Source organism: Denticeps clupeoides, chromosome 6, assembly GCF_900700375.1.
Source record: "Denticeps clupeoides chromosome 6, fDenClu1.1, whole genome shotgun sequence".
Lineage (NCBI taxonomy): Eukaryota > Metazoa > Chordata > Actinopteri > Clupeiformes > Denticipitidae > Denticeps > Denticeps clupeoides.
This window is the reverse complement of record NC_041712.1, coordinates 22,090,444-22,145,640: the sequence shown is the minus strand read 5'-3', so window position 1 is coordinate 22,145,640 and position 55,197 is coordinate 22,090,444. Positions and strand designations below refer to the sequence as shown.

At 47.1% G+C, this 55,197-nt stretch overlaps 2 protein-coding genes across 10 annotated transcripts in view; both read left to right on the top strand.

The window, feature by feature from the left end:
* The first annotated feature begins 6,120 nt into the window (after positions 1-6,120).
* On the top strand, positions 6,121-49,489 carry tiam1a (TIAM Rac1 associated GEF 1a). Of its 6 annotated transcripts, none has more exons than XM_028982886.1 (27): positions 6,121-6,391; positions 18,358-18,439; positions 19,307-20,213; positions 21,945-22,434; positions 23,354-23,526; positions 24,355-24,579; positions 25,842-26,027; positions 27,529-27,675; positions 28,126-28,200; positions 29,588-29,758; positions 31,741-31,845; positions 32,685-32,766; positions 32,859-32,945; positions 35,277-35,489; positions 35,622-35,755; positions 43,330-43,557; positions 43,719-43,787; positions 44,008-44,133; positions 44,322-44,430; positions 44,705-44,884; positions 45,064-45,182; positions 45,546-45,654; positions 45,907-45,965; positions 46,395-46,491; positions 47,340-47,427; positions 47,520-47,692; positions 47,785-49,489. In XM_028982886.1, the coding sequence occupies exons 3-27, from the start codon at positions 19,317-19,319 to the stop codon at positions 48,303-48,305; spliced, it is 4,863 nt and encodes a 1,620-aa protein (XP_028838719.1). In that variant the 5' UTR covers positions 6,121-6,391; positions 18,358-18,439; positions 19,307-19,316; the 3' UTR covers positions 48,306-49,489. The 6 variants fall into 6 exon arrangements, with proteins under 6 accessions (XP_028838719.1, XP_028838720.1, XP_028838721.1 ...); XM_028982887.1 differs by lacking the exon at positions 6,121-6,391 and adding an exon at positions 12,111-12,252 and having other exon boundaries at positions 19,309-20,213; XM_028982888.1 differs by lacking the exon at positions 6,121-6,391 and adding an exon at positions 17,886-18,166 and having other exon boundaries at positions 19,309-20,213.
* A 2,930-nt stretch (positions 49,490-52,419) lies between these two features.
* grik1a (glutamate receptor, ionotropic, kainate 1a) overlaps positions 52,420-55,197 on the top strand; it is a 33,544-nt gene continuing 30,766 nt past the window's right edge. The window contains exon 1 of one of the 4 annotated variants that reach the window (XM_028982417.1): positions 52,420-52,888. In XM_028982417.1, the coding sequence (XP_028838250.1) occupies positions 52,783-52,888 (106 nt within the window). In that variant the 5' untranslated portion in view covers positions 52,420-52,782. The remainder of the gene's footprint in view (positions 52,889-55,197) is intronic. The other 3 variants (XM_028982414.1, XM_028982416.1, XM_028982415.1) reach the window with 3 other exon arrangements.

The window sequence follows — 55,197 nt, the reverse complement described above, 5'->3', positions numbered from 1 at the left end:
ACAGAAAGGCCTCCGTCGCCTCCCAGCCAATCAGGACCCCCCTCACCGCCATCAGTGCCACCGTTTGCCTAGACAGATTTGCATCTGAAATTGTAAAAAGAAAAAAAAAAGGCACTTTGATGGAAAGCTGCGTGCCGCTCTGAAACAAGGCGTCTGGAGAACAGAGGCCTTTTTGACCTGTGAGACCCAGCGTGGGTTTTGGCGCCTGGTCCAGTGTCCTGGGCTTTGATGAGGAGACGCAGGCCAGGCTCTCAGCCTAATGTGGTCCAGCAGGACTGAGGGCAGCGTATTGGCCCATAAAGAGCTGCTTACTTGAGCTCTTCCTGTCTCTTTTCAGCTCCTCTCATAGCTCTCTCTCTCTCTCTCTGGCACTCACACTTCTCCTTTGTTCAGTTTTCTCTATGGTAGAGCAAAATGGGTCACAAAACGTTCGCGACCTTGCGAACGTTTTAAAAGGCCATCGCAGTGTAATAGAATTAGCATCAAAAACTCAGAAAACTAGAATAAGCATTCGTTCCAGTTTTTGTCTATTAAAACTAGTTAGGTTAAGATCACAGTTATGCTGAGGAGGAACATGATTTGGAATTTTATGAGCCTTGGAATCTTATGAGCCTTATGAGCCTTTATAATAATAACAATAATTATTATTATTATTGTTATTATGATTAGTATTATTATTTATTTTAGGATGCCTTTCTTAAACATCACCTTACAGAATAAAAGAACAAAATTAAATTAATGATATTAACAACAGAAATGCAAATAAGTCAGTTTAAACAGGTGAGTTACTGAAATAAAGAAATAGAATCTAAGTTCCTAATGTGATGAGGAAGTGAGTTCCAGAGCCGAGAAGCAGAGCAACTGAAAGCTCGGTTCCCCGTGGTGATAGGACGAGCCGAATTACCAAGAGTGGCAGGCAAGTAAACACGAGCTGTAGAGAACATGCATTGTAACGCAAATACTAGGCTGGGGTCCCTCTTCCTCATCTACGCTCAGATTTCTACATCATCCTCAGCTCAGTGTTATGGGGGTTGGTCTGCTGTGTCAGGGTTTCATTGGGCTCTGGGTGGCCGTGCATCTCACTCAGAAATATAATAACGAACTAACACACTGAAGTGAATGGCATGGGACCGGCTGCTTAGGTCTCATCCAACAGCTCTGCTGGCTTCAGCAATGGACTGGCGTAGCACGTCCCCGTCCGCAGTGACTGCCAGACAGGCTGGGAGCTGACTACTTCAACTTCTGTTTGCCCGAAGGATATCCAAGAAGCATGTTCGCCTGAGCCACTGTCGGAGCCTCTTCTGCTATTGTACTTTCGCAGTGTCTGCCGATGGGAGATTCAGTTAAAAGCTTGTCTGTACGTGCAGCTCCCTGCCGTGGTCAAGGCAGACAGACCGTGAGGGCGCTGCATAGACAGTGGGGACAGTTTTCCATCAGCCCTGAATGAGTTCTTCATTCACTATTTTTAACGATCATCTTATGATGATGACAATAGTTTGCAATGCAGTCTTGATGGTAAAAAGAGGCAACTCATAATTAGACTCATAGTCATAATTAGAAATTAGTTGTAAATAATAGCCTTTTTTTTACATGTTGATTTATGCCAAATGTGTCTTTCTGTGTCAACCAACGATTTGACCCACCTCTACACAAAGAGGATGAGGAAGAAAGATATGAAAGTTATTGCATCTCTTTCAGTAAATTTGAGCTTCATAAGTCTGGGAAGCACTGCAGAGCCCCTCGTTCAAAACGTCTATTCTATTCGATTCTGTTCTGAACCGTTTTGTTCTATATGCGGAAAACTGTTGATTCGTGAAGCTCAGTGAGACAGGAACCTTTTTATACAAGTTCTATAAAAAAATGAAAATGTATCAGCATGTTAGTAGCAGCTAGCCAAAACGCATGAAGCCCCACGTCCTCCTTCCTTATCCGAGGTGGAAATATCTGTTCTGTGCATGCCGTCTTCCTGGCCAGTTTGCCTGACTGATCATAACAATCCAACTCTCTCACAGGGCAGAAAGAGTGCAATTTAGCACAAAGTCACGTATGCGTTTGTCTCCATGTCCATGTTAATATTCATGAATCCAATCTGCTCTGTGACCTTGGTGTCAGTACAAAGCTTCAGGTTTGAAAAATTCCGACCCAAACACTTCGCTTGCACCTACACACACACACACCATCTCTCTATCTGATTCATTATTCATCACCTTTCTGCTCTCTGTTGATGATGACATCATCAGCATTATTTTTGCATTCGTGTTTATGTGAGTGAGTGTGAGTGTGTCTGTGTGTTTGTGTGTGTTAAAGAGAGCGAGAGAAATGCTCTACATTTGTGGCCTTTGCTGATCCCACTTCCACACCCTTTACCCACATCAGCCGTTGATAAGATCCTGATAAGATCAAAAGGTGCTTTTTTCAAAATGAGGAACTGCTCTGTGAACAGAGGTGAAAGTGGGTTGCCTTTGCACACACTCAGTATTTCCTCTTGTGTCATTGAAGGCTGGTGAAATCTTTTATAAAGAACAATTGTAAAAAAATAACAGCAATGTGTGGAAATAATCGTTTTGACACCGTGTGAAAGACATCTGCACATTCTGTTGGCGAAATATCTTCTGGAGCATGCAAACCAGCTGGCTGTCCTGTCTTGTAATACCACAGTCTACCTCGGGGGGTGATAGTGAGGGGCGTGTGACAAAAAGCATATGACATAAATGCATTTTTAAATAGTGAAGCAGGGGGGACGGGACAAAACAAGGGGGGGTCGTTTTTTCAGTGCTATGCAATGCTGTGATCTCTGCCTGCCTGAAGTGAATGTGCGATATGATATTAAAAAAAATGTGTTAAAAGAGTTGAAGATGCTTTCCAACTCCACTTTCTGTACCAGCATGCAGTGCGGGTTCGTGTGTTTATCAATGAATGTATGAATGTATTTTTGGGTAGTTGTTGCCTATGGGGTTACAGTATACAATCACCTTTAAACCAGAGGACCAAAGTCACAGGTTCAACTTACTACCATTGTGTCCCTGAGCAAGACACTTAACCCTGAGTGTCCCCAGAGGGGGACTGTCCCTGTAAATTGTAAGTCACTCTGGATGAGGGCGATAAATGTTGTAAAAAGCTTAGCTTACAGTGCTATGCAATGCTGTGATCTCTGCCTGCCTGAAGTCACTGTGCGATATGATATAAAAGAAATTGTGTTAAAAGGGTTGAAGATGCTTTCCAACTATACTCACTTTCTGTACCAGCATCCAGTGCAGGATCGTGCCTTTATGAAAGAAGTGGATCTGAAAAAACGTCCAAAAACCTAAGCAAATTCTGTATATGTTCTGTGACAGCGCTGTATGTGTGGATGCTGACCACTCCTGATGGAAGTGTGTGTGTTTGTGTGCGCTTGTGTGTGTGAGCGCAGCTGGCCTGGCACTAACACCACAGGAAAGATAGGGAAGGAACTCCCCAGCTGCCGGAGCTGAGGCAGCCATGATGAATAAACCATGTCAATCAGCACAACAAAAGCCACTTTCCCTGACTCTGCTCTTCTGAGAGAGGAGGAGGCAGAAAGAGAAGCAGACAATGGAGAAGGGGGGGTTTCTGCCAATCTCCAGACTCCATCTTTATCTGCCTGCTCATTGCTGCTTCGTCGCTCCATCTCAATCCTACCCCTCTCCCCCTCGCCTTTTCCTCCTCTCCGGTTTTCCATCACGTGCAATCGGAGGCCGCGGGAGCTGGGAGATAGGATGTGGGGACGGTCTCACCTGCAACGTAGCGTTAACCGTGTATGTGTTGGGGGGGATTGAGGAGCTCCTTTAATTCAGCCCGCCGTTATCAGCACTGACCGGGAGCGGCGGTTTACACACGGGGTCTAACTTTTGATGGTAGTAGCCTGGTGGTTCACCTATGAACCAGAAGACCCCAAAGTCCCAGGTTCAAACCCCAGTTACTACCATTGTGTCCCCGAGCAAGACACTTAAGCCCGAGTTTCACTAACTGGGCTGTCCTTGTAACTACTGACTGTAAGGCGCCCTGGATGAAACGTTCCCAGTCAGTTCCATGGGTAGGTGGATCATGCTTGCGCCAGGGTGTGTCCACCGCCATCTACTGTAATACAGGTTCCTGTGAAAATGATTTCGCCCATTTATGCCACTGTGTCAGACTGGCCCTGTTCGTACAGTAGCTCTGATTCCTCGCTGTTGTCCTCACCGCTGGATATGCATTAGTCATGTCACCTCAAAGCTACCAAAAAATGGAACACAGACTCTTGGTGCTTTCAATCTTTTTGGGGGGCATTTCTCATTTATTTTATTAATTAACAAAGAGCCCTGGGGCCAGCTGGTTAGCTTGTGAGTGTGTTTTAATTATCTTCGCCGAATTAAGCGAAGGTGACATTTCATGGGATTGTGCCGATGGGTATTTTTTTGCCGTTTCCTCCTTTGAGATGGTTTAATGAAGTTGATTGCGGTGTTCCCAGGAAACTCCAACCACTCCCGGCGACTGAACGCAAGTTGGGAGCTTTCCATTCGTGATGGAATGTCACTGCTTTCCTGAGGGCGGTAGGTGTGCTCTCTTGTTGGTGACACTCGCAGGTTCGGGCTGTTGGGACATGTTTAATGGTGATTTAGGGGTCCCTCTTAAAGGCCACACCCTCCCAGTCACCCAACCACAGAAAATCTGGTACATTGTGTTTCGCGTCCACCCCAGAAAAATAAAGTTAACGTCAACAGTAAAGTAAAATTAAAAGTGAGCTGTACTCTCATGGCATCTACGGTACAGTATAGTTTAATATACAGTATAAAAAGATGCAAAAATTTTAAACATGTCTAAAATATGTCTATTAAATATATATATATTTTTTGGGTAGTTGTAGCCTATGGGGTCATACACTCACCTTTAAACCAGAGGACCAAAGTCAAAGGTTCAACTTATTTCCATTGTGTCCCTGAGCTACTTAACCCTGTGTGTCTCCAGGGGGACTGTCCCTGTAAATTATAAGTCACTCTGGATGAGGGCAATAAATGTTGTAGAAAAACAATATTTTTATGTTAGCATGGACTAACAGCTTACGTTAATAGTTAATAGTTCATTGTTTTACATTTACGGCATTTATCAGACGCCCTTTTCCAGAGCGACTTACAATCAGTAGTGACTGGAGACGTGTGTCTTGGTCAGGGACACAGTGGTAGTAAGTGGGGTTTGAACCTGTGTCTTTTTGTTGTGTGTTACCCACTTGGCTACTATCAGTTTTAATGCCTTTTTATGTTTATCACAGAGTCTAGATGTTCAGGTTCGATAGACACAGGTGTCTGATGCTTGTACACCCACAATGTGCACATACATACATACAAATACACACACACACACACACACACACACACATTGTCTGCATAATCACATTGGCCTGAGGAGAAGTAGCTGTGAAATCTCATAAACTCCCTCCCTCGGTTTAACATGTCCCTCTAATTCCCGCTCAGATGTTATCTCCCAGTCCTTCCTCACCGGGGCTTTAAATCAAACTTGCGCTCTGGTGTGGTGTGTGCTCACAGATGGCCTGGTGGCTGCTCCAAGGTGTTGGTACACATAATGTGGCAGGCAGCCATACACACACACACACACACCTGCCCTACCTGGCAGTGGTTACTCATTTACTCCTGTTTACAGTAGGCCCTGTAACCCAGTAGTAGCGAGTGACTGTGTTGTGGTTCTTCCCTGTGTCGAGGATGGAGATCGGATTCCCACGCTCCCTCACTTCGAAATAGGAAAGGAGCCAGAGGGTGATGTGAAGCCGGGACCCGTGGAGAGGAGTGTGTGCGTGTGTGTGTGTATGGAAACTTTATGACATCCTCTGTGAGTTTTCATATCCTTTTGGACGCATGCTTTAATGGAAGTCCTTCCGTCTTCCGAATGTGCGTGTGTTGCAGAGCGTGAACCTTGTGAACCAGAGAGCAGGCAATTAAAAATGAGACAGAGGGCGTCTTGTGGCTTAAAGGCGAAGACCCAGCATTCCTGCTGGCAGTCAATTGTGGATCTGGGGGAAGTGAAACCGGAGCGAGGGAGGGAGAGGGGGAGGAGTGAAGAGAGGGGAGGGTAGAGCGACAGAGAGAGAGAGAGAGAGAGAGAGCGATCCACACACACACGCCGAGGCTCACACACCCCTGCCTCTGCCACCATGAGAGGATGGACTGATGTGCTGGAGTGGAGCGGAGTGTGTGTGTGTGTGTGTGTGCGCGCGTGTGTGTGAATGAGCGTGTGTGGAGTTTATACTGAACTCAGCAGGAGATACAGACCTTTTCAGAGCGCACACTTCTGGATATTATCTCGTGCGGAGTGCGTCGGACCCCCCTTTCATCTACCTTGCACGGGACATTCAGAGAAGGAAAAGTGACACGAGTGTGTGAGAGTAAGTACATCTGCATTTCTACGGAGCTTTTGCCAGTGTGTGAGTTTATTGCCTCGGTGTGTGCGAGTGTGTAGTTGTAAAACTGCTCCGGCCAGTTGAACGTGAGAGTAGAAATTTCTCATCTGTTGGGATATTTTGGGATCCCTCTGTGTGTGTCTCGTATTTGCATATCCTCCTGGTGTTAGATCAGACATGCTCCTCATTCAGATTCATTCAAGCTGAGGAAGTTGCCTTATCGTCCCCTCCTGGGACCTTTGTCAGGTACTGGTCTGTGCACAGTGAGAAGAACAGTCGAAACGGACGTTGGGATGTGGGTCTGTGGGGTAAAGGTGTGTGCTGCTTCATGCTGTGACCGGCTTTGCGTGTGTAAACATTGCTTGTATTGTCCTGGGAGGAAATGCATGATGACCCACACAGAAACCCTGCCCAGTGGTCAGACCGTGAAGAGGCAGCCGGGTGACTGCCGGTGGGGTGCATTGTCTGCCTCGTTTCCAGAAATGCCACACGGATGAGAAAAAAGAAAGAAAGAAAGAAAGAAAGAGACGATGCATGTGGTGGCCGGCGGAGAGAAGTCACAGAGCCGCGCGAAGCCACGGAAGGAGTCTCGGGGTCTCTGCCGCAAGGATCAGCACAGGCATGCAGATGACCTGTGAGTGCAGAGGCCACTGGGTTCCTGAACCACCACCCCCTCCTTTCTACACACACACACACAAACACACACTCCCACACACTCTGCAGACAGAATACACTCCTGCAAATGGGCGTCTGGCACCGTGTTAGGAGAAAAAAAAAAAAAAGACCCTTTTGACCCGACTGCCTCTGACAAAGGGCTGTCCGGCCGGTTAAGACTGAGCAGTCAACCCGCTCAAAACAAAGCCGGCGAGTACCTTTACACTTTGTTGTGTGTGATCATTTTATAGTTACTACATTATCACAATCAAATTCATATTGCATGATCTGCACGATCTGTGATGCATGCAATGCTGTTTATTTACCAGTGTAGTGTGTGTGTGTGTGTGTGTGTGTGTGTGGTCCCCACTGTTCTGCGGTAAATGTCACGACAATAAAACTTAAAACAATTAAGCGCAGTGCCACTTTAATGACATTTGAATGTACCGTGACACTGACACGAGTCACATGGTTTCATAGTTTTGTTACATGGTGTGCTGTAGTAGATGTTATAGATATGTTATAGATATGTTATAGGTCTAGCCAACATGGCCCTGCAGGAGAGAGAAGTTTATAGATAAAGTGGGACATGAAGAGGGTTCCAAGGCTCGTGATTACACATCCTTCCCTGGAAAATGGAAGTGTGCGTGTTAGCTGTGTTATCTCCGCGAAGTGATTATCACCCTGGCGGCGAGACTCGGAGCTGCTGTGACGAGGTGGCGCGTGCTCAACCCCGACTCCATCTGCATATTTCCTGATCCGCACTGATACAACCTTCTCTTCTCTGGAAACACTCTTATCAATTCAAAGAACCTTCTTTGTCCCCAGGGCCAATTTAAACACTCTTTTTATAACCGCCACTGTGTGTGTGTGTGTGTGTGTGTGTGTTAGGTGTAAATGCGGTATAGCGTATGATTTGTTCTCCTGTGCGAGCGGTTTAGTTGCCTGCAGTGGATGAGATGAGTCCCTTACTTTCACCCTCAGGTCCTCACTCTGTCACACACACCCTAGGGCACGGACTTATTACTCTACTCCTTGGTGACTGTCTGAGACACGCTGTGACCCATTTACGCAGCGACCCCCCCCCCCCCCCCCCCCCCGTGTCACACACACGACTCCCCTTTTTTCAGTGGAAAATGAGTGTGTTTGTGTGTGTGTTGTTGCGTGTGGGACAACACACACTCTCCTCTCACGCTAACCCCTCGCCTATTCATACTGAACTCGCCCCTTTCACACACAGGCTACGCACAAGCAGGTTAACACACGCAGCGGCCGCGAAGAGTTGAACTTGCCGCTGTTCTCCTCACTCGCAAGGAACACAAACTTGCGCACACACACACACACACGTGCAGAGGGCGCAAACTGAGTTTGTGTGCGGTTTGGCCCCGTCTTCTCCAGATTAGAGGAGCCCTGGGTAATATGCGGCGCACTTACGGCCCTGCCTGTAATCAGAGGGAATAAACGTCCTGAAGTCGGAATATCGCCGCCTGTTTCTGACGGCTGTGCCCTTTCGGCAGCCCGGCGCCATCGCCGAGGCCGGACAGCCATCCAGGCGAGCGTGGGGGGGGGGGTTTCAACGTGCATTGCTTTACATGAGCGCTATAAAGATGGAATAAACCCCCCCCACACAGTACAAGCTGTTTAAATGTTTGCCCCTGTGACTGCGGCGGTTTGCGCCTTGGGGTTTGTGGTGAGGGGCGGAGCAGCTGGCGGGGAGCGGGGGGGTCGGCTACGACGCCTCAGAGGGCACGAGCACATTTGTTCGTCCATTTTTCTTCCTCACTTCATAATTAACGACGCTGTCTTTCACAAGTGCTTGTGTGTGTGTGTGTGTGTGTGTGTGTCGACTTGAGGGTGTCAGGACAATGATGCAAACCGGGGCCACGCCTCAGTTCTGTTTTACCGACAATAAAAAGGACGTGAGAAAAATGCTGCTGTAGGTGTGACAGAAACGGCTCACCTTCCTGCCCGGCCGAAGACAGGCATCCTCTTCCCGTCTGAACCACGAGGCCTTTCGCATCCACGGCCGCCAGAGCATCGAGGAATTACTTTGGTGACGGTTTGACCAAGTTTGTGTCATAGCAGGGCGTGGAGGGGTAGGGTGTGGCATCCCGTCTCTGACGTCAGTAATGTCACTTGTCCGGTTGTGTAGGGTGGCATTAATTTACAAAACACTGTGTTTTTAACTCACATCTGAAAAACTGTGATGATGGGAGGTAACCTGCGAGACGAAACAAGCCCCCGAACTCGAGCAGAAAAAAAAACCATGTCCCATGCATCTCATGCATTCCGAGTTCTAGAATGCAGTGCAGATGGAACACTTGCAGGCCCAAGCAAATATGAAGAGCAAACAGATCCATTTTCTCTCCAAACAACTGTCTTTCTGTGTGTGTGGGTGTGTGTGTGTGTGTGTGTTTGGGCTAAACAAAGACCCTCCAACCACCCCACCCCTGCTTGGTTTTCAGTCTATCTATGTGTGTGTGAGATGTGTGTGTGAGATGTGGGGAGTTCTCGTAGTCTGCAACTGTTTATTTATCTGCTTCGCTTCTCTGGAAGTGTGCTGCCAAAATTGCACACACACACACACACACACACACGGAGTACACACACGTGCTGGGGCTTAGTTTACCTCGGAATGGTGGGCAACTCTGGCTTTAGCAGCTTGGCTGAATGTGTGTGTGTGTGTGTTTGTGTGTGTGTGTGTGCTCTGGGGGTGAGGGGCTTTCCTCAGTTAGAGCTGTCTGTTTGTGTTGTGGGTGCTGAGCAGCGAGGGCACGCCCGCCTCTTTTGTGTGTCACCTGCATGTCACAACATGGAACATGTTGTATGCCAGCCTTCCATCACAGAACACACACACACACACAGTCCCTCACATAAACTATACAAATAGATTCATCATTTCATCTTTGATTTGATGATGGAGGGCAGCCATGGCTTGGAGCATGTGTGTGTGTGTGTGTGTGTGTGTGTGTGAATGCTTTCTCTTCCTTTCTGCAGTACTGGGGTGAGACAGATAGACATTGTGCTGAAAATAAGGACTCTGAGCCCATCACACTACTTACCCAGAATGCCCATGAGCTCTGAGGCTGCGATTTTAGCCATTACATAAAAGCAGCCCCTTGAGCTGGAGCGGTCGGGTCGAGGTGATTGGCTTGATATTCCTGCCCCCTGACCTGGAAGTAATGTGATCACCAAGTGGAAGGAGATTTTGACATGCTGTTCGCCCTCGCTGTTTCTTTTCAGAAAGCCTGCATTTGTGGTCAAAAACAGAAGCTTGTGTGTGTGAGTGTGTGTGAGTGTGTTTGGTGAACTGGGCTTTTATGGTACCCTTAGAGAAGTGGCTGTGTGATGCCGACAAAGTCAAGCCCTTTTGTGTTCGAATCATCTTATTAACAGCGGGGAGAAATGGAAGAGAAATCGCATTTCTCAGAATCCAGTCCGGAACTTTCCTGAGGGACTTTTGTACTTTCTCGTGGCTGCAGGTGTGTACGTGCGGTTTTATTTTAGGAAGAGCGGCGGCGTCTTGCGGAGGAAGCGGGAGTGCGAGACGATGAGAGGGAGACAGGTTTTAACGCCAACGTTCCAACACCTGCTGAAGAACATGACAGCTCTCTGTGAAGTAGAGGAAGGGATGAGATGGATAGTGCGCGTGTGTCAACTCGTACAGTCCTCACCATCATCAGTTTACAGAATGAAAGATACTCTTTAAGGGACATTTTGTTTATTTAATGTAATCTAGCAAAAGAAGATGTGTGTGTGTAAGACAGTCCTTACCATCATCACTGAAAGATACTCTTTAAATGACTTTTTTCTGTATTGTATTCTAATGACAGAAGATGTGTGAGTGTGTGTGTGTGTGTAAGACAGTCCTTACCATCATCACTGAAAGATACTCTTTAAACGACTTTTTTCTGTATTGTATTCTAATGACAGAAGATGTGTGTGTGTGTGTGTGTGTGTGTAAGACAGGCCTTACCATCATCACTTTATATAATGAAAGATACTCTTAAAATTTCTTTTTTCTGTATTGTTTTCTAATGACAGAAGATGTGTGTGTGTGTGTGTGTGTGTGTGTGTGTGTGTGTAAGATAGTCCTTACCATCATCACTTTATATAATAAAAGATACTCTTTAAATGACTTTTTTCTGTATTGTATTCTAATGACAGAATATGTGTGTGTGTCTGTGTGTGTGTGTGTAAGATAGTCCTTACCATCATCACTTTATATAATGAAAGATTCTCTTAAAATGACTTTTTTCTGTATTGTATTCTAATGACAGAGGATGTGTGTGTGTGTGTGTGTGTGTGTGTCTGTGTGTGAGTGTGTGTGTGTGCACATTTGTAAGTGTGAACTCAGGTCTGTGCTTGACTGCACAGCTGTTCCGTGGAGTTGCAAGCAGCTGCAATCAGACGCTTTGTTTTAAGGGTGTCTGGTGAGTTGAGGGGTGAAGTCTGCCCCTTCGCCGGAGTTTCGGTGTCATGTCTGCTGGTGGTAATGGCGTATTGATCTGCCGTGATTTAGCCAGTGGCGATATTTAACACCCCCCCCCCTCCCCCCCAAAAAAGCAGACGTGTTGGAAATAGCCGTGCAGAGATGAGTATGAGGGCTGTCATCTGTCCCCTATCGAGCAGAACCAAAAAAAAAAAAAAAAAACCCCACACACACAGCGCAGCAATGCAAACATTCTTCTCTTATTACAGAGAGACAAAGCAGAGAGGCAGCGTGTTAAGAGGTGCAGGGTTGGAAAGACAGGATTACCCCTGGGAGGAATACAGGGTGCCTTCGATGTTGTTACCAGTACTTCTTTGCTTTTGTACCACTCTGTCCTACTGCTGCTGTATGTATACGTTCACTGTGAAAACCCCACAATGGGGAACAATGTGTTGATGCATCGTCCACACCCGTAGCCCGTGACATCCCAAAAAAAAACAAAAGCAGCCTCGCCCCCCTTTTGTCTTCTTCCTTAAAGGAGCATGTTTGTTTGTTGATCCAGGTGCTGTGGAAGAAGATAACCACAAAAATGCTCAAACGACAGAAAGGAAGGAACAGAAATGATCTGTCCCTGTCTCCACCTCTCCACACATCCTGCATGCCCCCCCACCCTGCCTCAGACGGGCTGAGTCTTGTCTGGGTTCTCCTGTCTGGCAGTGGTGACGGCGTGGGTGGGTTGGTCAGTGGGCGGTTGCCTCAGGTGAGCCGGTGAGGCCATGGCTTCTCTCACCGTTAAAGTGTGATTTGACCTTTGCGCTCCTAACTCTTTAGTGTCAGGTTTATGTGTTTGACAATTTTCAAGATTTCCGTTTGCACAGTCATTTGTCCTGTTGGATATTTTCATCCAAAAATTCTCCCTCCAGCTACATTTTACCATAATCATAAATATGTAAGACAAATGTTACCATGAAATAGCCTTTGGTATTAATGAAATCATATAATGTGGCGTTTATTATACTGAATCTGGGAGATAAATGTTCTTTTTGTAATAAGCTATGTTACGTCATACATACCGGAAGTTTGTCTGGTTTAACATGTTGAGCTAGATGTTCTTATGAAAGCTCACACCGCTGTCTAGTAATACTTCAATTCTTCACAGTGGGATTACATATCCAGACCTTAAACATGTAGTCTGGCTAGTCAAACCCATTGTTCTGTATCTGAGCATGAAGAACCCCCACCATCCTCCTCATCTCCAGTGAGTTGATACAGTACACTGCATTTTCCCCCCATAGCCAGTATGTCATCACCCCACCCCCTTAAAACAACACCAACTAAATGACCCCCCAAATGGCCCCTTCCCGTTCCATTTCACACACTCACCCAGCCGTAGCCAGGTAACCGGTGAACGCCACTTGGGATGGAAAGTTATTTTCACAGCGTGGCGGGACCCAGTGTGGCTCCCCATGCCTGCGCAGACAGACAGACAGATACGCCCCCAAAATCCAATCAATACCCGCAAAAAAGTAATTGCTTTGTCAATTAATTTGTTAAAAAAAATTTCACGGGGCACACACACACACACACGCACAATTCCCCTCTGAGAAATCTGTCTTGAGTAATCAACAGGAACACAGCCCTCATGAATATTTCATGCTTTACTTGAGAGCCCCCAAAAATGGCCCAACAGGAACCTTATGAAAAAAACATAGATGCATCAGCCTCGTGTAGCCTGATCTGGGGCAGTGGTGGCCTACTGGGTAAGGCAGCAGACCCCAACCGCCAAGGTGCAACTGAGGTCCCCACGAGCTAAGTACGGTCCCCACATACGTCTGCCCACTACTCACCGAGGGTGATGCTTAAACACAGAGGACACATTTCGTTGTGTCACCGTGTGCTGTGCTTTGTTTGACAATGACAATCACTCCACTTCATCTTCATCTCTCAGCTTGCCTTCACTCTCCCCCGTCTTGGGGGTACTTTAAATCAGGGGAACATTTAAATATGCTAATCTCCCTCGTTTACATACATCACCATATCCTGAACAGTGAAGGAAAAGTCACATAAGCATCTGTGGCATCTATGATGGTGGCACCCGGGCCATTAAAGTGGAGAAACATGCATAAGCTCCTCTTGCACAAGACAGGATGACACCGGTGCCCGACGTGGCATTAAGTTGCATCTCCCAGTATTTTAAATGAAATGAGGTGGCGTTACAGAAATATGTTATTAGGATTAATGGCGTGCTAATATCTGCCGCCATGGAAACCCTTCATCAGCCTCCGTTCATCCCCCCTGCCGGGCTGTTGTCTGTTGCCTTCATGCCGCTTCTCCGAATCGACAGAAAAGAGACAGACAAACGTTGAAGTAATTTCCAGAAGCAGGTCAATTTGAATTGTCGCTGATACGTTACACCCCGAAGACCGGCTGTGGGTGGAGCGATGCATTCTGGGGTGGACAGATCAGCTTTTTATCTCACTGCCGTTTGGGGCGAGTGTTTCTTCTGCCTCTAACAGCAGGATTAAAGCATGTGGGTGGGGTGCTTTTTTTTTTTTTCTTCTTTAAGCTATTCTGAATCAGTGAGCGGTGACCCCTGGAGCAACGCAAGCCCCACCTGCTGCTCTTAGGAATGCAGGCAGGGGGGTGAAGGGTTAGGGTCCAAGGGTTTAGGGTCAGGGGTCTTTTAACCCGTGCATGGTGTTCATATTTTTGGGGGGGTCCTTACAGAAGTCTTTTACAGAAAATGAGCCATGATCAAGGAATTTACATTGTAATAATTTGGAAAATTAGACCTGATAAATGCTGTAAAAGCTAGATTTCTAGTTGCATTTTATTTAGTGTTTTTTCTACCTTTCGAATTTATTGAAATATAGTCAGATGTAGGCAGTCGTTTGTTTTATTCAGAACAGTTTCCTGAAGGGTGGTCTGGTCGCCCAGACTAATGAGGAACGTTCTTGTCTGCCTGACTCTCTATTTCTGCCATCCTGGCTCTTCTGTTCAGGCTGCTGGGTGGGACAGGTTGTAAAAGGGGCGTCGTAACTAGATGACAGGTGCCGAGATGGTGAAAAAGTAGGAAAATAGATGAAGTGAGATGGAGCAGGAGGACGAACGGGGATGATGGGATCTCCACCGCTCTCCTGTTCCAGCAGGTTGCTGGTATTTGGCTGAGGGGAAGGCTGCGCCCATGAAGGGGTTTTAGGAACAAAAGATCCTGAGGAGAAGTGACAAGAGCTCTGAGAGAGCTGCAGGCTGCTATTACCTGATACCTGAGGAGGGTGTGTGTGTGTGCCAGTATGTGGAGAGAACTGCAGGGCTACTCGGTTGTTTACCGCCATGCATCATGGGAAGTAAATCTCTGACATGGATAGTTGAAAGATGGCACACCGACTCTCGTGGGCAAAACCTATTTGGCAGAAGCAACATTTTTCTTCATTCTGATAAATAAAGGTTAGAAAGAGATAATTAAATTACATGTATCATGTACCATGTATCACATTCACTCAATATCAGTTCCCCTTCAGTTCTTGCTTATCGAACCATTTAGATTTGCTTCTTTTAAGACAAAGGCGTGAGGCTCCGAGACACAATGGCTAAATCCGGCAGCCCATCTGAGCGTGCTCGGCAGTCCTGCGTGTGAATTTTATTCATCCCTTTGTCTCCGCTCCATCAATTAAACTAATCAGGGCTGCCTGAACACACCGAGTTATGCAGTCCCGGTGTGGAGACAATGGAGCTGCCTGTCTACCCCCACACTCCAGTGTTGGGCTTTGGGGAGCCCTCCTCGCCGACACCTTGCCCCAGGGCTCAGAAAACGATAGCAGAAATAAAAGAGTAAACACTGCACTAATGGGAAATGTTGGGGAGGGAAGGGCAGCTTCATTTTTTCCCCGTTTTTTATTTATTTATTTGCTTGCTTGTTCCCTCGCCATCGGTTCAGCATGCCCAGAGAACCTAATGCACTCCAAGTATGTGCGGAAACTCCCATCATGCCCTGCTGCGACTCCGCAGGCGCTTCACCTTATGCACCCGGAGATGGGTCAGCTGGGCCTGATGGGATGAAAAGGCTGCAGCAGGTATCTGGAGGAAGGGGGGCCATCAGCAGGCCCATTCACTGAGTGGGGCTTTCTTTTGTTTGTCTATGGATGTGGTAACCCTGTCCGTGGATTCTGTGGCATACGCTTACCATATCAGTAGTAAAATTGCAAACACTGCATCATATTTAAAATTCCATCAGTTTCAGGTTCTGCTTTTGTTTTCTGACATATTTATATCTCACCAAAAAAAAACACCATTCCCTCCCACCCATCGCACTCAGCCTCTCGGCTCTGCTCTCAGATGTAATGACGGGGTGAAGAGGAGCATGGTGGTGAGATGGAGGGATGGAGGTGCAGCCCCCCCCACCCCTTGCTGGGAGCCCAGTATTTTAGATCAGCCCTACAACAGGACGCTTTCCTCGGCACGGTAGGGGACCCCAGTCTGGCAAGAGCAGAGGGGACCAAAGTCATTAGTTTCCATTTTCCAAAAACTACACATCGTGCCTCCTTTACTCCTCGAAATCGGATGACTGAGGGATGATAACAATCATTTCAACACCGACGTGCCAAGTGAGGGGAATATGGCAAATTTTTAATGTGTGTGTCTATGTGTGAGAGATTTGAAGTCACATGATTAATACAGCCACAGGCCTGATTTAGCTGTTGGGCAGATGCTTGGCAGGATGTTGTGGCCCAATGAAAATCATCACTTCACAAAGCACAAGCCACACCTTCAACTGAAGAGAGTTAAATATTTTTCTTGATCACAGAGGAGTAGACTAACGGGTGGAGAACCTTTCGAGTTCTCCTCCTCCTGCCCTGGAGAGAACAGATAAGGGACGAGTCAAGAGCTGACAAGTTAGGATAAGTTGCCTCACATGTTTCTTCCTCTCGGAATAGCATTGAATATAGCATTAATAATTATATTCTCATTAGTGCATAGTTACCCATAGCCCAAGATATGTCTTCTATTTCAAATAAGCGCCTCAACAGAGTCCACCAAATTGAGCCACAATGTGGCAAAAACTAGGTCTTTTTTGTTCAACTTTGTGCAACCTCCACATGTACTAAGTGGCCCCGATGTATTCTCACAATTAGGAGATTACAATTAAAATGAGCTTGTATTAGCATGCAATTGTAACATTAGTAATGATATGCAAAATAGAGAGCAAGTAACACGAATATCATTACTACATATTCAAACGTGTTGAACGATGATCCGTCTCCCAGAAATGGTGCATTACGTGTCAGAACTGTTGCTTCTTTTATTTCCAGGAGCATTAAGACTTCTGAACGCTGCTAATTGCTAATTATCTGTGATTGCTGAGCACAGATTCTGCTGCACTGACTCCATGGTGTGGGCCCGGTGACTCATCTGTGCATTTGCATCACCATAATTACAGTTGATTTACAGATCTGAGGTGACCTTTTCGGTGATGACCACACTGACATTTAAGTGTCCTAAGTTTCATCTCATGTTACGTAAAGGTGAAATAAGGCGCAACGGACTTTTTCTGGGAATAAAAATACCGGGCTTTCGATATTTATTAATTGTGCCCCAGCCAAGTCAATATCGTTGGATTTGCGGACGAGGCGGGCAGGGAACGATATGAAGAGACAGCACTACTGCAGATAAACGTGGGGATGAAGACAGGATATGAAAAGCGAGGACAGATAGGCCAGAAAATCCTCTGTCCCAAATCCACCCCGACACTCAGCAGGCACTCGGGCTGGGAGGAGGAGGACCAGGGTCTCTGCGCTGCACAGCTTCACTCAGCACATTCTGGCCTTAGCGGAGGGCGATGACTGAGCTCCGAACAAAGACCCACAGACGCGCGGAGAGACAGAAACAGAGAGAGGAAACGATGAAGGAGCAAAGAACGAGCTTCTAGGTTGCGGTGCTCTTTCTGCACTGCAGGGTTTTCTGTCAGATTATGTGCCACAGGCAGAAGTGGCATCGGCCGGTCAGTCTCTCCTGGGCAGTGTGACGGGAGGACAGGACCCAGGCTGCAGACCCACACAGTGTACTTCCACCTCCCAGTGTGTATAAGTGTGTGTGTGTGTGTGTGTGTGTGTGTGAGCGGGCAGTGAACTTTGTTTGCCACCCATGGCCTCTGGAAGGAGGCGCCATCTCGCCGGTGAGTCCATCACCACAGACTCCTGCAGGAGAGGACACCCGCTGAATCCACGCAATAACTCTTCATTACGGGGCATCTTATTGTGTGTTTTTCATGCCATCTGGGGCATTCGGGTCTCTCTCTCTCTCTCTTTCTGGGTTGGTAACCTGCTGCTTCTGCCATCCTTCAAGGCTAATCCTCGCACTACACTCCGACACCATGATCCCTTCTTTCACTTTCACACTCAACCTGCCTCTGGAACGGCAAAAACAGAGCTGAGCGTCTGGCTGGATTACAGGAAATTAGGTCATGTGGGAAAACGCGGGCGATATCGCTGCGGCTGAGCTTCTTATCTGTACCGTTTGGTTTTATGAGCACCCACTACCTTTACGAAACGCTTACTCCACATTAACATGCTGCACCGGCTCAGTTGGAATTTTTGTTTCTCTGTAGTACTTGTGTGTGCAGGGGTGTACACGCTATTAAATTATCACGCTACATTTGCGTATGAAGACAGGGCGAGGTAATATGCACTAAAAAGAGCTGCATTTCTCACGCTTACGGTCTTCATGATAATAGGACCAACAGGCAGAAACAATAGACTGTGATAAGTGCTGCAGTTCTTCTACACCTTCTGTAATGTGCGCAGTGTTTTATCTAATTACAGGTGCTCATCTCTTTTTTTCTCATCGCTCATTTTCTTCCCATCTACAGAGAGAGAGAAACTCCAAAATGAGATCTGGACTGAACCCCCTGCAGCTCTGGAGCCACCAATGATTCCACGACCGTGTTAAAGGTGACAAACACACACAGAGATTCGTGCATTCACATACAGCACTGTGCAAACTTTTCGATCAAATCTCATGAAAGCTGTTTATCTAAGCTGCAAACAAACTCGGCCCATCTATGTTGTCCTGCTGCTGTTCTTTAAGCTCCAGTTCAAAATGGCTTTTTTATTCATGACATATCTCCGAACGTCAACAGTGCTTCTAAAATAAAATAACGTTTTGCACCTTCATACAGTCCCTTGCTGAGCAATTTTTCACAGATATGTACACCCATGCGGACTCACTCTGACACACGCACATACAAATCCCATTTCACCCTCACTTGCCATTCTTTCATGCGCTGTGCTGCTGTACCGTCGTCAGCATGCGACCATCAGAGATCACTCCACGATGCACCATTACTAATCACGGCATCACACTGTACGGAGAGGGGGCACAAGCGTGCATGCTCGCCCCTCCTGCTGCTCCTCCGGCGTCACAGATATTTCTGGACCTCAGACGTCTGCTCACACGCTCCACGGCGTTTCGCTCTGAGGTGCACTCAGACGGCGCGATCGCACTTCCTCCACTCCCGGCTTTGGCAGGAGCGATTCCTCCGCCGGGAAAGGTGCTAAGAGCTTCGCTCGCGGCACAGCGAACGTGGTCACGGCCTTTAAAAAGCACTCTCTGCTCCCGCCACGACGGTCTGAGCCGGGGGGCTGTGTCACTCCGCAGCGATTTGTACAGGCGATGCTTGTCACTGCGAGGTAAAGACCTCAGATACGACATCCTGGGACCTGTTGACCTTTATACTTCTGGTTCGACTGACTCTGCCGAATTGAGACTTTCTCGTTCATTAATGTCTGTTATGTCTTTTTTTTTACTTTCCTACCTAGAGACTAAACCATGGGGAACGCGGTGAGTCAGAATGGCGACCAGGTTTTCTACGGGGCAGAGCAGGGCCACCTGTCCCGTAAACAGACCTCGCGCTCGCTCCGCCTCTCCAACAAACAGTCCCGCCGCCCACGTCACGCGTCCACGTCGGGCAAGGTGGAACACCGGAACTCGGAGACCAGCACCCGTTCCAGCAGCACCCCCAGCATCCCGCAGTCGCTGGCAGAGAACGGCCTGGAGCCGTACACCGAGACGGATGCGCTGGCCGAGTTCGAAGGGCCCGTCTGGGCTGACCGCGTGGCCTTGAACCTGAGGCCCCTCTCCTTCCACGACCGGATGGCCGAGGCCTCCACCACGCCAGCATCAGAGGACAGCATAGAGGGCGACACGGTGGTGCAGGATGAGCAGGACGAGGACAGCTTGTTCCCCGACGAGGACACTTACCTGCAGAGAACGGCCGACGGCCCGCGGGAGTCAGGCAGCTTCAAGAAGAAGAGGAGCAAGTCGGCGGACATGTGGCGAGAGGACAGCCTGGAGTTCTCCCTGTCAGACATCAGCCATCTCACCAGCACGGAGGAGATCATCGACGGCGCCGAGGACGAGGAGAGAGTCTTCCTCCACCGGGAGCCCCAGCCAGGAGAGAGGGCCAACTCCCTGGATGAGCTGTGCACCCAGAAGAACCCGGTGCTTCGCGGCCAGCGCAGCCGCTACAAATACAGCCACGGTGAAGCCCAGAGCCCGGGGAGTGAGACACTGGATCAGATGCTCTCTCCAGCAGAGGACGATGGGAACGGGTATGGGGCGTACACGCTGCCCTGTCGCCGCTCGCACTGCCTGTCGGAGGGTCTGCCCAGCCACCAGGCGGCGTTGTGCAACCGCATGCAGGGCAGAAGGGCGCAGACCTCACATGTGAGTGTTGCTTCTGCTTTAAATTTTCTTTCTAAAACACACCGCATTAAAAAAAAATGAAAGATCGGCAGTTTCTCCACTTGACTATAAATTGATTTATAAACTAAATGAACCTCAGGCTTAACGCCTTTTTTTTTTTGAGTCAGCTTTCTTCATTTTTCTCATAAATATGTGAGGCTTAAGAACTTTTTTTAAGAACTCTTTGCCTCTGTTACACCGTTGAGTTCTGACCCCGGCTTTTATGCATATTTGATCAGATTTAGAGTGTGTTTGCATGTTTGTGGGACGTCAAACGTTGCACAGGTTCTCAGGGAAGAAGTGAAGCTCAAAGCCCTGTGAGCCCTTTGTTTCCAACAGTTTCTACCAAGGCTTTCTGTTCATAAAACCTTCATAGATGCTTTATTATATATCACATAATGTCTGATAATGAGACAAAATTTCAGCAATTTTATGTCTGTATGTATGTATGTATATTTACACAATAACCAGCTGCAGAGCAAAACCAAACACAGAAATTGCTGTCGTTGCCAGATTCTCATAGTAAAAAGCAGTAATTCTGATGTGGGATAATCACTAATTACTCATTTATTAAACCCCCCATAGAAAAGATCACTGTCATGCAGGTGGGCGGGTCTCCCTTTACCAGTTTGGTGTTGTCTGTGCGTCTAGATGTTGCCTTTTTTGCGTGAGAAGGTAAATAAAGATATCCCTGCCCTTCATTTGTCGGTGACAAGCGAAATAATGTGGGATGAGAAGACGCCCTTGGCCTTTGTTTTGGTAATAAGGTTCTTTTTACTTCTTGAGTCTGTACAAACTGAACTTTCTGGATGGCAAAGCTGTAATAGAGGAAGGTGCAACTCGGTGCCAAATCTTGTTTAGTTCAGCTGAGTCCTACTTTTGGCCTGTGCTGCATCAGCAGAGGTTTCTAGTCCAAGAGCCAAGGTCTGTTCTTCTGTTTGCTTCACTGGAGCAAACAGCTTCCATGATCTAAAATAGCTTTGTTCTCTCCTCCTTTGTCTGAACATTCCTGGGCTCCTGAGAATATCTATTGACTGTCAGTGTGTTTAAAGGCTTCTGTTCATCAATAAAGTCAATAGGTATCGCACATATTAAACCAATCAGCTTATCAGTCTCACCCATTTGATCCGGACATTCCTTCCTTCATTTCTGTCAGGGTGAAAAGGTGGCCAGTTGGAGTTTCACAGTCGCCTCACAGTGTCACTTTTATGGCAATATTCCAGGGAATATTTTTCCCATATTCCTCATAACAGGATTAGATCAAATATCACTATAATAGAACAATCATTTATACTAATCCAAATTAATAAATGTAATTAATCCACAATGAAGTCATGTTAAAGCCCTTGGTATAGATTGTCCCCATATTCCCTATATTCTGCATGTTAATAAAATGATAATAAAAGGTAAAGTGATCATGACGGCACCATTAACCGATTATAATTGAGTATTTATTTACACTGGTGGTCGATGGTTTCGATTAATATAGAAACTGGATTGGTTTCTAATTGTATAACAAAAATGATGAAATAACTTTATTTATGTTTATGTTGCTATTCCACAAATGGAAGTGACATTGTTGCTAAGGACCGTCATTCAGTTAACAGTCAGGCAGGGACCAGATGAGGACCAGATAAGACAAGGTAATTATAAGTGGTGTTATAATTAAAGAATTGCATCTGATCACCGTTACGATTTGTCTTTGGTGTTCAGGACATCACCGCGGGCGAGGGCAGTGAGTATGGTGACAGCGGAATTGATGGCGTGGCAGCAGAGGTGGACCTGCATTCTCGCCGCTGTAAGACCATGTCTGCCTCCTTCTCCGTCTACTCGGCGGCGAGCAGCTCCATGTTCGCGGGCAGCGACAGCGGCAGCAGCAGCGGCGGAGGAGGCGGAGGAAGCCAGGCGCCAGGAGACCAGTCACTCCAGGGCATCTACGAGAACTTCCGGCAGGAGCTGGATGTCAGCTCACGCCAGACCCGCGAGCATCTGGAAGAAGCGGACTCTGCCACCAGCGACGAGAGGAGCAGCGGGACGCTCAGCTCCATCTACCAGTCGGATGCAGCCCTGCTCAACGCCGCTCAGGGTACAGTCAGAAAGGCCGGACTTCTAGCCGTGAAGAACTTCCTGGTTCACAAGAAGAACAAGAAGGTGGAGCCGGCTGCCCGGCGCAAATGGAAACGTTACTGGGTGTCTTTAAAAGGTGAACGGCAGAAATGAACCTGATCTTCATTTGTTTCTTGCACTGCTTTTAGTGTAGCTGACATAGCCTGTCAGGGTCATATTGTGGGGCAGTGGTGGCCTAGCGGTTAATGAAGCGGCCCCGTAATCAGAAGGTTGCTGGTTCGAATCCCAAAGTGCCACTGAGGTGGGTGCACCGTCCCCGGTCGCCTGTCATGGCTGCCCACTGCTCACTCGGGGTGATGGGTTAAATGCAGAGGACAAATTTCACTGTGTGCACCGTGTGTTGTGCTGCTGTGTATCCCTTTCACATATGTTCACAAGCTCTCCGATGATTGAGGCCTTCTGTAGGCATTTTGCAGGCTGCTGAACGCCGCCAGGCACTAATCAGATTGACCCTTGAGCCAAAACACGAGCTCTGAGGCAGCAGAAACAAGCCCTCAACACCCGCTACTTCTTATCTTTCGCCCTCAAAAGCAGCTCTGTTTTTACACCTGTTGACTTCTGACGCTTCATTTCCTTGACATTATTCTATTCAAATCACTTCGCACCCCCCACCACCTCCTTTTAATTCGGCCTAAACCACCCGAGCGGACGACATACAACAACGTCTACAGGATTCCTGCCCGTCCTGCGTGCCGGAAACGCAACTCCACAGCGTTTCTGAGGACCTTTTGCCGCTGAATCTGGACAGACCTGTCTCCCTCAAAAACGAATCTCCACACCTGCTTCAGCAGGCTCACATTCATTCATATGTCAAATTCCCTTTTACTTATTCTTCAGCAGAAATGGCCTGCTGGTTTTATTTTATATGCAGAAGATATATATCCAGGGGTTTTTATAAGCCTTGAAATATATAACCCTGTGAGCAAGTCTCGAGAATTATAAAGCCATAATGCTTGCTATAATGATGGTAGACTAAGCCTGCTTCGCTGTCCCAGGGTGCACCCTGTTCTTCTACGAGACTGACGGGCGCTCGGGGATTGACCACAACAGCATTCCGAAGCACGCTGTTTGGGCAGAGAACAGCATTGTACAGGCGGTTCCGGAACATCCCAAAAAAGACTTTGTCTTCTGCCTCAGCAACGCACTGGGAGACGCCTTCCTGTTTCAGGTGAGCCGGTCTAATGCCTCGGGGACTGCGTCCAGCTTTACATAACACACCCGCCTCTAGCACACATTACCCTCCAAAAAAATCAGGATGGACCAGTTAGGACAGAACCAAGCAGCTGCATTTGAAAATGAATTATAGAGCATGAAAATATTTGTAGTCAGTTTTTGGTCATGGAACAGTTCAAAGGCTCCACGCAGATATTGCAGATATTCTGGGCTATTTGCAAGCGTACCGTCTACACAAAGGGCACCAGATAGCCATCCAACAGGCAAAGCATGAGCCGCTCTGCCGACCCCATCACACATTTAAATTAAACAAGTGAATCGCCCTCGTTTGCATACATCCGTATTAACGAAAGTTATGAGGGTTTACATAGCAAACGGAGGGGAAGAGAAATCAAAGAAAATCGAATAAAAAAGGTGCTTTTCTCCAGCGCAGGACACATCTGACGTGCCAGGGGACATTTTCATGGCTGTTTTCAGTCATTGTTTTCCAGCTGAGGTGTATGTCCTCATTTCATGGAGTAAGGCTAGCAGAAGCACTGCGTGACATTTAAACAATGCAATGTGGCCCATATCCTTTCCACGTCCATTCGCCCAGGCTCGCTTCCGGGAAAGTTCATTCCCCACCACTCATATCCTAGTGATCAGATCGTTAAATGCAGATGCAACCTTCTATTGGAATAAGTTGGAATATTATTTCCAGTGCATAATTACTATTTTGTGGCAGTGATAAAGGTTCTTCAGTGACAGTTCGGCCTGTGGATTTGGATATCTGCAGACGCCAGGTTCCTGGTATTAACCTCTCTTGTCACTTGTCGTTCCTCAGACGTCGGGGCAGACGGAGCTGGAGAACTGGATCACGGCGATCCACTCGGCGTGCGCGGCCGCCGTGGCGCGGCAGCACCACCGCGAAGACACGCTGCGGCTGCTGCGCTCCGAGATCAAAAAGCTGGAGCAGAAGATTGACATGGACGAGAAGATGAAGAAGATGGGCGACATGCAGCTCTCTGCCGTCACCGACAGCAAGAAGCGGAAGGCCATCCTGGAGCAGGTAGAGCAGGGGGGAGCCCAGAGATTTGCTCCGCATGGTCTTCTTTGGCGTAGGCGTGTTGTTCTCGCGCTCATCCCGGAGACCATCCGTCAAACTGTCCGAGACAGCCGTGCTCGCTCGCTGACAGGGAAGCCATGTACGGGTGTCCTAGTTCGAGTTGTGTGCAGATGCAGCTTAAGGCTGTTTGCACCGGCGTTTGGGCATTTGAACAATGAGGCCAAAAGGGGGGAATGTGCACAGGTGCATACACACACACACACACACACACAGCTCTAGGTAGGTATCCTTCATCGACGCAGACGCGTGCGCTTGCACAAGGAACTCTGGGTTTCACCGAAGGATCTACAGGGCTAAGACAGTTAATTAATGACAAGATCTGTGCCAGAGTGAGATGGTTTCGCTGCTAATTAGCAGCGGCGACCGCGGTGCACAAATCACAAGGCGCAGCAGCCCGAAAGGCCGTAGGAGTGCTGAATCATAAGTTTGTAATCCCCGTTAGTCCTCTGGTTTATTCTACAGCGGTGCAGATAATAGTTGTTTTCACTCTCAAGCAGATCCAGCGCATTTAGGTAATGACTATTAATGCTCGGCGGCTTTTGTGTTTGCGTTGAGCTGGGGCATGTTCAGAGCTGTGGGACTGTGTGAAGAAGGCTTTGTGCAAAGCGTGTTGGTATTGTGTAGGTGGGTGTGTGATGTTCGTTTCTGGATATTCCCATGTTACGACCGTAGAGGCGCGTCCTCCTCTGCCTGCTCTAAAACCGTCCGTGGGTCAAAGCGTCATGGAGGCGGAGGGCTGACTCAGCACCGAACACGCAGCCGATGCCTTTCGGCCAGTCATGGAGCGCTGATGTAAAGTAGCATAATTAATATTCCAAACGTGCTGCAGTGCAGAGGTTCACGCCAATTACGATACAGCAGGAGAATATATGCAATGCAAAAAAAAATTACTTTGGGTTCAACATTACATAACATTACGTTATGAATATGATCAATTATTGTTGGTCAAATCAGTTTCATGCATACAGAGTGAATGATTTATTCAAAGTGCTTTTTCACTACCTATGTGCGATGTATGTGCAACAGGGTTTTTTTTTTTTTTTTTGCTTATTAGCAATGGACAATTTAGCGTACTATAGAAATAACAGTTCATTTGTCAGGGAATCGAATCAGGATTTTCAGTTCCAGTTCATCCATCAATGCAACCCCTTTCCAGAGCCGGTCCGAAAATTTCATTTGAATAAGTTTATTTGTTGCATGCCTAGATCTTCCTGTGGGAGCAGAACCTGGAGCGGTTCCACATGGACCTCTTCCGTTTCCGCTGTTACCTGTCCAGCCTGCAGGGCGGCGAGCTACCCAACCCCAAGCGGCTGCTGGCTGTCGCCTCTCGCCCCACCAAATTAGCCATGGGTCGACTCGGCATCTTCTCTGTGTCTTCTTTCCATGCACTGGTGAGAACATTTATTATCCTTCCTTTTCTCTCAATATCGAAACCTTTCTAGAACATACTGGACATACTTATAATGACACAGTGGTGATGAATTACCAAGGAAGCATGAAGCACGCATCAACCTGAATTTGCGTAATCTTCTTTGAGAGAATGCACTGCTGGTTTCCTTTCGCATTCCAATAATGCATGAAGTTGCATCAAACGTGAAACCATCTCAGGGAGGGGAGCTGAATACCTGCTACAGTGCGTTCCAACAATGACAGGAGGTGGGGGTCACTTGACAGTCAGATCCACCCTTTCTTCTCCAGGCTGTCCTGGCTGATCAGCAGTGATTTAAACCGCCACCGGCTTAAAGAGGCACAAACCTTGTTTTTATTAACAGCCCTGAATGGTCAGATCAATAATGAGGTAGTTCGCAGGGCTGAAGCCTGAGCCCGTTTCTCACATACTGTAATGCTTTGAGTCAATACACACATACACACACTCTGTCTGTCTGTTACACACTCATTCACAATCTCACACACAATCACTCTGTTACACAAATCTTTCACAGTTTGCATGTGGTGACTCAGCGGTTAAGGAATCAGAATCGTATACAAATGGTTGCGGCTTCAGGTTCACGTTATGTATCTCAATGACAAAAACCATCACTGGTTCACTGATTCAGTATCTACGCAACAATACTCCACTTTAATCAAACACAGTCACATTCTACACAAGAATTATGACCCTCTCTCCCCATTTCTAAGTACATGTGTAAATTAACCCAGAAATGCCAGGTTGCATTACAGTCCACTTTGCTACCACGGTAACAGAGGCAAGGAGGAAACGTGGCATGACTGGCGCACATGTGTGTGCACCAACTGCCCTATATATCCAGCGAGAGAGTCAGATCTGCTCGCATCACAGACGCTGGCAGCTTCGGGGCATACCGCGCAGCGCAGAGCAACCTTATCCACCATCGTCTTACTGTGACGCCACATCCAGCCATTAATAAAAGCACGTCCGGAATGCAAAGCATTAATATTTTATAAACGCACCTAATTTGCAACTCAAACATGCATTAGTCCACCAAGGTTCCCCATATGAAGGCCTGGAGCTTGCACTGCATTGAGTGTACCATTTCATGAAGGGCAAAGCTAATTAGCTTAATCACCAAGAGTGATTGAATGGGACTTTTTTTGTACTTTGAAGTGATGTAATATCCACTGAAGACCCTTCTTTGTTCTCCTACGAGACTTTTTAACGTTTATATTTAGACTCTCTCTCTATATATATTTATATTATATTTATGGAAGAGGGTTGTCTGATGTGGGGAGATAGTAGCCTAATGGGCAATGAACTTGACAATCAACCCACTTGCACACAACGTGCCCCTAAATAGCACTCTTAGCCTAGTATGACCCTGTGGAGATTGACCCCATAATTAGTGAGCCTCAGCCGGTGGATCAATGAAATGTGCCTACTGCATGGCCTATTTATGTATATTGATGTGTGTGTAGGTGGCAGCGCGAACAGAGGGCGGCGTGCGGAGGAGGACTCAGGCCTTGTCGCGCTCCTCCAGCAAACGGAAGAGCAGATTCTCTTCGCTGTGGGGCCTGGACACTACCTCAAAGAAGAAGACCAAAGGTCGTCCCACCATCAACCAGGTCAGTGCACACACCCTGCACTCATAAACACACATACACACACATACACACGCTTTTATGTTCATATACTGACCTGTTTTTACAGCAGTATAAAGATCAGCAAGTTTGGTTCGAGCCCACTGTGTTGCACTTCATTTCATCATGTTTTTATGAAATTTGACTTTTAATAATTGCTGAACACAGAGATAGCTGACATTTAGATTTTTTTCATGTTTCTTTTCTTTGTAAACACCTGTCTTTGCTTTTATGGGTGTGTTCACAGCACGTATTATTCTTTTTATTAATTCTCCTTCTATAGTCCAATTATATATTAGTGTCTTGGATCATATTTGTGCCAATAAACAAAGTTTTAAAAAACAAACGAATAAAAACATTATTGGGGGGGATATGCTGGATAAGGCTCCCTGCCTCTGCACTGCTTTTTTGCTTACGCGCCCTCTGCTGTCTCAGGTGTTTGTGGACGGTGTGACTCCTGTGGAGAGGTCCCTGGAGCGGATGTGTGAGGACACAGCTAAAGAGAGCTTGGTAAGGCGAAATACTGCCGATCCGCCTTTTTCCGTATTCATCAGACCTGTCAGGGAGGACCCGCTGTCAGGCCACACTCTTAGCTCGAGCTGCTCTTACCCCATGGGAGTGTCAGAATTAATTTTTTTTTCTTGCTGGCTGAGGCAGCAGCTCTGGGCTTGTCTGGAGGAGTGGGAAGCTCCTCATACCACCCCCAGGAGTCCCATCCATTAAAAACCCAGAGAGAAGACAGATGGGGCTTGTGTGGTTTGGGGTTGGGTGGGGGGTTGGGGAGGCTCTCCCACTGCCCCCCGTCTGTCCTCAGTGTGTGTGGGCTCCCCATCTGAGTCGAGTTATGTGGGGAGCTCAGTCACCGGCAGCCCTGATGTTGGGGGGATTGTTGTTGGGAAGCGGAGTCATCTGATAGCTGGCTTATCGTGGCCGACAGAGGCGGGTTAGTGACAGGAGGCTGGGCAGCATGACAGAGTAGCACCAGGCCAGAAGCCAGGGTCATCACACTAACACTCTCCAGAGCCGTCAAAGTAACGCTCAAGAGCCCTCACAGAGACACAAAACTGGGAATCGCAGTACGAACGCACTCCTAACGCAATCCTAACAAGAACTACTTTCAGACTGGTGCTGAGCTGTATGAGCTCATTTACATGCATAGATAAAACAGAAGGAGAAACTAACTACCCTTGTTGTTGTGTTTTTGCATTTGTCGCCCAGAACACAATCATTAAACAGAGTTAAAAATGGCAGGAGCCCGATGATTGACAGCTTTCACACATCGTACTTTTTACATGCTCAAACATCATTAAAGATCGTGTTTCTTTCGTCTTTAATCCGGGGACGTTTTTTGACCTCACTCCAGTGAACATGCACTTTTACTGCCAGTATAAAAATAGTGCCCATTAACACAAAAGGACTCTTGACACTGGCTCATAGCAAGAGTCTGCGTGCTTGCACACAGCTAGTTCCGCAAAATGGCACACACCCACTGTGACAGAACCAACTGCGACTCATCTCAGCCAACCCTCGCTGTTTCAACGTGCACCTTTCTGTTCGTTCAATGTCACGGGACACACTGTCAACCCTATCAGCACGTCACTCAGCCCACTGGCCCGTGGACGGGCGTTCTGTACAGTCACTGGGGGTTCTGGGTGATTAAATCAGCCCATTGATCTTCACCGGGGCTCCAGACATAACCACACACTTGTGGCAATTATGGCCGCTGCAATTAGGTTAAGAGATTAGATATTGTCAGGAATTTCTGCCGACTTACAGCTTTTATCTCCCTCCCTATTGATTCAGATGGGTCTGTTTAATTGTGATAAGATTAAACAAGCCAAAGATGAATAATTGAGGCAGACAGACATTTGTTTGATTGTTGCTGGTTTATGAACAGAATGAAGCAGACGGCTCTGGAAAAGGCCTCCCGCAGCACAATGTGGACAGCGAGGTTTGGGTTCCGGACTACCTCACGCCATCCTGGGTCTCCTTACCCAGCGACCGGCCCGTACTGGCCATCATCCAACCTGGGGAGACGGCGCTGGATGCGCTGGAGTCAGTGTGTAAGGTGCGTAATTACCCGTGTGTAATTACATTCAATAAGGTCAACACTAGGGCACAGGCACAGGGGCACACACGCCACATTTCAGAACATTTCCTGAACTCACTGGGCTACATGCTTGACATTTTGCCCATACCTTCCCACCACCCCCGTACACTTCTGCATTCCTGTATTCATTTCTGTATTGTGCGTCTCACTTCAGTATGATGACCTGAAGATTAAAGCTGATGAAACTGAGATTAGGACGGCTGTTCACAGGCAAGTTAAAAAAAATGTCAGAGAATGTGCAGACCAGCTAGAAGATGTTCTCACCAACATCATTAACATCTCACGGAGCACCAACGTCTCAAGCCCTGCACCTTCGTACCCGTACCTAAGAATGGTGTCAGTGTCGGGTCTTAATGACGACCGTCCCATTGCTCTTACACCCATCGTGATGAAGTGCTTCGAGAGGATGGTCATGAAACATATGAAGCCCTCCACCCTGGACCCACTGCAATTTGCATATCGTCCGAACCGCCCCACAGACAATGCCGCCCCACCACTCTGCATCTGACCCTCACCCACCTGGACAATAAGGACACAAACGCATGAATGCTGTTCATAGACTTCAGTTCAGCGTTCAACACCATCATTCCCCAACACCTGGTCGAGAAGCTGAGCCAGCCTGCTGGGCCTGAACACCTCCCTGTGCAACTGGATATTGGACTTCCTGACTTCCTGACTGTCCGGACTACTAAATGTGTCCTCTGCTTTTAACCCTTCACCCTTAGCGAGCAGTGGGCAGCCATGACAGGCGCCCATGGAGCAGTGTGTGGGGACGGTACTTTGCTCAGTGGCACCTTTGCGGTTTGGGATTCAAACCAGCAACCTTCTGATTACGGGTCCGCTTCCTTACCTGCTCGTCCTGTCCACCTGCCCATCTCTCACCACCCATCCTCACCACTTTTTGTAGAGAGAGCATTCTAACTATCTGCATCACTGTTCCATTTTGCACAGCAGCATTTGCATTATTTTTACTTTGTTTTTGTTTCACTATATTCTGTCTAACGTGTACGTAGCTGAAATGCCAATAAAGCTCAACTTGAACTTAAATGGCCTTCCTGTTGACCCTCGCTGTATCATTAACATTTATCAGATGCCCCTGTAGTAACAGGGACAGTCCCCCTGGAGATCAGTGTTAAATTTTTAAGTGAGGGTTGAGACACAATGGTAATAAGTTGGGTGTGAACCTGGGACTTTGTGTAAGTGTCAACCACCTTAGCACTACAGCCTGACACTTACTTACTTACTACAGCCTTAGCACTACCCAGGGCTGAATCAACTAGAGATATGATAAAGACCCGGAGACTGGAGATGTAGGATACAGATCTCTGTCTCCACCATCATTTGAAAACTGATGGCCTGAACCCTGAGCGCAGACGACCAGCAGATAATTCTGCCTTCCTCTTGCCATCCTGCCTTCTCCTTCATATTCTTATTCTGCCTGTCACACTCTTGAACTGACTTTTTCTCCGCGTCACACTCTCATGCCCACAAACGTCCTCGGCTGTTTTTTTTTCTCCCAGAGTGCACCTGAGGCTGTTGTTGAAATGGAACATGTGTGTTTGTCTTTCCTGCTAAATGGCGCGTTTCAGTTTCAGAAGCTGCATATCATCGTAATCTGCTCTGCTCGTAAAACCCAGTAGAACGTAACGAGAAGTAGAACCTCGTGAATGAACGTATTTCCACTGATTGTAATTAAAAGGTTCCTTGCTATGGTTGCCTCGTGTCCAACAAGAAGCACATTTTATTTGAATAAATGGTAAGCCGGTCAGCTGGTACTGCAAAGCATGTGGTCACTGCTTCACATCCCCCACAAGAAGAAGAAGAACTCCTCAGCCTGGTGGAACTGTTGTTATACGTGTATTCTCTGTATTCCAGCACATACCATAACCTAACAAGTGTGTCAGTGGGAAACTCATACCATCCCTCACGTTCCTCCACAGACTCACGGCCTGGACCTCTCCTGGCACTACCTAAGGCTGAAGTTTTTGGTGGAGAACCAAGTGCAATTGTACGTCCCCCGGCCAGAGGAGTTCGTTTACGACCTGGTGAGTCTCCTCGCCGAGTTCGCATGCAAACAGGGGTGGACCTCCAGTATCAGACAGTCCAAACATGGCTCGGAAGCTCACCGCTCCTCCGGCTTTACTCTGCAAAGACGCACTGCGGATACTCTGCGCCGAGGATCCGTTTGATGTCGGTTACGGCACGTATGAAACCCTGCTTGTGGCGCTGAGGCAGGGCTGCGTGCAGCGTGCGATTTGAATAATGCATGCAGCAGATTCATGTACAGCAGGGTCTATTTAAAGCTCTGCCTCCCCGTGCTGGTGTGTGTGTGTGTGTGTGTGTGTGTGTGTGTGTGGGGTGGTGGTAACCTAGTGGGTAACACACTCGCCTACGAACCAGAAAACCCAGGTTCGAATCCCACTTACTACCATTGTGTCCCTGAGCAAGACACTTAACCCTGAGTGTCTCCAGGGGGGGACTGTCCCTGTAACTACTGATTGTAAGTCGCTCTGGATAAGGGCGTCTGATAAATGCTGTAAATGTAAATGTGTGTGTGTGGATGAAAAAAAACTCATTTGTCCACACCAACTCTATTCCCAAAACCGAATTTCCTTAGCCAATTTTTTGCCAACATCTCGGAGATGACACAGTGAGCCCGTTCACAGTCTGACGTTGCTCAGCTCCCAGCCACTTTGTTCCTCCACGGAGAACGTCTGCTTCCACCAGCCAGAGTGCCGAACAGAGAAACATGGTTTAGGGGCGTAATGTGCTTCTGATGGGACTGGCTCTGCATCAATAATAATAAAAAAAAACAATAATCCGGCCTGCTGTAATCAAACGCGCAATCTTGAGCGAAGAACAGAACATTTCTGTCTGCTTACAGCTCTACAAAGAAATTGAGATTTGCCCCAAGCAGAGGAAGACGGTGCAGTTCGACAGAGCTGAGTCCTGCGCCGTCGGATACGGTAACTTTTAACCCTTTCGAATGTGGAATTGTTTCAGTAACAGACAACATTAACACGCTTTTAAGGTTTTGTTCTTTGTCTGCCTCTCGCAGGTTTCTCAGTCATCGTGGAAGAGGAAGATAGGAAGATATATCTCTCTATAACTGACGTGAAGGAAGGGGGCCTGGCCTGCGCCAAAGGTACCGCATGGCACGACAGGGCAGGCCACAATTTAGCTCTTCATGACGGAAAATATTGTCCGGCGGAGTGAGACATAGTGTCCCAGATACCCGGTCATCTGCGGTAAATTCGTCCAAACGGAATGGCGGGACTAATTAAAACCTTTCCCTGCTACCATTGTGAGAGCAGAAAATGTGAACTCATTAGGCAATGCGTTTCCAGTCATCGAACCAGACGCCCTCCCACCACCCTTCTGGTCTACGCGAAATTCCCACCGAGCAATTAAACCAGGTCCGACGCGGCCTGGTGCTGGGTGGGATAAACTGGACATCGTTCCCCAGACTGCCACAAATACTTCTATGCTTGTTGGGTTATTAAATATATTACCTTTGCTTGAACATGGGCCGATGGTCACCATCCTCCAAAGCATTCACCACTCTCTCAAGAGCATCTATTTGATTTGTAGTTGTATTTGAACTGTTATATTGCACGTCACAAAAAAAATTATCATTTTTAAATCAGGATTTTTTGCAACCAAGCAAAGCTGGAGGCAGCCATGTTATTTTTCAAAAATGTAAATTGGAGGTGATTTTGCTGAACCAGGACAGCAGAGGAGCTGTAAGTTGTGTGCTCGGCAGCTCACGGCATTGGGGTTACTGGTCACCCAGTTCAAAGACATGATGGATTGGTGCTATTGGTTTTGTATTGTGAGTTTGTGTGTGTGTGTGTGTGTGCGTTTCCTGTAATATCCCAGAGCCCCATCCTGGGTGTGGCCTTGCCTTTTGTCCAGGACTTCTGGAAGAAGCAATTAGTGCAGATAAAGCAGTGACTGACTGACTGGAAAATGGTTTTGCCTGAGGCAGAGAGACCAGCGCTTTCCTCCTGCTGTTATCATTTCCCACTTTCTGGCCCCCTCTCCAGTGGGACGTGATCAATAACTTGCTGAATGTTGACTAATCTTTTGACTGTCTGCGCACTGTTTTTCCAGAAGCGGGCCGTCTCCAATCATTCAAACGCTGAAGGAAAACACAGACTCAGCCAGCCTGGGGTGGGGCGGGGCTTAATGAAACTCACCTTTAACCCCCAGTAATGTGGAAACTGCTGACTGAACGCTTATTGCAGTTGCCTTTTTTTCTGCAATTCCACGGTCCTGTTTTAATTATGACTGCATATAAATCAGAAACAGAACCCACAAACCCACTGAACATCTACAAAGGGAACATCTACACGTGACCCATGCATTGAGGGATAACATCATCCCAGGCATTGCAGCCTAAAGGGTCCTTTTCTAATGGCAGAATGAATAAAAAAAAAAAAAAAAGGATTTACCAATCCATGTTTTATATTTTTTGAGAAATGTCCTTCAGGTCTGGAAGCATGTGCCCTGAAAATATTTAGCATGTTATCCGACCAGGCCAGCATCCCATTAAAGCGGCTTGCCGATGAAGATAAATGGAGGAGGAGGGAGTGTGGAGTTCGTAGTTAGCTGACCTGAGGGCTTCTCTGAATTCAGGACGGTTGTGGACAGAAGTGGCCAGCGGCCCTTTCTCTCTCTTTTTCCATGATGTCACCATATTCACATTTATCATAGCTGCTTTGCCTGGAAGGGCTGGGCCGGTTGGCCAATAGCAGCCGTCCACCATGCCTGACATTTTACAACAAAACAAGTGGGTCACACGCTCAAACCAATGTGCATAAATACTATAAATACTGTAGTATTATTACAACAAGGGGTGAGAACCATGTGCGCATAAGTGACATTTTGCCATCGTTACATATTTTGGTGTAACGTTGTGATTTAATTGATTTTTAAAAAATTTGTCACGTGCATTAATGGCATTAATTGTTTCTGTGGTTTTAATGGTTGTTTTTTGTTTAAGAGATTATTAAGAATTTATCTGGATCCTTTTAACAGTAGAGAGAGCTTGGACCAAAATATCACTTAAACCCATAAGGTTTTCACACCTCAATATAAAATAATACAACCAAAATAAACGAACTTTTTCAGATGCACTAGTATATATCCTAGAAGCACACCGGATAAATCTTTAAGAACTTGAAGAAGCATGAGCAATCAGTCATGGCTGCCATCGTGGCGAATGGTTCTTAATTGAGATATTAGTCGCTAATTGTGTGATTGTCACGCTGCTAATGAGTCGTTAAGACTGATGGTGCGGGGGAGGGGGGTCTGAATACAAGAGGGGGGGCTTTCTGTTTTTGCTCATAGGAAATGTGAGAATGTAAAGTCATCACTTACGTTTTTTTAACGACCGCTTAGAGTTTTAGTGATGCATTGTACATCTTGTGCTTCTTATGATATAGGGGTATTAATATTGTTCTATTCCCCGCAGGTTTAAAGGCAGGTGATGAGATTGTGGAGCTGAACTCGAAGCCTGGCTCGGAGCTGGAAACGTCGGACATGCAGGCAGCCTTCTCCCTGCCCTCCTTGACCCTGACTGTCAGCTCGCTGCCCGCCGTCGACCCGCGCCACCTGTGCCAGCTGCCCCCCCGCCGGTCCGATGCGGACGACCATCTCTGCACTGACATATTCTCCCAGAACCAAGGTAAGGTTCTTCACAGGGCTCTCTTGACCTTGTGGTGAAGTATGTGTTGGTGTCTGCTCGTCTCCTCCATCTGACAATGCAAATTATTTCATTTGTGCCCTGTTGTGAAAAAGAATTTTTATACTCTGCCAGAGAACATTCTGGACGAGGGCCCTGGTCTGGCGCTTGAAAGCCCAGATGATGGCCTGGATGAGGGGTTGAGTTTGCCCCCGGAGAGCCAAGGAGGATTCTTGGAGGATGAAGTTGATGGCGAAACGAGGCCCAAGGTAATAAAGGGTGTAGACATGCACAAACTCACACGCTCGGCAGGCAACAAAGGATTTCTAGAAGCTTCTTGTTTCACTTTCACTGGTCATTGCCGTAAAAATCTAGTTGACCTCATGTTGAATGAGAGACCAGATCATCTGCTGGCCGTTTCTGGTTTATGTGTCCAGAAAAAAAAAAAGTTATTTTTAGACTAAAAGCCATTTTGTTGGGGGGGGGGGGGTGCATTAATGCTCTGAAAGGGCTGTGAAACCCACACTGCCACCCTTTCTCTAACCCTGCTGTTTTATAAATGACCTCATTCAGCTCAGTGGTGTTATTGTGCTGGAAGGCCGCAGACGGAGGAAAGTGATAGGCTGTTTTTCTTGTGTGACAGTGATGACCTCTGATTAAAGGTCTTTTCGTGGACTATATCAGAGGCACCAGCAGATGGGAAAATGATCTGGTGGTCTGATACGCACAGGGTTTCTGTATACCTACAAAGAGCCTGATTGACTGACAGGCTGGGACCACCGTGCCTAGGTCGGGTCAGCGGGGGTTAGTGATCAGTCTGAAACCACCAGAGTGAATACAAGGCCCCCCATAATGGCACGTCTGGTCATTTGGCAAGCAACTCATTAACAAGGAGCTGAAGCAGAGGCAGTGGTGGCCCGGGAGGACCATTAGTAAGAGCCCAGCCGTCCGCCTGAGGATGAGAACAGCCAGCCTGAACATGTCCCCTGGGCTCGCAGCTTCAGAGCTGAAACATCGGAAAATGTCCTGGATGTGGAACATTACTTTTAATTTATCTTTTTATTCTGGGAATTATGTCCCCTAACATTCCTCTAGGTGTCATCAGTTTAATGCATAATGTCTTTGTTATTAATGCCACATTTCAGCAATTATATAACCCCAATCCAAATCAGTGTTACAATTAGTTAGTGTGTCAAATGGACAGAGTTAAATCACCATGACTTCACCCCTCTCCGGCATATTTCCTGCGGATTTGAGTACGAAATAAACTGGGCTAAAGAATATATTGAGTAAATACACTGAATAAACTTTTAACATATTAAACTATTATCATGATTACTACTTTATTATAATAGACAAACATAAAGCAGAGTAAAAAATTAATAAAAATGATACTTGTACCATGTCAGTAATTCTTAAGACTAAATCATCCCTGATTTAGTTAATGAAAATGTAAGAATTTATGAACTTACTGCACACATGCTTCCACTATTTTAATAACTGAAAGGATATCATCTTGGCTTGTTGGTCTAGTGGTATGGTTCTCGCTTCGGGTGCGCCCAATGATGACTCTCAGCTCCCGTTAACTTCTCACTTGTTTGGGGCAGTGGTGGCCTAGAGGTTAAGGAAGCGTCCCCATAATCAGAAGGTTGCCGGTTCAAATACCGAGGAGCCACTGAGCAAAGCACCGTCCCCACACACTGCTCCCCGGGCGCCTGTCATGGCTGCCCACTGCTCACTCAGGGTGATGGGTTAAATGCAGAGGACAAATTTCACTGTGTGCATCGCGTGCTGTGCTGCTGTGTATCACAAGTGACAATCACTTCACTTCATCATCTATCAATCCAATATCTACAAACTCAGCCAGTGAGGATCATGTGGATCTTGCATTTAATTGACCTCCAGCTTGTTAGGAACCAGTGAAAAATGGCTCCTGTTCAGAATGTTCCAGTCAAGGTGCTCGGTTGCTGGTATCTTCCCCACCTGCTTTGCAATATCTTTCTTGCAAAACAGCCCTTTCAGTTCTAGTAGACCCCTCTGGGCTGCCCAACATAAAAATGTCCACCGTGTTGCACTCGAAAAACGCCTCTTTTGCACCAACAAATCCCGGTGGCGGGAGTGGAGGTGAGAGCGACTGAGGTGCAGACAAAATAAAATAAATTGAATAAAGACTTGTCTCGTCACAGCGGCCGCGTTTCCCCCTAAATCAATACGTGCCAGCCAGACAGCAGTGGCCACGCTTGTCATTTCCATTACTCTGATCTCCCCGTCACCGCCGCTAACCAGCGCAAACTGTCTCCTGCGCTCAAACCACGGCAAAGACAGCAAATATGCACCAGATAGAGATTTTTGTCTTCGATAATCTTATTAATTGCTGGCAGTTTTTTTTTATTGCCCAGCTGAATCACATGGCTGTCACATCCACTTCGAACTGTAGCCTAGAGTTTGACGTCATGCATCATCATGCTCTTAAAACAAAGCCATCCTGTCTGCACTCTTTCTTCTGCCGTTGTGGGATTTTTCTTTTGTCTTGGTGGCCCTCCCTCCCTTTTCCACTCGTCTCTTCCTCCTTCTCTCCTTCCCTCCCTTCCTCCGTCCTTGTCTCTCCCTGTAACCCTGCCAGCTTCCTGTTTGGCCGAAAAAAAAAGGGCAAATTAATAATCAGGCTGTCTCTCCGGCCTGCACTGCATCACGCCATCTGCTGCGGAGACATACACTTAGCCCCGGATAATTCACCCGTGCTCCGCCAGGCCGGGTGACTGGCAGTCCCTCTCTGTGCCCACACACACAGTCCTCACCGCCCCCGAATGCCCTCTGCCTGCCACCGGCTCTCTCCGATGCTGCTCTTATTGGCACACAATGGCCTTTATTTCCCTCTCAGGCCCGAGCCCCTGTTAGTTTAACCCCCCATCTCTGCCGCCGCCCTCTTCTCACGCCTCTGCTCAAACAACCCCCCGTTTCTGGGCGTCGCTCAGATGTGAGGTGAATAATTTCCGGATCTGTGAAAGCAGATGTGCCGGGATGGCCCCAGGTCACCGCTCTCTCGGAAGCTAATAGAAGCGATTATGGCTCCGACTGAACCGGCTAAGCCGCCCCTAATAGTTAATAGCTCGGTGATTGAGCTTTCGAATCCTCTCTGAATAAGCATCCGCAGTGTGTGGTCCCTTTCCTTCTCTCTCGCTCCATCCCTCCCTCTTAATCCGTCCATCTTTCGGCGAAATGAAGCCCATGTGGGAGCCATTACTGTAAACGCTGTCACTTCAGTTTTCTTTTCTCATTTGCGCGGGCCAATTTTTTTTTTTTTCTTTAAGCAAAGGAGAGTGGAGGAGCGGCGCTTTTTAATTGCACTCGTGTCCTAATTGCGCGATTATGTGTGTCAGTGGCGATCGCTCAGCGCCGATAAATTACCCAGTGAAGTGCTGCGGGAAATGAGAGGAGCGGGGAAGACAAAGCGCGACAGGACTTCATTATTTTCACGCTTAATAATGTCTGGGACACCCCCACCCCGCCTCCCGTCTGAGCCGAGACCTGGTTCGTCTCTCCAGCCCAAACACCCTTCCTCCTGCCAGGACGGAGACGCCATTTACAACCTAATCTCGGCAAATAAATATTCATCCGACATTTTTTAACAGTGATACTCCATTCTGAGTCCGTGTTGGCAGGTGTGCGTGGGACAGAGGGCTGTAAATATGACTGCCTGGCTGATGTGATTAAGCAGTATTATTACTGGAGCGAGTGGTGGGCTGGATCAGGATGAAACGCCAGGTGCTACATTATGCAGAATCTGTCTTTTCCCCCCCCACCACTAGAGGGAGGGAGGTCAGTTTCATAAAAACAACTCCGGCTTAGTTGGGGTGTGTGTTTGGATGTGGCAGATTTTTAATAACTCAGATGTAGGCTGGAGGCTTGTGGGCCTCTGATGTTCATTCGGAATCAGAAAAAAGAGGGAATGCATCTGATTGCAAATGTATATTTTTCCCCTGCAGCCGTGACCATGTGGTATAATGTGTTATTAATCAGCACGGCTCTGAATTAATGCTAAGCGTAAGATGTAAGAAACCACTTATGTACAGTAGAGGCATCTGGTTCATTTTAATGCGGATGCCAAAGCCAAAGCCATTTTCGGATGAGCATACTGCAGCCATTTTTTTTAATTATGAAGAGGATTTTCGTAGAATGCGCAGGGCAGTACCGTCTGTCAAAATATAGCCCATGATTTTTTTGGCAGGGATTTCAGGATTTGCATATCAATCCAGATATTAATGACCTGGCATATTTGAAGAAATTGGATGCGTATGTGGGTGCCTGCCTGACTGGAGGTATAAGTGATCGAAAAAATAAACCTATGGGCATGCTCATTTTGTTATGATGGCATCTGGTTGTGGGTGAGATTTATATCGTCTCTTTTGCGGAATGATCTCAGTGCTCAGGACCTACAAAAATTGGTGCAAGGAAGGAAAGCTGGTGAGCAGCCGAGGTTCAGCGCAGGCTGGCCTGTGTTGTATGCTCCAATAGAAAAGTTATTGTAGCTGAAATTGCAGTTAAGGGGGAACTACTGAATATAAGGTTAGTGTTATTCCCGACTACTGTGTGTAATTATGGACTTTTGTCCAGCATGACTTTCACAAATACCATTTTTTTACAATAATAGAAGGAAAACAACTACATTGCTTCTCATGTGACACAATTTTGACATATTAATGTGCCTTTTTTATTTTGTGTTCTTCCCCTTGCGCCAAAATGTTCAAATTTCATCAATCATTTCCACCCATGAGCACTCATTCCTTAGCAGAGTTGCTGCTGCAACTATCCCATTAGGTACAGGGCAGGGTCTCACCCAGACTGCACACACCATTCACAGCCCATTCACTTACACCTACAGACAATTTAGACTCACCAATTTACCTAGTGTACATTCGGGAGGAAACCAGAGAACCCGGAGCAAACTTGCTCCAACATGGGGAGAGCATGCAAAGCCAAGGCCCGGGATTCAATCTCACAACCTTGGAGGTGAGAGACCATGACTATGACCCCCACACCACCATGCTGACCCTACACATGTTGGGTGGCCAGTGGTTAAGACACTCGCCTATGAACCAGAAGACCCAGCTTCATACCTCAGGGTCAGTTTCCCATTCGTGATCCACAGGCAGGAAACAGGAGTTTGACACAGGCAGTTCAGGGGACAGCCCCGCTCAGAGAAGGAAACCTCAGTTTCCTGTTGTCCCCTGTGAGTCTCCAGTGTGATAAGGCGGAGATTGTCTGCACTCCGTAGACCAACCAAACCGGACTCCGCTCCGCCTCAGACGGCCGGCAGGCAACCCTCTCCACCGGCCCTGACGGTAAGGCGCCGTGCTGTCATGGTCTTGCGTGTTAGGCCATTCCGAGAGGAAGGCCCCGCTTGAACGCGAGCCCCCGCGCGTGTGTTTGCGTGCGTGTAGGGTGTGTGCAGGAGCACGAGAGACAGATTCCACTGGTAGCGTGGCTGTTGCAAGACGAGTTGAAACCTGCCCCTTTTTCCGCTGAAACCTGGGGCGCGCCAGTGCTGCACATTCACGCCGCAGACGGCGAGGATGGAGGTACGTTCGTCCACCTTTTTATCCTGTTGGTGGTGCGTTCTCGTTTCTTTTTTTTGAAAAAAGAATGCTGTGTGCTTCTTTTAGCTGAAAGAAAGGTGACGTGCCTGACTGAAGGCTGACTAGAAGGTGTTTTGTTGGGTTTTTTTATACGTTCCGATGTACCGTCTGGGTTTGGTTGTATTCATATCTGACAGGAGAAGGTTCTGTTGCGTTCGCATCTTGTTCTTGTTCTTCGCTCTGGTGGCGTGGGCGTCGCCGGCCATTGCCTTCTTACTTTGTCTCTCTGGACCGTGAAAAGCAGTGAATCCGCGTTTCTGTACCACGTTTGACTGCTGAGGCCTGAACCAAACCCCACACTGGGAGTGTGTGTGTGTGTGTGGGTCGGTGACAGGCTGTTGAACGCCCCTCCCGCCCGGTCCTCCCCGTCCCGCAGCAGATGAGATTATTATTGTTATTACTCGCTGTTTGCAGAGCTGCTGTTCTGAAGCCTTTTCAGAGGGGCCGGGCGCAGATGAGAAAGCGGAACGGGGACGGAGGGAGAAGGGGGGTGGGGGGGGGATCTGAAGGCGAGCCGATAGCAGAAGTGGAACAGGAGAGGAGAGGCTGTTCGAGAGGCCACGGCTCGTCCTTCTGCTCGACTCCGCTGCGGCCTGATAACGGCGACTGGCGTCGGGCTGAGGTGTCGTGACCTCTTTGACCTTGCAGAGCGTGCCCAGCAGTTGCCGGTGCGGAATCATGTCTTTGCTTAGGAGAAACAGGAAAGGCAGACCGTCAGCCCAGTCCTCCATCTATGGCATGCTGCAACTGGTGAGATGTGTGTAGTGTGTGTGTGTGTGTAATCTTCTGGTAATCTTAATCTTTCATACCATCCCACCATCTCATACCGCAAGATTAATCTTTGACCATCTTGCTCTGCCTGTCCGGGCACATTTAGCCGTGGCTCTTTTCCTGGTGACGAGGGTCCCTGTCAGCGTGTCCCATTGGTTTTGACACGAGCCTGTGCAGCGCGCTCCCCCATCTGTGCCCATCTCCACCCTGTCCGTCCACATCAGTTCCACTTCCGCGCCTCTGCCCGTTAACATCTGTCTTTAGCCTGGCCTGCCTGTGTTTTTTCGTTGGGGGTAAGAAAGCCGGTGCATGGATTTACCTGCCGCGATGTGTGGCTCTGATGTCCTGATTGTCTCCTGGTGCATGATCTTCGGCATAGGGTAGGAGAGTGGCTGCTGCGGGGTCATGGAACCCTTTTTCAGGGCTCCAATGGGTAAAGGTCAGAAACAAGTAGCCGGTCGCATACAGGGGCCGCTCAGATGAGGACTTAGAGGACTGGACATGTCTGTAAAATGAACATCAATTCTGTTCGAAAGAAACAAAACATCAGCAACGCAGAGCAGAAAAAAAGTAGTGAGGACTCTTCACTTAGCAATCACTTAACCTCAGCTAGAATCCCCTTAAATAATTGATCCCTTTATAAAGCTTTATTGCTCAGTTGTTGCTTATCTGCACCCTTCAGCTGGGATGCATGCTGAGATGCAGTTATTTCATTATTTCTTTATTTATTTGTGTGTGTGTGTGTGTGTGTGTGTGTGATAGATTTTAAACGTTTGCTGGGAAACCGCTCGGGTTTTATTTACAGACGTATGAAACGAATCACCGCTGCGTATGACGAAATTTCTTGGCATTCGGGTGTGGTGGGGGTGTGTTAAAAGTATGGAAAAATGATTATAGCTTGGAGCAGATGGAAGAGGTTATGACCACTGAGTGAAGATGCACTCACACACAATGCGCTTTATGTGTTCATGGCATGTGGGCTATGGAGATTTAAAGATTTGTGTCTTTTTTTTCCAGCTGTCTCTTTCAGTTATGTTTAGAAAATCAGTTTTTTGCCGCCAGGGGTTTGGTTCTACTTATGGGGCTGTCCTTCAAAGTTACATTTTAAATATATTTGGGGCCATGATGAGAGGGACACACATTTGTTGAAAGAAGCCTGGGGGGGAGGCTCTACACGAGAAGTCTTTTGAGACGTCAGATTCACCAGATCACCAGTTTTTGAGGTATCAGCTTTATCAGCAACAAATAATCTTGGAATATTCTTGGAGCTCCATTGGAATGCTACGTGGAATGCATTTGTGTCACAAAGGGTTAATGAATTATTATCTTAATATAGCTTGCACTGATTAAAGAATCAATAAAACTGGTCAACTTCAGAGCAGATAAGCCACTGTTATTTCTCACTTTGTTAATGTTGGGGTTTTTCCATTGTCCAGAGTACAGAGCAGGTCACGGCATTCTGCCGCAGCCTCCACGACATGAACCCGGCAGAGGGCCCGCCGTCTTGTTGCTCTTCCTCCTCCTCCACATCCTCCTCCTCTTCCTGCGCCCCGAGTCCCATCTCGCCCCTCCCTCCACCCACCACCCCACGGCAGCTGTCAGATGCCGACCGACTCCGCAAGGTCATCGACGAGCTGGTCGAGACGGAGAGGACGTATGTCAAAGTGGGTAGTTCTGCCTCGCATCTTAAACATTCAGTGTTAATACCAGGTACCCCCACATAAACAGAATGTTGGCTGGGGAACCTCTACATGCAGAGCCAATCGAAACACCCCTCGTTTGTGCAGTCCAGACTACAGTAGCCATGGTGTGTGTCTCTTTGCAGGACCTGAACATTCTGATAGACCGGTACCTGACCCCCCTGCAGAAGGAGAGCTTCCTCACTCAGGACGAGGTAGGATTTCTTGCCCTAGAGCGTTCATTTCCTGTGGGGGGTTGGATTTTGGCTTTGCTCACACCGAGTACACGGTTTGGATTTTAACCTTAGTTTTTAGTGAAAGGCAGTGGATTGGGACGTTCTGATAGACCTACAGTTTTTTTTTTTTTTACACTATTAGGGACTTAGATGTGCCTCCAGTTGGATTAATAATATGCTCCCCCATGGTCTTTTCTAGTTGGACGTCCTCTTTGGGAACTTGCCGGAGATGGTGGAGTTCCAGGTGGAGTTTCTCAAGACGCTAGAGGATGGGACCAGGCTGGTGCAAGATCTGGAGAAGCTTGAGAAAGTTGATCAGTTCAAGGTGCAAATTGATTCAACATAGAATTTATTTAAACATTTATTTATAACCACGGATTATGTGCGGAATTATTTAAAGACATATCCAAGTTTTCTTGATCCATCACTATCAAAACTCTTTACCGATTATTATTTTAGGCATCCAGTTAGATTAGATCCAGTTAAATCTGAAAAAGTCCTCTCGCTCCACAGAAAGTCCTGTTTTCCCTCGGAGGCTCGTTCCTCTACTATGCCGACAGATTTAAGATCTACAGCGCTTTCTGTGCCAGCCACACTAAAGTCCCCAAGGTCCTCACCAAAGGTAATTAAACCCTCTTAGCCCAGCCTGGATTCTGCTGCCTGTTCAATAAATGCTGTAAATGTAAATGTAAATTCAGCTTTTAACTGCACGTGCCTGCACAAACACACACACACACACACACACACACACACACACAGTGTGAGAGTGGTGAATCCAGAAGGGTCATCTTGGTTTAACAGGTTCTTTTTAAAGTCAGATTGAGTGACGTGATTGCGTCATATCATAATCTCCATTGTTTTTGTTTTTTTGTTTTTTTTTTACTGTGAATCTTTAGCTAAAACAGACCCAGAGTTTAAGGCCTTTTTGGATCAGAGGAACCCCAAACAGCAGCACTCGTCCACGCTGGAGTCCTACCTGATCAAGCCAATACAGAGGGTGCTAAAGTATCCGCTGCTTCTGAGGGAGCTCCACTCCCTCACCGACCCCGACAGTGAGGAGCACTACCACCTGGACGGTGAGGAAGGCCGGGATTAGGCGAGCTTGTAGAAGCAGAAATGTTGACTTCCTTAAATATCGACTTGTGTAGATTTAAAGGCTTAAGTGGAGTCAACAAAAGCCTTTTAAAGGATCATTTTTTTACATTTACAATCCCCCCTGTGGCTCATCGAGGTGTTCTCCCTCTGTCTACTTTAGTTGCAATGAAAGCCATGAATAAAGTGGCCAGCCACATCAATGAAATGCAGAAGATCCACGAGGAGTATGGCGCTGTCTTTGACCATCTAATCAACGAGCAGAGTGGGGAGAGGAAAGAGGTAAAAGAGTTTCTCCTGACTGTTTTAGGAACTTTCAGACCATGCTTCCTCGCAACTACTGATTGTAAGTCACTGTGGATTTGCATTTGGAGGGCAGTGGTGGTAATCAGAAGGTTGCCGGTTCTAATCCCGGTCCGCCAAGGTGCCACTGAGCAAAGCACCGTCCCCACATACTGCTCCCCGGGCGCCTGTCATGGCTGCCCACTGCTCACTCAGGGTGATGGGTTAAATGCAGAGGAAAAATTTCACTGTGTGCTGTGCTGCTGAGTATCACAAGTGACAATCACTTCACTTTCACTTCATAAGGGCATTTGATAAATGCAGTAAATGTAAAATGTAGTGATTATTGACTACCTGTTGCAGGTTGCGGATCTATCAATGGGGGACCTTTTGCTGCACACGACGGTCTCCTGGTTCAATCCACCTACGTACCTGGCGAAGGGAAAGAAGGAACCAGGCCTGGCAGTTTTTGGTGTGTGTCTGTCTGCTAGTGTGTGCTTGCCAATTTGCTGATAAATGTCATGATGAATGATTCCCTAGTGTTGACGAAGTTTTTTTTTTTTTTTACCTCTGAAGCACCTACACTTACCATATCTTCCGCTTACATTCCCTTCAATGTGTGTGAGGTTTATCTTGTTATATTGTCAAGTAGAGGAGTCTTTTTAAGTGCCCAGTGAGATTTTTGTGCATGCCTAGTCTAAACACTTCCCATTTTCTCTTGCAGTGTTCAGAACGGCGCTAGTTTTTGTTTATAAAGACAGCTCCAAGCAGAAGAAAAAAATAGTAAGTTACACACTCCTGCCCCCCCCTTCCAGTCCTTCATTAAGCATTAATGGGCCAGAAGAACAATGCAGTCGAGGCAAGCTATATATAAACTCCAAGAGCGCCGATGGGCCTGTTGGGTCCGTGGCGGACTTACAGGGTTGTGAAAAGAAAGAGCCCTGACTTCAGGATTAGAGTTAATGCATACAGCACATTAAGAGATGACATGGCCTCTCCAGCTACGCTGAATGCATTAGCCATTAAAGACATTTTTCAGTGCCTGACTTAAACAGATCTGGCATGGTGTCTATATTCCATTCCACATTCCTGTTTATCACCCTGAGTTCTTAATTCTCTAACCTGGAATGCGGAAATCTTTTTTTTTTTTTTTTTTTTTTTTTCTTGATGTCTTGTGGTGATAAATAAATCTCATGTGCCTTGTTTCTTCAGGGCACATCGCATCGGACCTCCGTTTTTGATGAAAGGGACCCCTTCCGATTCAGATACATGATCTCCACAGATGCTCTGCAAGTCCGGAGCCATTCGAGTAAGAACCTACTCTTTTTTTTTTTTTATCTTTCAACTTTTTATTTTTTTCTTGTTGACATTTTGGTTTGGCTTCCTCAGAACATCCTCTGTGTCAATTCTGTGGAGTTCATTTGCCTGTTTTTGTACATTTATACACATGAAGTCTCAGAACATTATTCTTAACCTCTTATCTCCATCCTGTCTCATGGATAAATAGTAGTTCAGGAGGTTCTTCACCCCATACAGGTCCAAAGAGGCTAAATGTTCCCTGTGATTTCAGTATTCAATCAGCATTTTCTTTTTTTAAAACCCATAGGGATACATTTGATGATGTCCGGTGGCCTCATACAGCCCTCCATGTCTTTCACAAAACTGAAACAAGCCACAAACAGGGTTGAGGGAGTTCAACCAGTGAGCAGTTGTAGTACGTGGGGTATTTAGGACAAAGTTTAGTACAAAGTACTGACTCAGGGAAACACGGACACAGTGCTTGCAGTGTTTTTCAGTATTCTGAGCAATTTCCTCCAGGATAAATAAAGGTTTCTGGTTTAGTCTCTGATTCTGATGTGCGTTTACATGCAGTATGAACCATGTGGGGCAGCAATGATTCTTCCAACTGCAACAAAAGAAATAATTGTGACGTTACTGTGTTAATAATAACAACACAGACACAGTAAATAGTAAGCACTATTTCCAGTGCACAGATTAATATGTATTCACCTAACAGCAACCTGGTGTGAATAACACACAAGGTACTCCTGAGGCTCATAGCCATCCTGCCATTATACATCGTGTGAAGTGAAGACTACAATACAAGTTGTCCATTATCTTCTGCTTCTGTGAACTCACAGCTATGTTTTGTTTTAGACTCTGATGGCTCACCCATGTGTGAGATCGTCCACGTGAGGTCCGAGTCGGAGGGACGGCCAGAGAGGGCGTTTCAGCTCTGCTGCAGGTGAACTTTGGTGCTCATCCGTTGTGCATCGTTACATTCCCGGGTGACACTGACCAGACAAATTGAAGAGAGTCCGCGTTGTGTTTCTCCAGCTCTCCTGACACCAAGAAGGACTTCCTGAGGACTCTTCACTCCATCCTCCGGGATAAGCAGCGGCGGCAGCTGATGAAGACGGAGAGTCTTCCGCTCAATCAGCAGTACATCCCGTTTGGAGGAAAACGTCTGTGTGCACTGAAGGGATCGCGGCCCGCCATGAACCGGACAGGTATGGAACATTATTCCGTAACCAGGTCAAAGCAGACGTTTGATCTATAGGGACCTAATTTGTTTTTATCCCCCCCCCCCCCTTTCCTGCAGTTTCTGCTCCTTCTCGTTCGCTGGGCCGACGGAAACTGGTGCGAAACCGCATCACCATCGACACAGACATCATTTTTAACTACACCAGTGAGGACGCACCTATACTCATTCCCTCCCCTACACAAGAACTAGAAAAGCCACCCCAGAAGCCCCAGCCAACCATAGTGGACACCAACCGCTGGGTGGATGAGCAGTTCGACTTTGGGACCTTTAACAACCAGGTTAAGGAAACGGACATCCTGAGCGATGAAGATGAGTACTGTGAGTCCGTAAGGTCCTCCTCAACAGAGCCGGCCCTGGAGGAGCCCGTGCTCGCCTTAACCCTGGACGGCCCCAAGGACCACCGCGAGCCCCCCAAGGACCCCGTGTCGTCAAAGAACGCTGAAAAGTCCCACGCTCCCCTGAAGCTCAGCGCCCTGCGGAAGCAGTGCGCTGTGGAGAACTCGACGGACGGCGAGCGGGAGGTCATCTGGGTCCGCAGGGAGGATTTCGGCGGCGGCTGCAGTAGTGACATCTTCTGACGATCTTGACGAGGGTTTGTGAAGACGGAAAAAAAACGACTCGGGGTTTTTTTTTTGGTTTTTTTTTTGCACAACAAGGCTGATCGGTGCTTAGAGGGAAGTCAGTTTGCATGGGGAGACTCCATCTACTGATCCAGTCACCGTGGAGAACGCCAAACACCCGCAGCATGTCTTGCAGAGTTTACTTTGTTTAGAAATTGGACCTTCAATCTTGGCCACTTTTTAATTTTTTTCTCTCCTCCATTCCCACACAGACTCAATGGCAGCTATTCTTCTTTCTTAAAGCTTTTGTTGCCAAAATGACTATTTTCTTATATGTAGGAGTACGGGCCGGTTTCAACCCCACTTCTGTTTGTGGACTACAAAAGATGTTCATTATTCCAAAAAAAGGGCTTTGTGCGGTGACGTCCGGTGATCTTCAGGGTTTCGTGGCTAAAGGCTGGTGTTGTATATGAACTTTGTTCTGCCTGTAGACTGCTGCAGCTGTGGGCACAAAAAAAATTCCCCTAAAACCAGACCGGTAACCCCATCTTTCATCAATCCCGCACACTTTTTTACACCATGTCCTGCATCGCATCCAGTATTACGGAGCCTTCCTCTCTGAGGTGAAGGGTCGGATCCTGTGTTACTTGAACCAAACCCAGTCTGTTACGAATCTATAAGCTTTATCATTCTCATGACTGTTCCCACTGTTTTCCCGACCCATTAATTTTCCAGAGACGACAAGCTCCAGCACCAGATGATAAGATGACGGACAAGTTCACATTCTGCACTTATAAGGTTACAGCCAGATTTCACAGTCTGTGTTTGAGGCTCTTATCGTCTGCCACCAAAAAAAAAAAGGACAGGACAGTCACGGCCTAGAAGCTTGGATGATGTCTGTTTGTGATACTTTTGTAAGCATGTCTGCTTTGTTCGGTGTAGCACACGCTGCAAAGCAGAGAAAATGTATATTTTTGCAGCTTTTCCCCCCAATCGTGAAATGCAATCACTTCCCGCAGACCTTGTTTCGCTGATTTTTGTGGTGGAACACACGCTTGTAGAAATGAACTCCTCCTGAACATTCTTTTCCAATGATTTTTGAAACTGTGTACGTACATAGGACTGTGGAATATTATTATTATTATTATTGTTAATAATATTATTATTATTGTTGTTATTCTTGAATAAATTTTCCCAATTTACCTCTGCTTGTGACTTTTTTTTTTTCTTCTTCTTTTTCAAAGCAATGATTAAAGTTTTAATTTTATAAAGTAAAATTTATTAACCCAATTAGCTTGAGGGAGAAGTTAAAGGCTCACATTTATGATCTAAATGAGTCTATAGCGACTCCAAGTGGAGAATTTTATTTGTCGAATTGACGCCAGCGCAATATACAGTGAAATAATTTGATCCCTTGTGTTTCTATAATGCACTGCATGAAAAAATTCTGTCCCTGGTTTATAAACAGTCATCATTTCCCACACCCATGCCTGAAAGCGTTGCCGGCGTTTCGGCCCATTCAGGTATTTCTAGAACCTGTCCAAAAGTGAATGAATCACATGGGCGTGTCAGACCTTTGTACTGTACTGCTACAGGGAGAAGGAAATAAAACCCAGCGCTACGGACTGACTTTCAAGCTGAGCTCTCCACCCCACCCTACCTCAACGCTCCAGGCTCCAGCAGAATCATGATTCTGTTTGTAAGGAAAATGCGAAATGACATTTTTTAAAAAGAGCAATCATAATTACTTGAAAATAGGATCAGTGAGAAATATTTCTCAGCGAATAACTGGGTTTAGAAAATGGATAGCGTCACACGTATGGTCTTTAGTGACCAGACGGAAAATAACTAACCAGTTAGCATTGATCATGTCCTTCATGTCCTTCATCTCCTTCGTGGAAGAACACAACCAGCTTCAAAACACATCAGACGTCTCATTTACTTTTACAGCCCTTATCGCCCTTATCCAAAGCAATTACAATCAGTAGTTACAGGTACAGTCCCCCCTGGAGCAACTTAGGGTTAAGTGTCTTGCTCAGGGACACAATGGCAGTAAGTGGGGTTTGAACCTGGGACTTTGAAACAGCATCAGCTGTAGTTTTGTCATGGTATTAGATATGGTTACCTGAAACCAACGCTCTGTACTGATATGCCTGTGAACTAGACCAGTAGCTAAAAGGGTGGTAGTAGCCTGGTGGGTAACACACTCGCCTATGAACCAGAAGACATAAGCTGGCTGACTACACCATAACCATGGTTATGGCCCCCCAATTTGTTTTAACGTGTATATTTTTTACACTGTAAATACTCCACCATTTCATTGTTTTACCATGCAGCGTTCATGTACATTTTGATATTTTTACTTTCTATTTCACCAAGTATTGAAGTAAAGGATCTAGGTGTCATCATTGATGCAGGTCTCTCATTCAATTCACATGTAGATAAGTCACTAGGATAGCATTCTTTCACCTTAGAAATATTGCGAAAATCAGAAATATCATTTCAATGCATGATGCAGAAACGTTGGTCCATGCATTTATTACATCAAGGTTGGATTACTGCAATGCATTATTGTCTGGATGCTCTAGCAGGTGCATGAGTAAACTCCAGCTAGTACAGAATGTTGCAGCCAGAGTTCTAACTAGAACCAGGAAATTTGACCACATCACCCCAGTCTTACAATCACTGCACTGGTTACCCATCAAATTTAGCATTGACTACAAAATCCTACTTTTGATGTATAAAGCTCTAAATGGTCTCGCCCCGCAATACCTGAGTGAACTTTTAGTTCTTTACGAAGAACTGGGAGCAGCTGGGAGCAGATCCTTCTCCTATAGAGCTCCGCAGTTGTGGAACAGCTTGCCTGTCAGTGTCCGGGATTCAGACACAGTCTCAGTGTTTAAATCCAATCTCAAAACCTATCTGTTTTCTCTGGCTTTTTGTTAAAGTCCTAGACCCTCATTTCACTTCACTTTGACACAGTGTCAATTATAAAGTCCAGTTTATCACAGAGTCCCCATGTTAGACGCAGACACAAAGTTAAATTTCCCCTAGATAGGCTGTCCTAGTTGGGGTACCGGGCCACTGTAGCACCAATATACCACTATTACCACATATTTCAGTATCGGTCATACAGTGCCACCGTCTGCCGCTGGTTTCTTCCTTTCTTTTTTTTTTCTCTCTCCTAGAGGTTTATTTCTGTGGAGTTTTTCCTTGTGTGCAGAAGGGTCAAGTGTGGGGGGTATGTGATTTTGGGCTATATAAGAAATAAATGTTGTTCTTGTTGTGTGGGGACGGTGCTTTGCTCAGGATCGGGATTCGAACCGGCAACCTTCTGATTACGAGGCCGCTTCCTTAACCGCTAGACCACCACTTCCCCCACCTACTTAAACCACCTACACATGAAACAGCAGACAGCTAGTTACAGCTCTCATGGAGCAGCGTTTGGGGAACTTTGGGGGACCACCGGCTCTCTTCATTAACCACTACTGTCCATGGCGTAACTGGGCCTGAGACGGAATGTCTCACAAGAGCGAACTCTCCACAACACATAGGGTCGTTTTATCCTTGGGTCATCGGTGATGGTCAGCCTTGAGCAGGCAGGCTGGAATGAAGGTACGGATGAGATATACGTGAACGTCCTCAGCCTTCCAGATCAAGAGGCTATTTCACTGTTAACAAGTCCAGTTGCCGGAGCAGTAACCTCTTTGGAGGCGAGGATGAGAGGTAGTAGCAGGTCTGTGTCCAGTAGATGGCGCCACCTTAACAGACGTCCGATCATTTACATCAGACATTTAAAATCGACCAGACCCTGGCTGCCGGCGTTAACTTCCCAGGCCGGCGGAAAGACGGAGTAATCTCTGGGTAGTCCACGTGCATCAAATATATTCAGATTAATATAAATATGTATATCAGTGCGTTGTATGCATGCGTGAAATCCACTGTGTGGTATGAATCCGCCTCTGGAATGAATCATAACTTGACTTTCATTGGTCCACACTGTTTCTAGCCTGGTTATAAAGTGAAGTGATTGTCTCTTGTGATACACATCAGCACAGCACACAGTGCACACAGTAAGTTCCGGTGCGGACACCTCGAGGGGGTCCGGAGTGACGCGCGTCACATGCGTCGCCGTCAGTGAAGAAAGTTCCCCTGCTTTAAACTTTGACGCACGACGCGAGCTGCGACACACTGCCGTGCCGTGCAGGCGTCCCGATCCCCCCACCATCCCCTCATCGTGCACACACACGCACACGCACACACGCACACCGCTGCGCCCTGCGCCGTATCCACGCACTCCAGCGCAGCGCGCAGCGGCGGCGGCGGCTTCCGTCCACGACGTCTGCGTGATGGGGTAGCAAGATCGGCCCGTTCCTCCGCGGAGTTCTGCAACAGTTGTCCCAGATCGCACGTTTCTCGGCATTTTCAAGACGCGGACGGCGGTGGCGGTTCCCTCGGCGGCTCCGTGCCGTCGTTAGGATGAAATCGGGATAACATGGAGCGGGACGCCAACTTCCACCGCGGGAGCATGCTGCCGCTGCTGTGGATCTGTTGCTTCACCTCGGGCATCTGCGTGGCCTCTCCACAGGTCCTCAGGATCGGTGAGTGTCACGTCCTTACCGTCTTCCCTAAAGTTTCTCATCAACAGTTATGCGAGGACTTGGTCTGATATACCTGGATTTTTAAAAAGGGTTTTCATCACGTGTGGAATAGGAGGCGTCAGGTGCATCGTACCAGATCCACACATTTACATTTACCAGCATTTACCAGACGCCCTTATCCAGAGCGACTTACAATCAGTAGTTACAGGGACAGTCCCCCCTGGAGCAACTTAGGGTTAAGTGTCTTGCTCAGGGACACAATGGTAGTAAGTGGGGTTTGAACATGGGTCTTATCGTCATTGTCACCCAGACTAGTCACGTTGGGGCAGTGGGGGCCTTGTCTCATAAACAGAGAGGTTGTGGGTTCGAATCCAGGCCAGCCAAGGTGCCACCGAGGTCCCACTGCTCCCCAGGCGCCTGTCGTGGCTGCCCACTGCTCACAGAAGATTGTGGTGGGTTAAGTGGAGAGGTCGAACGTTGATGTGTGCACCGGTTTCTGTGCTTTGTATCATAATTACAAGAACACTTTCACTCTCCTTAGTGCAGTGTTCCAGTTTATTATGCGTTACCCAGTTTTGCAGTTAATGGCGCTTAATCGGCCACCGCTGTAGTGAGCATGTCGGTGGGAGAACACACTCGCCTCCGTCCTGCATCCCGGTAAATCCCCGCCAAAGCAGTTTTAACAACCTCCGCTAATCCTCTTTCCAGCGAAAGGCTTCATTTGACTCTCCTCTCCAAAAGATTGGACGTCGCGCAGAAATCCTGCCCATATTGCTTCCGCGGCCTACTTTTAGCTCGCACTGCATGCACGTTTTTGTTTGTTACTCGTTTGTCATTGTCCTTGTCATTGCCCCAACTCTGTGTAATTTTTTTTTCTCGAATATATTTTTATTGACTTTAAGCAAGAGAAAGACAAAAAAAATAAATAAATGATACACAATCTAAAAAGATCTCACTAAGTAAATCTATTCTGTAAGAGATACATACAAAGATCGGGTAATATTGTAGTACAGTATTATAGGAAAAATGTCAATTTAGTCATATTTGAAGAACAAAAATGATAATAACGTGTGCAATTCTTAACCCAACAACCTTTCCACATAATAATAGCCCCATCCTCATGCCAGATTGGTTGATTAAAAAGAACAAGAGGACAATATTGTTTCTGGAACTTCACCGGGTAATACTAACGGTCGGATTCTGGGACTGAAGGCTTGTAAAATACTCCAGGAACGGCCCCCCACACCTTGTGAAATTCTTTTGTTGGCATCACTAATTGAGTAGCGTATCTTTTCGAGGCTTAGACGGGACATTAGGTCCCTCATCTATTCAGCATGGGTGGGAAGAGCAGCACCTCTCCATCTGAGTAAGGGAAGGGAAGCAAAAGATAGTGTCCGTCATTTTACCCGGGTCAGACATGCATCATCGCTGGTGCCAAAAAACGGTGATAAGAATATCAGATCCTAACTGCCAGGGAAGATCCCAACCCACATCCAACAGAACCAAAATTCTCCTTGTGCCCCCTTCATATTCTAAACGACTGGGTTTCCTCAACTAAATCCCCGCAATGTAGACAACGCGTGCTTAAAAAACGACGGTGGCGCCAGGTAACATATTGGTTAGCACGTTTCATCCCTTTCCTTAATAACGTATCGATCCCGCTGGGAGCAGCAGCCGGCGGAGTCCTGAAGGAAGTTCTGCGGTCAGACAAGATTCATGTCTGGGGGGGCGGGGCTGGATTAGGGACTCCGAGTCACGCCCGATGTCGCGATTTGTCTTGGTGACGACCCCGCTGACAGGGCAGTCAGTCACGCGGGTCCGGCAGAAACATGCGAGGCTGGCGACACGCCTTGGTGGTGCTGGATGTGGAAGCGTAATGAATGATGCATGTCCACCTCGGAAGGCACTTGTCTTTTGCCTAATTTATCTTTTATTTCAGCCTCTTGATGGGTGTGCTGTGAATTGCAATGTGTTTTTTTTTGTTGTAAAAAAGCTGGTTTTCCCTTTTTAACGGCATCGTTGGATCATAACTCTTGAGCGCCTTTCCTATAATAATGTGGACTTCAAGAAAAAAATGGCAATTTCTGTTTTGTAATGAAGTTTCTCACGCATGCTCATGCATGCCATGCACGGTGCATTTGTTATTAATATTTTAATCTCACCTCCACACCCCTCGTCACGTGGCAGCAATATGAATTCATCATTGATTACAGGTACAAAACTGATGCAATGCAGTCACGTATTTAAAGTACAGCGTATTTTGCAGATTGCACCAGTTAGACGGCAGGTTCCCCAAAATGAGGTTCTTC

Excerpts from the sequence above, each read along its gene's own strand:
- tiam1a (XM_028982886.1), top strand. The coding sequence starts at position 19,317 with ATGGGGAACGCGGTGAGTCAGAATGGCGACCAGGTTTTCTACGGGGCA. Across the intron at positions 44,885-45,063 it reads GGAGCACTACCACCTGGACG|TTGCAATGAAAGCCATGAAT; the intron begins GTGAGGAAGGCC and ends TGTCTACTTTAG. Across the intron at positions 45,183-45,545 it reads AGAGTGGGGAGAGGAAAGAG|GTTGCGGATCTATCAATGGG; the intron begins GTAAAAGAGTTT and ends TACCTGTTGCAG.